This window comes from Oratosquilla oratoria, chromosome 24, assembly GCF_046742065.1.
Source record: "Oratosquilla oratoria isolate Oo_2021 chromosome 24, ASM4674206v1, whole genome shotgun sequence".
Taxonomy (NCBI): Eukaryota; Metazoa; Arthropoda; class Malacostraca; order Stomatopoda; family Squillidae; genus Oratosquilla; species Oratosquilla oratoria.
Window position 1 is genome coordinate 54,380,380 of NC_134800.1, and position 72,089 is coordinate 54,452,468.

At 39.7% G+C, this 72,089-nt stretch overlaps 2 protein-coding genes across 16 annotated transcripts; one reads left to right on the forward strand and one right to left on the reverse strand.

Annotated features, from left to right (window-relative positions):
- Positions 1-3,375: 3,375 nt before the first annotated feature.
- On the reverse strand, positions 3,376-34,293 carry Nf-YA (nuclear factor Y-box A). Of its 14 annotated transcripts, none has more exons than XM_076208119.1 (10): positions 34,224-34,293; positions 28,760-28,832; positions 27,858-28,010; positions 22,278-22,304; positions 21,642-21,780; positions 17,584-17,720; positions 17,232-17,405; positions 13,700-13,794; positions 11,645-11,699; positions 3,376-8,729 (listed from the first exon to the last, which is right to left on the reverse strand). In XM_076208119.1, the coding sequence occupies exons 2-10, from the start codon at positions 28,787-28,789 to the stop codon at positions 8,649-8,651; spliced, it is 891 nt and encodes a 296-aa protein (XP_076064234.1). In that variant the 5' UTR covers positions 28,790-28,832; positions 34,224-34,293; the 3' UTR covers positions 3,376-8,648. The 14 variants fall into 14 exon arrangements, with proteins under 14 accessions (XP_076064234.1, XP_076064240.1, XP_076064242.1 ...); XM_076208125.1 differs by lacking the exon at positions 34,224-34,293 and adding an exon at positions 34,003-34,213 and having other exon boundaries at positions 17,584-17,705; XM_076208127.1 differs by lacking the exon at positions 34,224-34,293 and adding an exon at positions 34,003-34,213 and having other exon boundaries at positions 11,645-11,684; positions 17,238-17,405.
- A 1,034-nt stretch (positions 34,294-35,327) lies between these two features.
- On the forward strand, positions 35,328-55,535 carry cold (coiled). Of its 2 annotated transcripts, none has more exons than XM_076208134.1 (4): positions 35,328-35,456; positions 38,875-38,997; positions 41,046-41,224; positions 48,002-55,535. In XM_076208134.1, the coding sequence occupies exons 1-4, from the start codon at positions 35,408-35,410 to the stop codon at positions 48,083-48,085; spliced, it is 435 nt and encodes a 144-aa protein (XP_076064249.1). In that variant the 5' UTR covers positions 35,328-35,407; the 3' UTR covers positions 48,086-55,535. The 2 variants fall into 2 exon arrangements, with proteins under 2 accessions (XP_076064249.1, XP_076064248.1); XM_076208133.1 differs by lacking the exon at positions 48,002-55,535 and adding an exon at positions 44,713-47,358.
- Positions 55,536-72,089: the final 16,554 nt, after the last annotated feature.

Consider the following 72,089-nt stretch of genomic DNA (forward strand, 5'->3'; position numbering starts at 1 on the left):
CTCCCCTTAAAATGCTGACGTCTTCATGCAGACGGCATCACACTGTGCGAAGAGATACATCACCTAATAACCTAGGGTTTTCCTGCCAAATTTGTTGAGCAGATTTATGAGGAGACTTGTCTATGTCATGCTTAATAACATTTAAAGTGTGTGGTGTGAGTTTCCTGGGTCTGCCACGGTGCTGACATGGGGTAGGTACTAACAACCCCCACTCCACCATCCTTGAAACACTTCAACCAACGTTGCAATGAACGCACTCTACATACATACACATACCAAAGGCTTTTTTCCCCCTTACACGGGGGTAGCCAAAAAGAAAAAGGCATAGAAACCACTCCCACCCATTCCATCCCCTACATATTCCACTCCCTCCTATCTTGGCACCTCCTGGATGACGGGTCATCTCTACATCCTGTCCACTGCCCTGGATCAGAAGCAGTGTCACAAGACACAGCAAGGCTGCTTCATTAATTCAGCAACCCCACCCCCTCTCCATCCCCTCATGCAGAAAAGAAGACAGGAAGAAATCCCTTCGGGCTGTGTCAAATTATTTCTCATACATACTTCCTCATCCCCAATCTCCAAACCACTCCGCCTCATGCATCACATCATCATCCATACACAACCCTTCTCCATTCACCCCTATCTTTGGCCTTCCTCAACAGATATTCCTCTCTTTTGTAGTGCCCCTTTTACCCCATCCATCCATCTCATCTTAGGACACCCCCTCATATTCACTCCTTCCACACCTCTTTTACTAATCTTTCTTCACTCATTCTTCCCATGTGTCCAAACCATCCTAATACTCTTTCATCAACCCCATCTCCCAACTCCCTTTCCACCCCTGTTCTTCTCCTCACTCTATCTAGCCTAGTAACCCCTATCATACTTCTCAGACATTTCATCTCGAACACATTCAAAATCCTCTCTTCCTCTTATGTTCCATGTTTCTGCCCCATACAGTGCTGTTGGCACAATTACTCATATAACACCTCTTAGCATCCATTCCCAAATATTTATTTCTCATTACACTCTTTAATCCACCAAGACATTTACTCGCTTCTCTCAATCTACATTCTACCTCCACCCCCACTCCTCCCTTTCCTACCACATTTGCACCCAAGTATCTAAAAATATCCACTTCCTCCAGTCTCTCTCCCTTAATGATCACTTCCAGTCTGCTGTCACTCTCTCCCCTTGTATATCTCATCACCTTATTTTTGCCCACATTTATCTTCTGCTTCCTTCTTTCACATGCCTTCTCAAACTCTGTCATTAACTTCCCCAATGCATCCTCTGATCCTGCTACAAGTGTTGTGTGGTCAACAAACAACAACTGGCTTATTTCTCACTTTTCTCCATTTTCTTTAACCATCTCCAGCCCCTGACCCACTACCCTTGCATTCACCTCTCGCACCACCCCATCCATGTATAGATTGAACAGCCAGGGCGACATAACACATCCCTGATGAAGTCCCACCTTTACCAAAAACCATTCACTCTCTCCATTTCTAATCCTAACACAAGCTCTACTACATATACCATGGCTTTTTCCCCCCCTTACAAGGGAGGTAGCCAAAAAGAAAAAGGCATAAAATCATTCCCACTCATTCCATCCCTAAATACACTCCACTCCCCTCCACCCTCCCTCTCATCTTAGCATCTCTTGGATGATGGGTCATCCCTGCACCTTGTCCACTGCCCTGGGTCATAGGCAGTGTTGCAAGGCACAGCACATCCACAGAAAGGCCGCTTCATAAAATTGGCGACCCCCCCCTCCGTCCCCCCATGCATAAAAGGAGAAGACGGGGAGAAATCCCTTCGGGCTGCATCAAATTTTGCTCACACATACTACCTCAACCCCCATTCTACCTCATGCATAACATCATACATATACAACCATTCTTCATGCATCCCTGTCTTCTGTCCTCTCCCGTCATTCCTCAACAGACATTTCCCTCTTCCCAAAAGCCCCCTTCACCCCATCCATCCATCTCATCCTAGGACGTCCCCTCATGTTCACTCCCTCCACATCTACCTTCCATACCTCTTTTACTAGTCTTTCTTCACTCATTCTTTCCATGTGTCCAAACCATCCTAATACTCTTTCATCAACCCTATCTCCCAACTCCCTTTCCACCCCTGTTCTCCTCACCTCCTCATTTCTCACTCTATCTAGCCTAGTAACCTCCATCATACTTCTCAGACACCTCATCTCAAACACATTCAAACTCCTTCTCTCTTATGTTCTATATTTCTGCCCCATACAGTGCTGTTTGCACAATTACTCCTTCATACAATCTTCTCTTAGCATCCATTCCCAAATGTCTATTCCTCATTACACTTTTTAATCCACCAAGGCATTTACTCACTTCTCTCATTCTACATTCTACCTCCACCTTTTGATGGCTCATAACAGCTTTCCTCCTATCCCATATATCTGCAGTACCTCCCACAGTGCCTGTCTACCCTGTCGTAAGCCTTTTCCAAATCCATAGAAGCCCAAAAAACATCTTTGCCTTTTCCTATAGCTTTCTCACATATCTGTCTTACCACAAAAATCTGATCTACACAACCCCTACTTCTCCTAAAACCACACTGTTCCTCACCAATTACTCCCTCTGTTCCTCTCAATCAAAACCCTCCTATAAGCCCTCCCAACTACACTCAACAAGCTGATCCCTCTGAACTACTACACTCACACTTGTCCCCCTTTCCCTTGTAAAGCGGAACTATATAGTCACTCCTCCAGTCCTCTGGCACTCTACCCTCTCTAAAACAAACATTAAATAACCTTACCAGCCAGGCTACTATAACTGTACCTTCTTTCTTCAGACATTCTGCATGGCATCCATCTGCACAGTAACTCCTGTATTTTCAGATTTCCTTTACATAATCCCCTGCCTTAAAGAGGACCACCATAGCAGCTATCTTGTCACATTCGATTTCACACCCACTACCCACAGCCAGCAACACAAGACACCAAACCACTGATTATTTACATACAATCTAAGGCAAAGCATGGAGCTCCAGAAACATAATACTCTCCCTGTTGAATCTCAAACAGCACCGAGCCTGGAAGCACAACATGCCCTGGTGGCAGCTAGCCTTGGTCTCGTTGCCAGGCATACGAAAAAAATATCTGGCTCCCTCGGGATATTGAGGGCGCAGGGCTTCCAATTTATGGTACAAGTATCAACAGCAGCATTATCACGTCCATACTTATGGCAGCTAAAGTTCATCCTTTATAAGAGGGAAGAAGCTTATTGGTATATTGTTAGATGAATTAAAGCAGTAACCCTATGCTGAAGGAGTCAAATATTTTGCATTTCTGAGGAAACATTCCCATTTTGATTGAAAAAACAAACAAACAAACAGAATTCAATATATTTTTATTACAAAATTATGTAACAAGTTGTGAACAGTATCTCACACTGGAAAGTTATTTGTTTTTGTAAGTTTTATAAAAAAAAAATTCACAAAAAGGAAAAAACAACCTACACAAGATGTTAAACACCTTAACAGTACGGCAGCATAACGTCTTGGGTGTTCTGTACACACACTCAAGGTCATCAATGTACACCTATTTTCAAGCTATTAGGACCAAATACTTGCCATTACGAAGTATCCTGCATTATATCACTCTACATAAAGTTTTGAATATTTACCATGAGTATACAATATATACAAAGTACCACCCACCTATTGTTCATAATCACAAGTATTTGCTACTATCAGCTTTATCATGGGCACACATCACCATTAACCCCTCAAATATAGTGTCACATCATACAGATTTTGTTTGGCTCAAGACACGTGGAGTTCCAGCAAATGAAGGGCAGGGTCTTCAGTGATGAAAACCACTTTCAGATAATACCAAAATCTGACCCTCTACTGCACAAAAACTACCTCTCAGTCAGAACTAAATGTACAGTTACCTCTTAATGTATACGAGGGCTACATTCCTGAATATAATCAAATATTGCATCAACTAATAATATTCCCTTATGAAATAATGGAATAATACGGGGTTACATTCCAAATGTGCATATCGATATCCAGAATGTGAAAAACCTGTTGTAACAATGTAAATATCAGTATCCTAAACAATCTTAAATGCTTAAGAAATGCGAAAATTCATAGAGATGTTAGCCTTGAAGCAATAAAACTAAAAACAAAATGTGGCTGTAATAGGCAGAAGAAATTGCAGTGTGTGAAAATTGCAATACATGGACTGGAACTGTGTTCATTAACTCCATTTTATTTTCTCTCTTGCATTTCCTGAGACAGCACACTTATTTCCCCTAATAAAACCTCACATTATTTAATATATGTGATACTCACACCTGTGTAAATTAAGAGGTATCTGTATGTCCACACATTATAGAGGTTATTCCCTGAGTGTACAAGAGAGCCCCCAAGAATTACAAATGCCTGTCAAGTACTCTGTGGCCAATTGAATCATTTCTGATGCAATGAGCACTCAATCAAGCTAAATCTCTCCCAAAAGCAGGGTGTATCTGATAATGCTTCGTTATTTCATCTGTGCCTGGAGGCAGCACAATCGTTCAGGTCCTGAAGATGTTAACCCATTAAATTTATCTAAAACAATGAACAGACTTAAGTAAACTTCAACTAGAATAAGAACATATGCCATCTTAGAAAGAAAAAAGAAAAGGAGAATGTGTATGTATAATTCAGAATTAGAATGTGGTACAAGGTCAGACCAAGTAAAAGAAATTGGTGTATGATGTGGTGGATTTGGAACATACGATCAAAAGAAACGACAACAGACATAAGAAAGTGCAAGATAAAGGCAGAGGTATTCAAAGGAAAGGAAGACAGATGAAAAATTCACCACTGCAAAAGATGGCAAATAAATTCAGATTGGAACTAATATGAAGAAGTTAAATGTAAAGATAAAAGCAAGATACAATGATGTAGTTTTGGTTACCGAAAGAAGGTAGTGAAGGAATGTGGATAGAATGGTTAGAATAAAATCAATCAACTCATCAATATGCTTCCCCAGCTCTCGTCCCATAGATTTCCCAAAGAAATACTGGAATGCATTGTATTGCAGTGGATCAATTTGAATGTTACTGCCTGGTGGAAACATTAACAGGGGAACAATTCCTGGCTGTCAGCTTTGTGAGAAAGAAAAAGAAAGATTGAGAGAGAGCATGAAGGAGAGAGAATTAATGCTGCTTTACTTTGTTGTTCATGGGGAAGCTATTTTTTTTCTCAACTGCTGACTGTGAATGCATGGTGAAGAGCAGCACTTCATTTTTTTTCTTTTAAATGCATTTACGAGTGTTCTTTTTCCATGTCCAAATTGTGGACCTGCCAATTTCCAGTACATTCAACCTCTTAACAACCAGGTCCCTGATACACAGGCTGAAGGCCATGTATAAAAAATGAGGCTCACTATTATAAGCTTTTATCCAGTAGGAGAGATTGGCCATCAAATCTGAATGGTAGGTGCTTCTTTGATTCATGAAATTTGGGGACGAGCAACATCACTGACAACTTCCAAAAGGAAGCACACAACCTATTTTGTCTCAGCCCTAGTTCTAGCATGTCAAGGTAAATCAGAGTTTCCCTTATTAGGAGAAAAAGACTCAAGGCAAAAAATGAACGATTGATTGAATTTGTGCAGCATTTAACCCCTTCCATACGGTGCCGCACACGTAGGCGTCATGGGAAGCGAGTGTATTCGCGAGGCTGCCATATCGGCGTCTTGATTATATTTATTGTAGTCGCCCCTGTGTTTTTACATTCTCTCAAATGTGCCCTGAATCCCATTCTCTGTGGTATTCAAAATTCGCGGGTGAAAGAGAGAACGATCGATATAAGCGGTGACTATATTTTATGATGCGAGTATTATTACGACACGTCGTACGGCTGGCATTGGCTGCTGCCACTGAGATCTAAGTCCATGACGCCTACGTGTGCGGCACCGTATGGAAGGGGTTAAGGGCATGGACAGGACAAACAAAAAAATTATACGAGAATCCTCTGAAGTGTTCAAGAGATGTATAATATAAAAAGAAAGTTGCTGTGAGCAATAAGGCATGTATAACAACAGACATGGAGCAACTCAAAATGAAGGCCGAGCAATGTGTTCAACAATGACATGGATGGATTTGTGACAGAGATGAATGTTAAGATTACACAAAGAAAGATGGGAGACCAAATCAGACTATATAAATATGGTAAAAGGCAGAGGTGAGCTACAGGTACACATGGAAGTACAGTTCAGAGAAAGATGAGGGCATCATTCAGGGGAGCAGTGCCAATTTCATAGGTGCTGGATCTGTTGGGGTAGTATAAATGTGACAGAAGTGGTTAATTTATTTATCTATTTTTTCCATTTAATTAATTTTTTTCCAGATAACTTCCAGAGGTGCTGGAGCAGTGCTCCAGTGAGCTCTGGAAGCACTGCACCTCTGGATTCACTGTAAACAAGAAAGTACTGGAAGTGTTTAGGAAGCTCTTAAAATCTAATTAAATAAAGCAGACAGTAAGAAATAAAAGTGACGTAATACCTGGCAGTAGATGTAGAACGAAATAAAGGAATGAAGCTTTGACTGGTGGGTGCAAGGCAGCAACTGGGTCATTAAAAAACTGGACATGACAGGAAAATGCCAAATAGTACAGAGATGGACATGATGGAAAGTAGAGGAAATTGTCCCACTGTATGGCAATGAAATACAAATGTAGACACTGGTTATAGGATAATGAAACAGTATCTATAATGGAAATGGTCAACGGAGATGAAGAGGATACAATACTACAAATTTGTTGTAAAAGAACAAAATGATGGAAGTAAAAGTCAATGGCCATAACAATCTCTATGTGGAGTGTACATTGTGAGAAACACAAGAAAATAGGAGGAATATGTAGCAATGTTATGTGTACTTATGGTTAGTTCCCCATTAGAACAGAATCAAGGAAATGGTCCAACCTTTTGTTTTAGGGGCTTCACTATCCACCTGTATGATGGGCAAGTTGGCCATGTCTCTTTGCAGGGAGAGGGGAAGATGGAACTCAAAAGGAACATGATCTAATCTCTGAGAAGAGATGAAAGAAGAGGAAGAAGACAACGAAGAAGGAAAGTGAAGAGGAAGAAGAGAATCCTCCTTTGCAGACAAACAAGTTGAATTGCACGAAGGCTCTTGACAACAATGCCAGATGTACCTTTGCAGCATTGCTGTTCAGCCCCTCTGCTCAAATTAAACTGATCTACAAAGTAATCTACATACATATACCAACTGCTTTTTTCCCCTTACAAGGGAGGTAGCCAAAGTCAAAGGCATAAACCCACTCCCACTCATTTCATCCTCACATACTCCACTCCCATTCACTACCCCACCCTCCCTCTTTTCTTGGCTCCTCCTGGATGACAGGTCATCCCTGCATCTTGCCCACTGCCCTGGGTCAGAAGCATTGAGATCTCCCAATACCACTACACTGACATTTCTTCCTAAACCCTCTATGCATTCATTTAAATTTATACAAAGCCTCCCTTTCCTCTACACTCTTCACACTACCAGGCCCATATGCACTTACAGAGACCCACATTTACTTTGAAGAAACTTCCTTCCACTCCACCTCATACTTACCTATCTCTTCACTTACTGGTATAGCCACCCCTTCTCTTCCTCATCCTTTCTTCACTCCTGACACCCTCCCAACTACACTCCCAAACTCGGACTCACCCCTCCCTTTCAACTTGGTTTCACTCAAAGTCAACACCTCCATCTTTCTTCTCACAAACTTACTGCCTATCTCTTCCCTTTTACTCTCATCTGTACCACATCCATACACATTAAAAGACCCAAACTTTAGGGTTCTGGTAGGAAAACTTCTCCTTTTCATAGGAATGTCCCCTTTGGGGCTACAGAGAATGGGATGCCTGGTCCTATCCCCGTCCCATTTTTGTCGCCTTTTACGACCCAAGTGGGAACACTCAGTGGCAGTATTCTTTCTCCCCTACCACAGGGTTCTGTAATCTACAAACCATGGGTAAATGTGAAAAAAGAATCCCACAGCTACACTGAGCACACATACATGCACATGCACCCATCCTTACTGACTGGGTGACAATACCTTGAACCTTACATACACGAATGTTTGTCACAGGTTGCCTTAAATGCTATGAAATCACAGGGATAAGAGATTAGTGTCACATACCAGTTGTTACACAGTAACACAAGGTGTATACAGGTCATGACTTAATGTGCTTTCACATTTGTTACGATGTCAGTGACCGCAAAGGACAGATGTTTATCTGTCTACACAAGGGGAAGTAGTCACACGGGAGCACTGGCACATTGCCACTCCATGCATTATGTCTACAAATAAAAAATGCAATTTGTACTTGGAACCTTCCTTGCCCAATGTCAACCCAAAGGATCACAGCACCTGCAGAGTGACTGAGAACCATATTTCCCTGGAGTAGGCATAACCAATTCAGTCCATGGGCTGGCATCCATATTCATCTGACTTTAGTCATATACTTGCACAATACAACACATAATCTGTCCAGTCTTTAAAATTCATCACAAGAATAATTCAGCCAGTCTTTACCGTCACATGAACACTTCACTTACGTGTTTGTTTCTGTAACGTGGGAAAGTGGAGAACGCCTATGTGACGAACACTTTGGTATCTGTGACCCTAGTCTGAACAGTGTCTCCTGTAATGAGTTCATCCATGCCTGTTCCATTCTGAAATTAAAAAGAAAGAATAAAGTGGGGAAAAATGGATCAAGAGCATTCATATTACCTACTTATTCTCTACCTTCAGCCAACTGAACATATTTAAAATATATGAAACTACAATGAATTAAACTAACTCCAAACCATTCATTCTTCTCTGCTTACAAGCCTGGGTATTACTGCATATACCAATGGTTTACAAATATCTTAATTTTGAGGAAACTATGGTTATATCACTGACGAGGAATGGCTTGGTATTGGATATTTGTTCTAGAAAGTCTACAAACACATTCATCCTTGTTACATCACTAAGACTTTGCCCCTCTATACCAAATCATAATGTCATCTGACTTAAACATGCCAGTCCACTGACCCATTTACCCTACTGATGTACAGCTGTAGAAGTGTTGATACTAGTTTCATAATACAGGAAAGTAATCACAGCTATGGCATTCAGTCTAAGTAGTCTCCTTCTGATGCCACATGCTTTCCTGTGTCCTATTTCTGAAAGTACTTTCGGAATGCCTGCTTTGTGATCTTCGGCTGACATGTCTCATTTTGCCTGTTACTCTTCCCACTGTCAAAATTTCTCCCCTCTATATGCACCAATTTAAGTTTCAAAAAGTCACAGATTAAGGTAAAGCAAGCAGAGAGGATGGTGGACCTGTGTGATTTGACTCTTGGCCAGAACTGTCACAAAGGTCATGAGGTGTGTGCAAGCAGATTGTCATAATAAAACTCCCACTTACCATTCTCATGCAAACCCCACTTTTTCTAATAATGGAACGAGTTTTTCAAGTATATTAAAACATGATGTAGTACTCTTTACAGACTGTCCCTTGCTGATGGGACATCATCCTAGCCTCCTGATAGGGGGAGTTTTGCAACATTTAACCAAATTACATATACCAAAAGGTCCTTTCCCCTTTGTGTGCTGGTTTCACATCTGCTTAGTTTTGGGTTTGCACCTTTAACTTTTAATTCCTAGCACAGCAGTGATTGTTACCTGCCACAACAGTCCAAGTGCAGAGGTCAAAAGTGATGGCGTCAGCCAAAGGTAGTGGTGTTTCATGGGATAGGCCCCTCACCTTTTTTTCCCATTTATATGGGAGGTGGCCACCTAAATCATACACCCATTTGGGAAGAAAGAAAAGAAACTGGGACACCTTCTTTCTGGTCTCCAAGAGTTCTGGGTCTTCCACTGTAGGGACTATACATTTCCTTCCAGTATATAGCAACAAAAAACTACTACTACTCGTACAGTTCTGGTCGGAGTTCTCCCAAACTCTCTTGCCTTGGCATGACAGTAGGTTGGGTGTATGCCCTGATTTGGTCACCCATTTATACATACATACACCATGGGCTTTTCCCCCCTTACAAGGGAGGTAGCCAAAGTCAAAGGGCATAATTCCACTCCTACCCATTTCATCCCCACTTACTCCACTCCCATTCATCACCCCTCCCTCCCTCTTTTCTTGGCTCCTCCTGGATGACGGGTCATCCCTGCATCTTGTCCATTGCCCTGGGTCAGGGGCAATGCAGCAAGACACAGCACATCCACAGCAGGGCCACTTCATTTAATTGGTGACCTGCTCCTCTCTATCAAAACCCATTTATAAGGCAGGAAAGAGGCAACAATGATATTTTCTTCATTTCTGTTCATTGGAGGCCACCTGAAACACTGGTTCCTGTTTACTCTCATAGCTATCTTTAGAATGTTTGTTCTTTTGAAATACTCATGCAGTCTTCATTACAAACCCTCTTCCTTCTTCAGTTTGTGTCCAAAAGTTTTCCAGTTTTTGAAGGAAAAATGATGCAAGTTCATTGTTCGACCTTCTCTCCAACTGCAAATATCTCAAACTTGGCCGAACACATTATAAACACCAAGTTAGCAAATAGATCACATGTGCAGGAGCTATATAGCCTCAACCATGTGATCAATTGTTTCCAAGAATGTTGTCTTAACCCATTAAACTCTGATGACAAGATTCATTTGGTCAAATAAAACAAAATCATAAAACACCAAAATGTTTGATCAAACACCAGAAAAATACGACGTCAGTCCTCGCTTTGCGCGAGGACTGACGTCATATTTTTCTGGTGTTTGATCAAACATTTTGGTGTTTTATGATTTTTTGTTTTATTTGACCAAATGACAAGATTCTTGTCATCGGAGTTTAATGGGTTAAATGACATCCCAAAGTGGCACACCATTCAAATTTATGCCAGAGTCTCCATACTTTTTCATCAGCCTCACATATTAGACAGTTCTGAACATAAGTTTTCACCCCACCTGGGGTAACTGAAGAAGTTAAAAATGTTAAAAAGAAGTACATTTTTTTCAAAATAACCTCTTCAGAAGTGACAGGCTTTAAAGATTACACTCATATTAAGCTAAGCAATTTAATTAAAATAACTTCACAAACAACCATGCCCCATCCCCACACAATCAAAAACAACTATAACTGGTTACAATCACTACATTTCTGCCACGGCAGTCAAAACAGGTCTGGCCCGTGAAGCAAATCAAATGCAATTTCTGAAACTCATGAATCAAGATTTTCAAGCTGAATGATATATGAATCAACTCAACAATGTAATAGCATCATATTTATGAAATTAATTTTCCTAAATTATTAATCATAATTGGGTTATTAAAACTCATAATTTTGTATGGCCTGTGTATAAAAGTACCCAAATGGCCCTTGATAGGATAAAGGTTCCCCACTCCTGGTATTGGGTACCTGATTGTGATATATACACAAGGAGCTTGGTCTAAGTGCCAATTCCATAAAACTTATCCAATAACTATATCCATACATGAACATAAAGCCCCCTCCCCGCCTTAAAAAAAAAAATATATATATATATATATGAAATAAAAAATAAATAAATAATAATAAAATAAAATAAATTCAGCTTACCTGAAGAGCAAATCCATCCAGGTTGTCTATCCCCTCCTGCCTGTAAAATTCAGAACTACTGCTAATGAAAGGAACCACTCACTTGTGGAATGGTGCAACTTATCACCCACTGCTAAAGCAGTGGGTTTCTAAGGACAGATAATACTTAAGGTTAAGTACATCTTACTGATTTTTTTCATTCTTCCATTTCACTGATAAAATACCATGAGCCCATCAATGTCACAATGCATTTTACACATCTACATACAAACATATACCAAAGGCTTCCCCCCCCCCTTTACAAAGGAGGTTGCCAAAGTCAAAAGGAACAATTCCACTCCCACCCATTTGAATACTTATGTTTTTTTAATTTACCCTTTAAGGCTACAGAGTACCTAGTCCTATCCTTCATCCCATTCAAGTCACCTTTTACAACCCAAGTGGAAACACTTGGTGACAGTTTTCTTTTTCCCTACAACAGGGTTTGGCAAAAATGGAAATATACATTCAGAGAAGTGGTACAGGACAGTATTAAGAGTGTGTGTATGTGTGTGTGGGGTGACAGCATAACTAAAGGACAGTTGTAGTACAATAAACTAGCATCATTTCTCTACGAGGTAAATGCACGACATTTCTAATAATTTGAAAGCCAGAGGAGCTAAGTGTTGAACAAGAACTTACTAAGCCCAAGGGTAATGAAAGGACTGAACAAATACTGAAACTTGTCTTTTCATAAAATGACTAAAAGATTTGATTGGGAGCATGATCATTTGCTTTTAAATTTACACTTGATCCAAACATTTCATTTAGGCAAGCTTGTGCTTCTTGATTGTTATTTTTACATATTGTGACCACTTCAATACACACCCAAACAAGCTGGACTGTCCTACACAGCACTAGATTCTATCTATATACCACAGGCACTAGATTAACACCAAAATAATCAACAACATGAAATCTAGGAGCCCTGTTGAGTGTGTATACCAACTTGTAACTTCATTCTGGTGAGAGAAAAGTCCATGCAAATATATATATATATGCAAAGGGGGACGGAGAGGGGGGGTCGCCAATTAAATGAAGCGGCCTCGCTGTGGATGTACTGTGTCTTGCGACACTGCTTCTGACCCAGGGCGGTGGGCAGGGTGCAGGGATGACCCGTCATCCAGGAGGTGCTCAGATGAGAGGAAGGGTGGGAGGGGTGTGGAGTGTATTTAGGGATGAAATGGGTGGGAGTGTTTTTATGCCTTTCCCTTTTTGGCTACCTCCCTTGGAAGGGGGAAAAAGCCTTGGTATATTGTATATGTATGTATATATATATATATATATATATATATATATATATATATATAAATATATAGAGAGAGAGAGAGAGAGAGAGAGAGAGAGAGAGAGAGAGAGAGAGAGAGAGAGAGAGAGAGAGGGGGGGGGGAGGGAGAGGGAAAGGGAGAGGGAGGAGGGAGGGGGAAGGGAAAGGGAGAATGTGGAATGGGAAGAGGGAAAGAGGAGCAAAAGAAGGGGAGAGAGGAACAAGAGGGAGAGAGGGACAAGAGAGAAGAGAGAGAGAGAGAGAGAGAGAGAGAGAGAGAGAGAGAGAGAAGAGACAGAGAGAGAGAGAGAAGAGACAGAGAGAAATAGAAGAGCAAGAGAGAGAAAAGCAAGAGAGAGGGAAGAGCAAGAGAGAGAAGAGCAAGAGAGAGAGAAGAGCAAGATAGAGAGAGTAGAGCAAGAGAGAGAGAGTAGAGCAAGAGAGAGAGAGAGAGAGAGAGAGAGAGAGAGAGAGAGAGAGAGAGAGAGAGAGAGAGAGAGAGAGAGAGAGAGAGAGAGAGAGAGAGAGGAGAGAGGAGAGAGAGGAGAGAGAGGAGACAGAGAGCGGAGACAGAGGAGACAGAGGAGACTGAGGAGACAGGAGAGAGAAGAGATAGAGGAGACAGGAGAGAGAAGAGATAGAGGAAGAGAGCATATATATATATATATATATATATATATATATATATATAAATGAGAGAACAAAATGAGAAAGAAGAGAGGTTGAAAGACAAAGAGGAGAGAGACATGAGAGAATATATGAGTTCTTACTTGGTCTGTTTGCTTCCATTGACTCTGTTGAAACGGCCACCTTCCCCTCTCACTCTATTCATGGCATGGAGATGCCGTGACTCATGGAGGTATTTCTGAAAGACAAAACCTCTACCAATAAAACTGACTGAGAGGACTTACCAACTCAAAGTGAGTTAGCAAGATCTATTCCCACAGAACCACTAGTACTTGTGGTCACATTGTAGCTGAAAACAAACACGAGACATCACATTCTCACGAGAGGGGCATCACAATACCTTTTTTCTTTTTTATGTTAAATCTAATCCCTGCAAATTGAGCATATTTGTGTGCTAAATCACTATCAATATAAATAACTGCATCACAATAACTGTTATTTTTTGCGTTATATCTAATCCCTGCTAATTGAGCATATTTGTGAGCTAAATCACTATCAACGTAAATAACTGCATCAGAAGGTAGTCACCAATTCTATGTATGTGTTTTCCTTTTGTGATGAAAATAATTGTTGCTTCGAGTTTCACCTATCGGAAACCTGTCATGCCACAGCAAATAACAGTCATCCTCAGGCCCTACTACAAATCTTTAGGAAGAAACTTTGCACTATAGTTTATATAGTGTTAGTCATTTTCTGTTTTAATGACTTAGTGTGAGGATGGGGAGTTCTTGTGTGAAAAGGTGGAGGAAATTTTGTTAAAGTTAACAGGAAGAGAAAGAGGGAAGGGAAAGAGAATGGATGAAAGGGATAGCTTTAGATACTTGGGGGCAAATGAGGCTGGAAAAGGAGTGGAGGTAAAATGTAGATTGAGAGAAACAAGTAAATTCTTTGGTGGATTAAAAAGTGTAATGAGAAATAGACATTTGGGAATGGATTCTAAGAGGAGATTGTATGAAGGGGGGATTGTGCCAACAACACTGTATGGGGCAGAAACGTAGAAAGAGGTTAAAAAGTATTGAAGAGGTTAAAAGTATTTGTTTATTCCCAAGGGATTACATGTAGGCATTTGACTTAGTCAGGCCTTGCTGTGTAGACATTCATAGATCTAAAATTGGAAATGTTAGTTATTTACATTGATATTGATTTAGCCCACAAATATGCTCAGTTAGCAGGGATTAGATTTAACGAAAAAAAGAAAAGTTATTATGATGCAGTTGTTGTTGTTGTCGTTCCCTAGACTGTCTGTCTGAGGAGTCCCGTCTCCCCAAGGAATGCCATAGCCGAAACTGGGTTTTCCCACAAATCCTTTATAGAGCGTATGTTGTGTTGTTTGCATGCATGATTGTGTATAATGCAGTCTTCCATTATGTGTTGTATGGTATGGGGTGAAGTGCTACATCCTGGGCAGCTGTTCACAATGCGGTCATCCAGCCTCTTCTGGTAGCTTAGAAGGGTGGTGACCGCACCGCAGTCTGGCCAAGTGGACTCTGTCCTTTCGTGGGAGAGAGGATTCAGAAGGGTAGATATCAGGGGGTCTGGCATGCAGCAGTGTGTTGTCTTTCAGTGTGTTAATGGAGCGACAACACACTGCTGCATGCCAGACCCCCTGATATCCACCCGTCTGAATCCTCTCTCCCACGAAAGGACAGAGTCCACTTGGCCAGACTGCGGTGCAGTCACCACCCAGCACTTCTAAGCTACCAGAAGAGGCTGGATGACTGCATTGTGAACAGCTGCCCAGGATGTAGCACTTCACCCCATACCATACAACACATAATGGAAGACTGCATTATACACAATCATGCACGCAAACAACACAACATACGCTCTATAAAGGATTTGTGGGAAAACCCAGTTTCGGCTATGGCATTCCTTGGGGAGACGGGACTGCTCGGACAGACAGTCTAGGGAACGACAACAACAACAACTGCATCATAATAACTTTTCTTTTTTTCGTTAAATCTAATCCCTGCTAACTGAGCATATTTGTGGGCTAAATCAATATCAATGTAAATAACTAACATTTCCAATTTTAGATCTATGAATGTCTACACAGCAAGGCCTGACTAAGTCAAATGCCTACATGTAATCCCTTGGGAATAAACAAATACTTTTAACCTCTTCAATACGAGTCAATTTCTCACAAGCAGCATTGGCTGCCTATTATACAATGATTTGATAATGCATCACAATACTTGTGTTATAAAATAAAGAGTTGCAGCTATATTACCCATTCTGTTTCACTCTGAATATTACATGTATACACATACCAAGGTTTTTTTCCCCCTTACAAGGGAGGTAGCCAAAAGTCAAAGGCATAATTCCACTCCCACCCATTATCCCCACATACTCCACTCCCATTCACCACCCCTCCCTCCCTCTTTTCTTGGCTCCTTAATGACTGGTCATCCCTGCATCTCACCCACTGCCCTGGGTCAGAAGCACTGCAGCAAGACACAGCATATCCACAGTAAGGCTGCTTCATTTAACTGGCAACCCCTCCTCTCTCTCTCTCTCTATCCCCTCATGCAGAAAGAGAGATGGGGAGAAATTCCTTCAAGCTGCATAAAAATATAATTTACACATACTCCCTCACCCCCTATCCCCCACCCACTCCCTTCCATGCATCACAGCATCATCCATACACAACCATTCTCTACTCACCTCTATTTTCAGTCTTCTCCCTTCCTTCCTCAATAGACATTCCCCTCTTTCCCAATGCCCCTTTTACCCCATCCATCCATCACATTCTTACTTACCCTTTCATGTTCACTCCCCCCACCTCTGCCTTTCATGCTTCTTTTACTAATCTTTCTTCACTCATTCTTACCATGTGTCCAAACCATCACAACACTCTGTCATACACCTTATCTCCCAAACTTCCTGAACAGCCCCACTCACCTCCTTGTTTCTCATTCTATTCAGCCAAGTAACCCCTACCATACTTCTTGGGCATTTCATTTCAAAAAGTTTAAAACTCTTCTTTCATGTTCTACGTTTCTGCCCCATACAGTGTTGTTGGCACAATCCCCCCTTCATACAATCTCCTCTTAGAATCCATTCCCAAATGTCTATTTCTCATTACACTTTTTAATCCACCAGAATTTACTTGTTTCTCTCAATCTACATTCTACCTCCACTCCTCCCTTTCCAGCCACATTGGCCCCAAAGTATCTAAAGCTATCCCTTTCATCCATTCTCTTTCCCTTCCCTCTTTCTCTTCCTGTTAACTTTAACAAAATTTTCTCCACCTTTTCACACAAGAACTCCCCCATCCTCACACTAAGTCATTAAAACAGAAAATGACTAACACTATATAAACTATAGTGCAAAGTTTCTTCCTAAAGATTTGTAGTGGGGCCTGAGGATGACTGTCATTTGCTGTGGCATGACAGGTTTCCGATAGGTGAAACTCGAAGCAACAATTATTTTCATCACAAAAGGAAAACACATACATAAAATTGGCAATTACCTTCTGAAAACTAAACTCCGATCTCTACGTAACCTAGCCTACAACAATCCTGCATCTATGGCACAAAAATAAATAAGGCACCTATTGTGTGTCACGCCCTCAAGTGTTGCAACATGTGTCCTATGCAAGGTAAGTGCACTCACACGAACCTTCCTTTCCTTGGGAATCCTACCCTCAGCTTCCAACTTGGCTCTGGCCTGACGCCTCTTGAGAATACGGTGGTATTGTTTAGCATTAACATACAAGGGTTCTTCCTCTAATAGTTCTGGGCCTGGCAGGGGTATGCGCTGCAACTGAGCAAGACTACCTCCACCCACCTGGGGGGTCAATAATGACATTATTCAGTCACTTTACTTCACGTACAAGTTGATAAAATTGCTACATATGTAGTATGTAAAATTGTACATGACTGCTGAAACCAGCACACAGTTACAACAACTCTTACAGGTCCTTTCATAAGTGACGCTAATATGCCATCCAAGTGTTAATACTCACCATGACCACATTACCAGCAAGACCAGCCTGAGCAGTAGGAGTGGTAGTTTGACTGGCACTTGGCACCGAGGTCTGACCTGCCACCTGCTGACTTGTTGTCCCCGCTACCTGGATCAAGTTGCCTGAAATGTTTACAACTTAATAAAAAAATACTAATTAGTGGGTGACCCTTGGAAGCAGGGGCGTCACAGCCACACAGCCGGGGGAAGCACCCAGTCAACAGGACTACACGGGGGGACTGCATTTAGAATGCCAAATAACTATATACATACATCATCAGTCTCCATGTTGCAAGCACGTTTTAAATTCCACACTTTCATTATTCTTCAGACAGAATTATAGAAAGCTTCAGACCTGAAACACATTATCCTTGTCAAAATGGGGTAAAGACAGACCTCTTTCAATATCACTTTCTCTAGGTTCATAACGTCTCCACTATCAATAACGTTAACAAAATTCAAATTGACTGCCTGTCTTGTAGAAACATTTCTCACTATAAACTATTACTAGTTATGTTCAATGGGTAAAACCTAACTGTCAACCTTCAAAGGGAGAGAAGATGCTAAGTAGGTACGAGAGAATGTAAATGATCAAAACATGTAACTAAAATTCCTAACATGTTCAGATCTCGGCTGATGTCTGGTGACTTGCATGGAGAATCCCCCAGCCATGGACTGTGCTTCTAGTCTAAGTTTGCCAGTGAAACATAAAGCTACATCCCAAAGACATATCTGGTAAAACCTGAAATGTCTTTATGTACTTGTTCAGAAGCACGTGGTACATACCAGTCAGTTACTTCACATTTTATAATTACCATGTGAAGTCCACATCATGTATAGCATTTCCCATGCTACACATGCAAATTGATACTTTAAAAGTGAAAACTAAGTTTCATTTCAAATGCACCCCTTACCGCTACAACATACACAATATGCTTATCCACATGCTACAGAAAACACATGGGCTCAGATCTTTGCAATTTATGAATGTGCTGGATCCATTTCACATGCATAACATGAACAGTATACCATATACACAAGCAGGTCTATTCCAACTCATACCCTCACATGGCTCAAAACATCTTTTCATCTACTTAATCTACATTTCTTCTTGACAACCAGTAACTACTCCTCCTCCTAAAGGTTTCAGATGGTGACACAAACAATCCAAAGTGTCTTTCTGGGAAGAACACAAGGACCTGGGGACTGTTGTCAGCCATGAGTGGCTACAAGTTTTCTGTTAGTGAAACTCCAGGCAACAACTGCTATTCATGTCAACATACCATTCACTACCACATGCAACCCCCCCCCAACCAATACTCTCCACATCCTCAAGCCTCTCTCTCTCTCTACACTTATTTGTCCCTCAATACAATTAACACAAAACACTTGCTTGTTTCACACATCATTAAAAAGACTTTTTCTCTGTGATTCATGGGACAACCCAGTGGCTTGGCTAAATTACTCTGGATGGCAGTTCTTGACAAGATAATTGGCTGCTCTTCTCACAACTGTACACAATTAATACCAATCACATTACATGGAGGAGTGGGAGTGAGGTAAACTGTTGAGCAAGGGAAGCAAGTAAATGTTTTGTGGAAATGAAAAGTATCATGAGAAAAAGGTATCTGGCAGTATATGCAAAGAGAAAATTATATGAAAGGGTGATTGTGCCTACAACACTGTATGGGATGGAATTTGAAATCTAAGAAGCAGAGAGAAGTTTAACCATTTCAGTATGATGATGGCTACATAGGAGTTGTGAGGCGCGAGTGTGTACACGAGAATGTGTCATCAACTTGATTATAAATACTTTTCTGTATTTGTACACAAGTTATCCTCGGATTCTGTGAACTGGTTTGATCACATTTTCTGTGTTTATTATTACTCAGGTAAAAGAGAACAAGTAATACAGCAGTGACTTTATATTTTATAATGAGAGTAGTGTGATGCAAATTACATATGGCAGCCAATGCTGCATGTGAGAATTTGAGTCATACTGAAGTGGTTAAATGTATTAGAGATGAAATGTCCGTGAAGTATGGATATTACATGGATGGATAAAGAGAAACATGGAACTAAGAAGTAGAGCTGGGGTAGAAAGGGAGTAGGCAGAAAGGGCTGACGAAAAATTACTGGGATGGTTTGGGTTTGTGGAGAGAAAGCGAAAAAAAAGATGAACAAAAACAGTGTAGAAACCACAGGTGGATAGAATGAACTTGAGGGAATGACTATAAATGTGATAGATGGACAAGGTGAAAGGGGCATTGAGTAGGGAAGAGTGAATGGTTGTGTATGAATGACATTTAGATACAACTCAAAAGGATTTCTCCCAGTCTTCTCTACCATTATGCATGAGGGGATGAGGAGGGAGAGTTGCTGTGTAAATGAAATAGCCCTGTTGTGGATGTGCTGTATCTTGCTGCATTGCTTCCAACCCAGGCTCTGGGCAAGAGACAGGGATGACCCTTCATCCAAGAGGAGCTAAAATGAGAGGGAAACAAATGGGTGGATGGAATGGAAGTAGGTGTCCCTCAGCTGGCTACCTCCCTTCTATGGGGAGAGGTCCTTGGTATATAAATAGACATTACAACTGCTTCTATGCAGCTGTAAAGAACTAATATGCTCATCAGTATAATACACAAATGCTCAGATCATTACTATCATGAATTATCACTTGCCAATCTAGGAATAGTAGTCTCCCTCACTCCACACAATATGCCACTCTCAGATATAATTTAGTGTTGATTCAGATTTAAACCACAAACTCCCTTTTCCAGAAAGCACTAGGATGGTAACTCCTTAAGAAGAATTTTTTGAAGAACTGAATTTAATGTAGTCTGCCCTTTGTATGAACTTTGCATGACAATGCTTAAACTGCCTCAACTCTTGACTCCCCATCCATGTAGGGACACTAACCTACTTACCCAGCATACATCCTGCTTATCTTTTACTGAAATACACTTGAAATTGGTGTGATTTAGAAAAGGAGCATGCATAATGGTATTACAACAACAAACACATTACTAATGTTGCAAATTAAAAAATAAAGTATGAATAAATATCTACAATGGGAATGAAAAAAATATATACATCTAACAAAACAGGCCTCCCTCCATGCACATATGTCAAAAGCCCTATCACTCTCAAAGCCTTTTCTCTTCTGCAATGGCAACAGATGTCTTACCTCTAAGTAACAGCATTATGAACACTGCATAACTCATTCCAATAAAAGTATAGGTATAAAGTAGTTTCTCTGCATTAGAATGATCCTACTCCAATTGAGATCATAAAAATTTCCACTCTTTTTGCTAGTCTTTCTTCATTCATTCTTACATGTCTAAACCATCCCAGTATTTTGTCATTTGTCCAATCTGCATGAGGGGACAGAGAGGGGGGGTCGCCGATTTAATGAAGCGGCCTTGCTGTAGATGTGCGGTGTCTTGCAACACTGCTTCTGACCCAGGGCAGTGGACAAGATCCAGGGATGACCCATCATCCAGGTGCCAAGATAAGAGGGAGGGAAGAGGGTGGGGGGGGAGTGGAGTGTGATAGAGATGAAATAGGTGGAGTGGTTCTTATGCCTTTGTTTTTTGGCTACCTCCCATATAAGGGAAAAAAAAAACTTTGGTATATGTATGTATGTATTAAAGCAAGGGGTAGACCAAGGAATAGGTGGGTGAATGAAGTTAATAAAGCCATATCATATGGTCAGATGTCAAAGTGAAAATGGGTTTGAGTGACAGTTAAAAAAGAATGCATAAAAAAAAGGAAATAATCCATTTCATGATTGATAAATGCACCTGGGATGAACTAGTAACTTAAAGGTTGGAATGAATAAAAGGTTTGAAGCTTTCCCTTTTCTATATCTTGCCACCTTGCTTTACAGGTTACAGACATTTGGTTGGTTTATGTGCTAGATTAACCAACTCGTTTTACATAAAGCAGCAAATCTGAGCTCGGACAAGCATAGGTTTCTGTAATTAAGATGCCTTGAGGGTGATAAAACCTGACTATGCCAGTGGCAGGGAGGGAAGGTGAGGGTTGGCCCCTAAGTACCTGTGGGTTGTTGCTGCAAGATGTTTCCTTGACTATCTAGCTGGACAGGATACACAAGAGTCTGCCCATCTGACGTTTGGATGATCTGAGCCTGTTGAGTGGTCCCACCCTGTACCACTACATGACCCGTGTTGCTACCCTGTGGGATTTAAGATAACATAAATAATACGGCTACAGCCGATCACTTCATTGCAAGCTACTAACAATTTACAAGGACAAACACTATGATCACAATAGCTCCACTGAATATTTAACAATTCACAAACTTGATGCATTCAAGGAATCTAAATATGAAAACAAGCTGGAGCCTTGACACTTTTTGTATTCTGCAGTCCAATCAGCTACAAGAAATGACAGATGCAGGAAATGTATCAACCTCAGAATCACACTTGCCCTTACACAACTGGATCAGCTTAGAAACAAGGAACAAAGTAGAGGGCAAATGTGCATAACTTGATCGAGTGTCAGGGAGCATTAAGGAACACCAACACATTCCACTAAGCCAGTGAACAAAAAGACACTAAGCATTAAAGTAAACAGGATATGGTAGGTCAGGTATGAAAATCAATATGACTTAAATTGACAGAGATGCATGTATGTACATTGGATGGCATCACTAAATCATCATTTTCTTACCTTTTGGTGGTCGCCTTGTACCACAACCTAGTAAATAAAAAATGTGTCCCGTATATTTTACTGACCATTTGAATGGTGCAATTTGAACTTTAGTCAATTTAAACTGATCCTTGTTTCAAAGGTGAATCTTAGCCATTATCAACAGCATATTTGCAGTAGTATCTACAGCAAAAATAACACTTATATACTAATAAAGTCCAGGGGGTAAGCACACGGAGTACCCGTCAAATGATTTATTGCCTTTCACTACTTTACCATAACCATGGTTGAGAAACAATGTAAAGTACTCCACGGTTTGACAACTCTTCAATGCAAAAACAGTCAACTTGTAATCTCTACAATTTAGCAAGAAATCCCATGTCCACCATCCTCCAATAAATATGGAGGCCACTGGTTTGTTATTAGAGCATAATTTCACTTTTCATCCATAGTCCATATTGCCATCATTCCATTTAGAAAAGTTATAACCTCAATCTTTTTTCAATGTTCTTTTGTATGCATGACCCGTCATCCGGGAGGTGCTAAGATAAGAGGGAGGGTGGAGTGGAGTGGAGTGTATTTAGGGATGGAATGGATGGAAATGATTTTATGCCTTTTTCTTTTTGGCTACCTCCCTTGTAAGGGGGAAAAAGCCTTGGTATATGTATGTATGTATCATACTGTGACTATCCCTCCATTATGCCATCCCTCAATCTTAATACTGGCCTGTACCACTTCCCTGAATATACACACATACATCAAAGGCTTTTTCCCCCATACGAGGGAGGTAGCCAAAAAGAAAAAAGGCATAAAAACCATTCCCACCCATTCCATCCCTAATACACTCCACTCCCCTCCACCCTCCCTCTTATCTTGGCACCTCCTGTATACGTTTCCTTTTTTGGCAGACCCTGTGGTAGGGGAGAAAGAATCCTGCCACCAAGTTCCCACTTCAATTGTAAAAGGTGATAAAAATGAGACAAGGACAGGACGAGGCATTCTACTCCCTGTAGCCCCAATGGGAAAATTCCTAAAAAATGCAAAGGCATAAGAGGGTCTGAGAGGAGTTTTCCAATCAGAACTCCAAGGTTCGGGTCTTTTAATGTGTGTGGATGTGGTACAGATGAGAGTAAAAGGGAAGAGATAGGCAGTATGTTTGCGAGAAGAAAGATGGATATGTTGGCACTGAAAATCCATGTGAACAAGTTGTATAGACACGGTAAAGGAAACATGGACTGGAGGTGAAGCTTTTATTCCTGACGTTTCGTCTATCGACTTTCTCAAAGGAATGAGCATACTAGATACATACAGAGTTTATATATACGCCTTACGGCTCAAGGGGTTATGCGAGCGTATAACGCTGTTCTGATTGGCCCGCTGAGACCGCCAATCACGAAGCGCTATATTCGCTGAGGATTTGGCCCAGGTGAAGCTCCCAGCCTTATTGTTGATATTCGGACGAGTGGTGATGTAAGCAGTTTCTATAGATTTTCTGGTCTTCTTATCCATACCTTCGTGTAGAATCTCGGCTCGGTTCCATTGTGGGAGGTGCCCAGATTCGTCAACATGCACCACCATTGCGTTGGTGAGTCTATGGTGACGGAGGACTCACCAACGCAATGGTGGTGCATGTTGACGAATCTGGGCACCTCCCACAATGGAACCGAGCCAAGATTCTACACGAAGGTATGGATAAGAAGACCAGAAAATCTATAGAAACTGCTTACATCACCACTCGTCCGAATATCAACAATAAGGCTGGGAGCTTCACCTGGGCCAAATCCTCAGTGAATATAGCGCTTCGTGATTGGCGGTCTCAGTGGGCCAATCAGAACACAGCGTTATACGCTCGCATACCCCCTTGGGCCGTAAGGCATATATATAAACTCTGTATGTATCTAGTATGCTCATTCCTTTGAGAAAGTCGATAGACGAAACGTCAGGAATAAAAGCTTCACCTCCAGTCCATGTTTCCTTTACCGTGTCTATACATGTTGGCACTGAGTGAAACTAAGTTGAAAGGGAGGGGTGAGTTTGAATGTGTAGTTGGCAGGGTGTCAGGAGTGAAGAGAGGGTGAGGAAGAGAAGGGATGGATATACCAATATGTGAAGACATGGGTGTGTGGTGGAGTAGGTTTCTTCAAGGTTAATGTGGATGAAGGCGAAACTGAGGAGAGGTAGGTATTTTTAAATGCATATGGGCCTGGTAGTGTAGAGTATAGAGGAAAGGTAGGTTTTTTGGATAGATTTAAACAAATGCATAGAGGGTTTAGGGCGAAATGTAAATGTAATGGTATTGCAAGATCTCAATACTAGGGTAGGAGACAAACCAACAGATGGAGTGGTTGGGCAGTGTAGAGTGCCAGGAAATATTGTAGTGGAGATGTGTCTAGAAAGAGTTGATGATGGCAAACACAGTGTTGGGAAAGTCAAATTTAAGTACACATGAGAGATGGTGGGTGGAAGGGTGGTTGATAGGGATTTAATGAACTATCCAGTGGTAAACAGAATAGTAGGAAGAGTTTTGGATGTACATGTTCATAGGGAGATAGTGGTGGAATACCAGATAAAAAAAAAATTGGTGGAAGGCAAGTTCAGAATGGAGGATAGCTGGAGAAAGAGGAAAAGTGCAGAAGGTAGGTAGGTGCTTAAAGTAAAATGTTTAAATGAGGAAGAAAAGGAGTACAAGAAGCTAAGGGAAGAGTGGGAAGGACTGAAGGAAAATTGGAGATGTTTCAAGGAGGGAGTAACAAGGTGTGCAAAGATGGTGTGTGGAACAAGGAGGATGGGAGGAAATAGAAGGAAGGGTAGCAAATGGAGGGATGATGAAGCAAAAAAGGATATAGAAAAGAAGAAACATAAGCATTCACAGATTGTTTGCAAAATAAGGCAGAATAAGCAAACAGGAGAGATGTGAAATGGGGTAGGAGTATGACAGTTTTTTTAAAGTAATAAAAAGAGGTTTGGAAAGAAATTAAGAGAGGAAAGAAAGGTGAATCAAGTAGAGAAGAAAAGGTAAAAGGTGCAGATGGAGGGATGATAATGGAGGAGACAGCTGTAAGAGGAAAATGGGCCGAGTATTTTAGGGAGTTGCTAAATGTGGAGGATAAGTTGGGAAAGGTAGCTGCAGTGTTAAGTGCTGAGAAAATGACAGTGATGAATGAGAAAAAATGGAGGAGAAATAAGAAAAGATGAGGTGAAAGCAGTTATTGAAATGAAGAGAACAGGCAAGGCACCTGAATTAGATGGGCATCATGTGGAATGCCTTAAAAAAGAGAGGTACAGTGATGAGGGACTGGCTGGTGAGGTTGTTTGTTTGTCTAAAAGAGTAGAAGCAAGTAAATGCCTTGGTGAATTAGAAATTATAATAAGAAATAGACATTCAGGAATGGATGCTAAAAGGAGATTGTATGATGTGATTGTGCCAACAGCACTGTATAGGGCAGAAACATGAAACAAAGAGAGGAAAAGCTCAAACATGTTTGAGATAAAGGGGGTTGCTAGGCTAGATAGTGAGAAACAAGGAGGTGAGGAGGAGAATGGAGGTGGAAAGGGAGTTGGGAGATAAGGCTGATGAAAGAATATTGGGATGGTTTGAACACATGGAAAAAAATGAGTGAAGAAAGACAGGTGGAGTGAACATGGATGGAGTACAAGGGGCACTGGAATAAAGGAAGGAAAGGAAAAGACAGAAGATAGGGGTGAGTGGAGAATGGTTGTGTATGGATGATGCTGTGATGCATGGGAGTTTGGTGGGGGATGGATGTGTAAATGATATTTTGACACAACCTGAAGGGATTTCTCACCATCCTCTCTTTTTTTCTGCATGATGGGACAGAGAAGGGGGATGGGGGGTTGCCGATTAAATGAAGTAGCCTTGCTGCATTGCTTCTGACCCAGAGAGGTGGGCGAGATGCATGGGTGACCTGTCATCTAGGAGGCAAGAAAGGGAGGAGGGAGGAGGGAGGGATGGAGGAGGGAGGGATGGAGGAGGGAGGGATGGAGGAGGGAGGAGGGAGGGATGGAGGAGGGAGGGATGGAGGAGGGAGGGATGGAGGAGAGAGGAGGGAGGGATGGAGGAGAGAGGAGGGAGGGATGGAGGAGGGATGGAGGAGGGAGGAGGGATGGAGGAGGGAGGAGGGATGGAGGAGGGAGGAGGGATGGAGGATGGTGAATGGGAATGGAGTATGTAGGGATGAAAAGGGTGGGTGTGGATTTACACCTTTGACTTTGGCTACCCCCTTGTATGGGGGAAAAAAGCCTTTGGTATGTGTTTTTTTTTTTTTTTTCCCTACACACAAAAAAAAAAAAAAAATCTATGCTGATACCAGAAGGCCCTTTCCCCCCCTTGTAAGTGGATGGCCAATTCAAAACATGTACACCCACCCTACCCATCCCAAATCCACCCAAAAAGCCATTTGTCATCCCTTCCACTCCTCCCCAGGGATGAAGGATCATCCTTGTCTATTACTACACCCATCAGGTCAGTGGCATTACAACAAGAAATACCTTGCATTGCTTTTGACATGAGAAATGTGGCAGAAGGACAAAGTTGACCCTCCATCCATCAAGTACCAAGGTGGGGGGACAGGTGTATGGTGGGTATGGTGGGTATATACTTTGATTGCCAGGAAAGGAGTGTTGGTATATGTACATATGATGATTTCTCCCCCATCTTCTCTCTTTCTGCATGAATGGACAAAGGGGGGGATTGCTGATTAACGAGGCAGCCTTGCTGTGGTTGTGCAGTGTCTTGATACATTGCTTCCGATACAGAAGAGTGGGCAAGAGGCAGGGATGACCAATCTAGGAGGAGCCAAGAAAAGAGGGACGGAGGGCTGGTGAATGGCAATGGTGTACATGGGGATGAAATGGGTGAGAGTGGGTCTAGACCTTTGACTTTGACTACCTCCCTTGTAAGGGGGAAAAAGCTATTGGTATGTGTATGTATGTTGTCCCTGTATCCTGCCAACTGCTCAAGTCGGCCACAACGCACTGACTGGGGACCCACTTGTTAGTGACCTTTGACTTTGACTACCTCCCTTGTAAGGGGGAAAAAGCCATTGGCATGTGTATGTGTGTATGTATGTATGTATATACACTAACCATGAATTTAACTTTGTGGATGTCAAATGTACTTTAATGTGTACCAAGCAGGTGTGTTCTTCGACTCATGGGATCCAGAAATCATATAACCAATTACTTAGAATTAGTTTAATCTTTCACTTTTTTCTGTAAACATGGGACTTCACAGTGAAGTGTTGCGGAGGTCAAATTGAAAGGGCTGAGGCATAAACAATTCAATTCAGAGAAAAAAATATTGCATAAATCACATGACAAAGTAATATGGCGGCTGGAGTATGACAGAAGTACATGGCAACAAATCCAGCTGTTCATCCATGACCTTGCCAGCAGCAGCTTCTCTCACAAAAGACTTTTATAATCTAATTAGAAGGATTACATCTGACAGCTCTTACAGCTTATGAACACAACTTTACAAGAACAATAACGAGACTTGAGAAAATCTCGTGCTCAATGACTGGCATGGTCAACACCTAACCCCCAGACTGCAAAGGTCAAGTGAGACAACTGCTTGCATACCTGGATTCCAGACACTGGCACCACCTGAATCTGCTGAAGTTGTTGAGAACTGTTGGTTGTGGTGGAGTTTCCAGCCAAATGAATGGTTCCCGCCGACCCTCCTACAGTTTGCAGCATCAGCTGCCCTCCTGCGGTCTGTATGATATGGGCACTCTGTAAGCCAATAGAGAAGCTGGTTAATTAACTATACATACAGATACCAAGGGTTCCCTTCCCCTTACAAGAGAGGTAACCAAAGTCAAAAGCATAAATCCACCCCCACCCATTTTATCCCCACATACTCCACTCCCATTCACTACCCCTCCCTTCCCTCTTAATCAGTTTACCTCTACCCAAGTCCTATTAACAATATACATAGATTATTAAAAGACCCTTTTCCTTTTATAGATTTTTTTTGGCAAACTCAGAGCATACATCCACACTTTACCTATCTAAAATACATTTGTTGTCCCTGTATCCTGCCAACTACTCAAGTCAGCCACAACGCACTGACTGGGAACCCACTTGTTAGCGACAATCATCGATAGCTCCCATATACAGGTATCTCTCTGGGTTTGTATCATATTACTGCAGGAGGGACCTGTGGGAGGTTTCACAGTACACAAGTCACCAGTAACTGTCAACCCTTGTTCATATAATACTTTTTTTTGTGCTCAACCATGCCAATATAAGGAACATGTATAGATGACCACATTGTGGACAAATGCCCAGGATGTAACACTTCACCTCATACTATTCAACACATCATGGAAGACTGCATTATACACAATCACACACGCAAACGACACAACATACGCTCCATAAAGGATTTGTGGGAAAACCCTGTTTTGGCCGTGGCATTCCTTGGGGAGACGGGACTGCTCGGAGAGACAGTATAGGAAACAAAAACATGTATAGCTTACCTGGCCCTGTGCCTGCTGCACTGCCTGCATCTAACCTGTACAAGACAAGCTGTACCAATCAACTTCCCTGCACCTGAAAGACAAATTTAACAAATAAGTTTACATTCCATTGTGCACACCAAACATTAAATTTCAAAAGTTGTCAAGAAATCAACGACATCCAATACAGCTAATACTCTATGGGTGTGGAATGGGTATGGAATGGGTGCATGGCTTGGCTACCTCCCTTATAAGGATTAGTACTTTGGTATATAAAGACAAATTGTCTATTATACAACTGCAGTAACAACTCCACCTACTATTATTTTTTTGTGCGTAAAATGGAATATACAGACGCTCCTCAACTTACGTTTTAGTTACGTTCCGAACGGCCGAATGTAAGTTGAAAATGAACGTAAGTTGTTACTATACTATACATCCGTAAATTCTATTACCGTATCTTATGAAACACCCCTAAATCATTAATTATACACATAACATTGTAAAATAATAACATTAATTTCAAATAAATTAAATTCAAGCAACATAAATTGATATGGTGGAGGAGGAGGGGGAGGAGGAGGAGGAGGAGGCAAGGCACGTTCAGTCTGTCGTTTGTGCTATGTAAATAATGGACGCAGCGTCATGCGTAAGTATCGTTTGAACTACGGAGAGCGCGCTAAACTAAAAAATTCACTTTTTTTTTTAGTCGGTTCAAACGTAAAATTGAAAAAACGTAAAACGAATGAACGTAAGTAGAGGAGCGTCTGTATCACTGGATATTGCCAACAGATACAATAATTTCCTTTTCTCATGTTTCCTATGAAGTACATTTCAAGTAAAGCGAGATACACAATACCTTTATGAAAACTAGTTTCTCTCCACCTCATTATTATCTGTATTCCAATTCTGCCATATATTTCATCCAAGTTACTTAGTGATGCCTCTACAGTTCACGTTTGAAATTGTTTCTGTTGCCATACACACTTCCAGTTTTCAAGCACTCTCCTTCCCTACACACCTCACTACTCCCTCCTACTCACCACCTCAACACTTTTTCTCCACACTCACACTATCCAACCCCTCAGGGAAACAACACAGCATCTCTTTTCAAAGTCACTTTGGTCCCATCTGGAGGCAGCTACCAGTTACCTAAAAGCTGCTGGTCTTCTGCAAGGAACTAGGGGCAATGAACTGATTCACAGTTGTGCATGCAAGTCATCCCTTTGCCACCCTTAATCAAACACTATCAACTTATTTCCAGTTGCCACTGCAAACCATATCTACTTATTTCCAGTTGCTGGCGACTGGCACTCAAGTCTTTGGACTGAGCCTAAGACACTCGTTTATCAAATTTGTAATTCTTTGATCTTTAAGCACATGGAGAGCTGACAACAGGCAAATACTCCCCTCGTACCTTCAGTTGGTGAAAGAGTCAGCTCCACACTAATACAATGCGGACATCAATTGAAGGTTTCTCTCCACGGAGATCTGTAAGAAGCCATGGAGACCACTGCCTGAGGGACACAAGGTTCCAGTAGGTGAAACTCCAGTTTTATCCCATTATCACAAAAACACATTTCTCACTTTTCTTTTTTTGAATACGACAGATCTATTTTTCTATGGAATGGTTAGGTTAGGAGCAACTGGACAATGTAGGAGGAGGAGGTGGTGGTGGTGGTAGTGGTGGTGTAAATACCTTGGCTTCAGCACCCCTACTCCCTTTTGGGTTTTGCTTCGTTTAATTTTGGACTTGGTCACTCTGCATTTCCAGATTATATATTGCTTGTCAGTTCACTTCCAGGTTTTCTGCCTTGGCACTGAACAGTTATAGTTTCTTAAGGATCTTTTCTTATTTTCTGGATAGGGTTGTTGGAGCAGTTTGTTTCAGGCTCTGATCGATGATAGCTTGTTGCACTCTAGTAAGAAAGGCTCGTGGTTTTCTTCGCTACACCCACACAGGGGGCAGTTTGCGTCTTGGTTTATGTCAGTTTCTCAAATTTTGTTTCAGTGTGTTTGTCCTGGCATAAAACAGAATGGCAGTCTAGGTTATTTTCATAAATTTCTTCTTCCATTTTTATTTTTTTTTCCATTGACTGTAGTGTGATATGGAGGGTTTATTTGCCAGTTCAGCTTTCCATGTCTGTGTCAATATCATTTATCCTGGCTTTGAGTTGTTGTTTTTTAATAGTTTTGAGATCCTCTAGGTTTAAGTTTTGCTTTTGCAAATATGATCTAGTTGCTTGGCCCAGTAATTTCCTTGTCTTTAATATTGGTCTTGAAAAATGAGTTTGACAAGCTTGTTCACCTCATCTCCAATGACATGTCTTGTTTTGCACATCTCTAGTGTATGCTGAGGAAGATCTGATCTCTGCTCTCAGGCCTGCTGTGTAGTGTGGTGCTCTGAATATGACTTTGTATGCCTTGTTTTCTATTGACTGTAGCCTTTTGAGTTTACTTTTTGTGAAGAAGATTGCTTCCGTTCGGTGGAGTAAACTAGGGATGGCGACATTTTTCAAGAACACTTTGCCGATACTGATCCTGTTGCAGCTTCTTGCCATTATTGATGATGTTTGATTAGCAAACGAGTTTGCTTTGCTAAAGTTGTTATATATGTGTTATTTGAGGCATTTCCTTTTATTTGTTATTTCTATTCCTAAGTATATTATGGACTCCGTGACTTTTATTCCACTAATTTCTTTCTGGGGACTCTGCTAGGTTGTCAGTTAGGTATCATGATATATATTTGTGTTTACGTGATTCTGGAATTTTACCAAAACTTGAGGCAACAACTGTCAACCAGAAAACACATTAAAGAATATCAGAGAAGTATAGAAAGTATTTCACTATACTGATGCACATATGATGAAAAAATTTGCAAAAAAAATTATCTGCTCATAATGACAATGCTCTAAAAGTGGTATGGACTACCACTCAATAAAAGAACACAAGAAAAATGGCAAAGGAGGGCCACAACTGAAATTATCCGTAATCTTGCTATTAAAGCTGACGAGCAATCAGTCAACATGAATACTGCCTTTGTAATTGAAATCCATAGACAATATATTTTTTTTTCAAGAACAGATGCAAAGATCTTCACCATATCATTTGCTTTTAAAAGACCTATCATATTCCATGAACATACAAAACTGCTGCAAACAGCATATGAAACATTTTATATGAATGACAGGAAAACTGGAGTCGGACATTACGTGTTGGCCTGGTGGGGATAATAAATCCACCTAACAATATCTAGTAAATGACAGAGTGGAGGCTAGGATGGAAGGCGAGTAGGTTAATACATGCCAGAACATGAAAGAAAAAGTCTCATAGAATACAACATCCTAATAATGAAACTTAATGAGGACAAGTTTGAATTTATAAAGTTCGGTAAGAGCAGACACGAAACTTCATATAAAGATCCAAAAGGAAACCATATCACACAATAAACATCAGTAAGAGATCTAGGAGTTATACTTTCGGATGATGCTACATTTGATCAACATATAGAAGAAAGAGTATCAAAATGCAGACAACGAATGGGATACATACTTAGAACCTTCCACACCATAGAACCAGAAACCTTGCTAACCTTACGGAAAGCCCTAGTCATCCTTATCATCGACTACTGCTCAAAACTTTGGGCTCCATACAAACAAGGCCACATCATGTAGCTGGAAGCTCAGCAAAGAACCTTTACCTCAACAATCAAAAGAACCCCAGCTCACCAAGATGTGGACAAACACAATTACTGGAAAAGACTGGCTGAAAATTATTGATTGATTTATGAAATTTTTGGCTCGAAGGCCAAGTGCCGGAGCCGGTAGGCCATTCAGCGCTGGCTGAAAATGAACTCTAATCCATAGAGAGGAGACTAGAGATATCTGATAATATATACATGGAAAATCCTAGAAGACAGGATCACTCCACCCAAAACAGAACCTATAAAACCAGTAAAGACCCATATCACCACAGAAGAAAAGAACTGGAAGAAAATGCACACAATTGGCCCTGCCATCAGAGTGCCCACTAAAAGTCAAGACACTCAAACAGAACAGCATCTCAAGAAAGGGGGCTCCGACTGTTTAATCACTTACCTAAACACATACGGAACATTACAGAAATTAAAACGGAAGTTTTCAAAAGGGAACTTGACAAATTCCAGGTTATACAGCATCGTGTCCATTATTGACCAGCTGGACTACAAACTACAAACTGAAAGGCGGCAGTTATGCCATGGCCTTGCCTCAAGTTCCATCGGAGGAGCAACACTCCCTTGAGGCAGAAGTGCTTCAAGGTAAATAAATTCAAGGTAAATTAGGTATGATATCTAATAACAGTTTCACCAAGTTAAGGCTTTGAAGTGATCTACTACACAATGCATTTGAGAATGTACAAATTTGTGTTTGCTTCCGTTTTCTGGCTGGCAGTCGGTTATTGCCTCAAGTTTTGGTAAAATTAAAAATTCCAGAATCATGTAAACATGAATATTTAATGTGATACCTATGTTGTCCAATAGCTCCTAACCTAACTATTCCAGCTTAGGACAAACCTCAGGAGAATGTTTAGACATTACCTTGTTCTATCCAACAGAACTAGTGGAACAAGTTTAAAAAAAATTGGCCAATACAACCAAAGAATTTGAAACAAACATTAATAAATGAGCACAGAGATGAGGCCATGGGCACAATACACGTGACATTAATTAATTTAAACCCAGCTAATAGGACCCTGTGCCAACTGAATCTATGATTATACACATTTTTGTTGGACTTTCCCCTGCCTCCTTCACCTAGTATAACTTCCCAGAACTTTTACGAGGTTGTGAGTGAGCCACTGAACAGTTGTTGTTTAGGAAACAAGACGATATATGCATCATGATGATACTCATGTTCTATCAGACATATGGATATGGGTAAAAATTCGCGTCAGGAAAAAAATTATACGCCCGTCTCTTCTCCCTCATGTCCCTATGCATTCTACATTCTTAGAGACCCTAGATATTCGACGATTGAACAAAACAAATTTACAAACACTTGAGCAACAATCGTGCTGCATAGCTTAACGCTCGACTCGCCTGGCTGGGAAGCCCAGCCACTTCCAAATATGACATATACCACGTAAGATCTCCGTCTGGTCACATTTCCACAGAGGAATGTCATTGTACTCTATCACAAACACATAATTCGTTTCACTTTAGCACAGTCTGGTCTGCAGTGCCATCGTGGCAATGCAAAGATGCACATCAGTGTGCCAGGCCGTACCTTTTCACGTAAAGCTTATATTCACACTATCGCAGCCATTTCAACATGGCTTCCTCCTTTGTCTGCCTACAACCAGGGCTAATTTTCGCAACATCCTTCGCCATTTCATTAGCTGGACTCAATACACGTCGATGAGGAGGTCACGGTAGGATCCAAAGTGTGCGCCAACTAGCTATAGAGGATAATTTGTGGAGTTGTATCGGGTATTAGGGTGTAGTTACCGATGATTGGTAGTGTGACACCAATGAAAGCTCGCCGACCACGGACCGCTGTCGTATTGGCTGGCCAAAGCGAGTCGTGCTCTATCGTCCCACAATACTCCGCTTAACTTTCGTTTCTCTCTCTTAACATAGCGTTCATTTAGTTCCAAATTCATAACTTAGGATGGTTATTTTGGAATGTTTTAAGTAATTTTGTCATCTATGATTACTTTTTTATATTTTCTGTGTCTTTAAGTATCATCGAATTAATTTATAAACACCCATGAATGCATTTACTTATAGTTTTGAATGCTAAACAAAACAAAATTAAACAATCAAAAGAAAAAAGTACAAAAGTATGAGCACAAGGACTGGAGCCAGCGCCAGCAAATGGGACGGCACCAGGCGTGGCGACTATCCGCCGTTGCCAATTTTAGTTTAGCTATCTTCTCGTCTCATTTCAATTATATACATTTGTAAATCTAATGTCTCACTAATTATTTTTTACAAAAAGATATTATCATGACAGCTATATGAAGTGGTGCAATGGTGACGGTAAAATTGGATTGAAGTTTGTTGATATATTAATTGATGATTTTTTTTTCACAGATTGAAGCGATTAACGTATTCATCTTGCAATGAAATGTGAGCTTTCGTAAAGTGTGGGACTGTATTATATATAATTATGAATTATTCAGAGAAGCAAAAAATTTTGGTAAATGCTCAGCTGGGATCATAGATCAAACGATTACTCGACTGCTTATTTCAACATCAAATAGATAATAATTTTAGATGAATTCTTCATATCCATAGCCTATACAGTTCTAATTACATTAAAACCTATTCTAGATTATAATTTTGACCGTATAGAGGGCAAAGAATTATCAATATATTTAAAAGATATCAACTTATCCTGAGGAACTCAGTAGAATAACCTTGAAGTGTTTGAATTCCGCGCCATTTAGAGTATTGAGTTTCGTTACTATTTATGAAGTATATAAAATTCAAAAATACTACATTTTCTACCTATCAATGAATTACGGAATATGTTTTATAATGATATTGTTATAGATAATCAAGCTTTAAAAGATATATATATAATTTGAATGTGTCACAATTTGATGATTCAACGAAGTACGAACGCGAGAATCAACAGTTGTGTTTACAAATAGGGTGAAAAGTGAACATAGAAGAAAGGTGCAAATATGTATAAAATAATATATTCTCCACTGCTACTTGCGGCTATCATACAAAGTAAGTTATAATTGCCCTAAGTGTTCCATATTTCATCTCATAAACTAAGTAGGAAAGGACTCAATAGGAGGTAAGTTGGTACTCTTTCTGGGCGTGGTAAATACTAAATACTGTGAAAGGAAGGATTCGGGTTGCGTACCTTAGTGAAAAAATGCATACCTTAGTGAAGACAAAAGAAGCATGCATTTTGAGGCTTTGTGTATGCTTTATTTTGATCATTTGAATTGAATCTTCCTCAAATATTTTGATAAAGACACTGAGTTCAAGGGAACTACCATGAATGTAAAGTATTATAATTATTGAAATATTTATTCATATTCATTGAATATATATTCGTCTTTTTTCTATTATTGACATATTGAATATTCCATTTTTTTTTTTTTGTCAATTTATAGTTTCACCCAATCATAGAATTTGATATGTGGCTTATGTGTTTCTGGTGAGAAATGTTGTGATATGAATGATGGTGTTCATCATTTCCGTCACAAATGCGTACTATTGAAGTATTAAGTGTCGAAGTTATGCACCTATGCGTACATCTTCCGAACGCATAAGTGTGGGAAATCAGGGTTTTTGGGTGGGGAACACTAATAAATGGATTAATGCGCATTGCGAAACAGGTATAAAATGAACAGAAACACTTAAAAAGATAAATAAAAATAAATCACATTTTAGGGCCGGAGTCCCGCCTAACGCGAGCAGTAGTCATGTTTGTTTTTCCCAACAATTTGAAAAATGTCTTGCTAGATCAGCTACATTTAGCAAACTCCACTCCAGCCGTGCAAGACTTCCTAACTGTAAACTAACGTTACCTCCGTTAGGTTAAGTTAGGTTAGTTTATGGTTACCATGTCTTGCACGAGCTGCTTTCCTAAATCTAGCGGTTGTAGTCACAAATACAATCATTAGTAAACAAACATGGCGCCGTGTGCGGTACCTGCCGAAATGGGATATTTTTGTTTTTTATGTGTTTCTTTAGTCTTCTTCATTTTATACCTGTTTTGCAATGCGCATTACTCCATTTATTAGTCTTCCCCACCCAAAAACCCCGATTTCCCATATGTGCCCTCACATCGTTCGGGAGATGTACGCATAAGTGCATAATTTCAATACTTAATTACTTCAAAAGTACGCATTTGCGATGGAAAGGATGTACACCATCGTTCATATCACAACATTTCTCACCAGAAACACATAAGCCACATATCGAATTCTATGGTTAGGTGAAACTATAAATTGACTTTTTTTTTTTTTTTTTCATTACGTTCCAAGCATAATCATATGTATAGGCTCCTGTCCTTCAGGTTACTTTCTCACAGACTGTTCAAACTGGAGTTCTTCCACATGATTTGCTTTTGCAGTTTTGGCAAATGTGACACCAATTTTCAAATCCAGTGACAGTTACCTTCCTTCCAATAATAGGCGTGTTTTGATCATGGTGTAACTGTGGGGTCATTTGGCCCATCTACTCAGCCAAACACCCATCACAGTTACATTGGAGTAGACAAATTTATCATACTTTAATTTCTCCAACTTGCGCATCTATCAAAACAAAGGTGGTGTTTCAAGCAGCCTATGGACTGAGTTGGATATGGACCGAGCTGACTGGCAAGCATTTGGATGACCTCAGTCCCCTGCAAAATGTTAGAACATAGAATAGATCATTTTGACAGGCAAAGAGTACTAACGTAACTGATAATCAGCATGTCTTGTGGCCAAAACACTCATGCAAGATGCAAATACTAGAGAAATTGGATGACATATCTCAATTAACCAACAGCCATAAAATTAAACAAGTGGGCACCATAGTTTTAGACTTTGCCAAAGCCTTCAACAAATCTCTTCACCGACAACTATTAGCTAAAATAGATTATTATAGCATAAGAGGATTACTTCACCGGATGAATATAATCTTGACTTCTCGAGAACATCATGTTGCTCTCAAGGGTAGCCAATCTTTAGCCGTTTCTGTTACTTCTGGGGTTCCATTGGATAATGTTTTGGGACGTCTTACTCTCTTACAGTGTCACGACTATAGCATACAGGCTACAGCCAACAGAGCCTTGGGATTCCTGTGTAGGAACCTCAGGAGATGCAACACAGACATCAGAATTCTTGATTTTAAGATACTCATTTGGCAACACTGAGTATTGAGACACCGTCTTTTCAGTGACAGATACAAATTAAGAGTCCACACAAAATAAAACAGCAAGATGGATCAGATGTAATTACAGACATACTACATCAGTCACTTGGTTTAAACAAGATATACTTGAACCACTTGAAACAAGAAGATGAATACATAGACAACAAATGAAGTGTAAGATCACAAACAATTTAGGTGATATTGACAAAGAAACTTACGCCCAACAAATACACGAACAAGAAGAGGCAGTCATAGCCTAAGATACCACATACCAAACAAGTACCAAAATAACACTCAAGAAACCCACAGTCGGAGAAAATAAACTTTGAATGAAAGACAATTCTATATTTCGGCTACCAGCTGTAGCCCTCTTCAGGAAAATACAGTTGGTAGCCGAAATATAGAATCTTCTTTCATTCGAGGTTTATTTTCTCTGACTGTGGGTTTCTTGTGTGTTATTTACAAATGTGCTACTACATTTCTGTTTAAACAAGTACCAACATATAAAAGTGTACATTCTTCCCCCCGCAGCAGCCAAGAGTGGAATATTATCTCCCATCTCATGTATTCAGTAGTCCCACTCTTGATACGTTTAGAAATAGGATGACCCATTACTACCTTCTTTTCAGTCCTAATCCCAATCCTGACCCCAAGTCTGATCCTAACCCTATCTATGGTCCAAACCCTGTCCCTAACCCTTCATCAACACCCTCACCTGCATCTGAAGGTGTCCATGGGGCAGATTCTCAAGTCTTTGAATTGGCCTCAAGATATCTCTTATCAACTTTACTTGTTATTTCTTTCACTTTTTCACCTAAGGAGAGCTGACAACCAGTGAGTGCTCCTCTCCTGCAGCTTTCGGTCAGTGACATAGAAACGTGTCACTCTGAGTGACCTGTGGGCCAACCTGGAGGTTGTTGCCAATTACCTGGGTGCTGTGAATTTCCTGCAAGAATGACCTGGGGCATCAGATTGATTGATATAGAAACAAAGACACACTAAAACAATAAACACCAATCTAAGCTTTCTTCCCAAAGAAATCCATAGAAGAACCTAAGGTCTGTTGCCAACCACTGTAGGGCTATGGATCTCCAGTTTGTAAAACTTGAGTCAGCATTTATTATTTTAAGGATAAAATATTGTAATACATATCTTAACTTGTTTGGATAAGTGGGAAGTATTGTATTGTTTTTTATTTTGTATTTTTCAGTATGGATGCAGTTGAATCATCAGTTACTACATTAAATAAATATCTTGATATTTGTAATTTCAGGTGTCTTGGGTCTTGAGTGTTATGTGTGTAAGGATCAAGACTCCAACCAAGGAAAATGTACCACTACTGTCATCCCGTGTGCATATGGAGAGGATCGATGTCTGTCTACCATTAAGTGGGGGAGTAAGTATTGAAGCAGTTGTGTAACATTAATATAAATTAGAATTTTGAACATCATTTCAGTAGACATGAGTGAATCTTGAGTGCCTTCCACCCTATCATTCATTACACACTCTCTCCCTCCCTCCTTCCCTCCTTCCCTCCCCTCTCTCTCCCTCCCTCCCCTCTCTCCCTCCCTCCCTTCCCTCCTCTCTCTCTCTCCCTCCCTCCCCCCTCTCTCTCTCTCTCTCCCTCCCCTCCCTCCCTCTCCTCTCTCTCTCTCTCTCTCTCTCTCTCTCTCCCTCCCTCCCCTCTCTCTCTCCCTCCCTCCCCCCCTCTCTCTCTCTCTCTCCCCCTCCCTCCCCTCTCTCTCTCTCTCTCTCCCCCTCCCTCCCCTCTCTCTCTCTCTCTCTCCCTCTCCCTCTCCCTCTCCCTCTATCTCTCCCTCCCTTCCCCCTCTCTCTCTCCCCTCTCCCTCCCCCTCCCTCCTATCTCTCTCTCTCTCTCTCTCTCTCTCTCTCTCTCTCTCTCTCTCTCTCTCTCTCTCTCTCTCTCTCTCTCTCTCTCTCTCTCTCAAATGAAAATAAAATGGCATGGGAGTGGAAACTCCTTACTACTCTTGTTATTTATTCCTACTTAAATCATTTAAAGATTGCATCTCATCAGTTTCCCAGAAAAAGTAGAATAATTTTAAAGGTACCGTGGTAGATTTAGGTATTGTATGCAAATTGTACAAGCTGCCACTTGCACAGTAAAGTCACATTTCCTATAGCTGGGCAATGTAGGGTTAGGTGGTGTCCAGGCACACACAACTCAAACATCAGTCAATCAATCCTCTATCCCAGGTCTCATGTGAGATGAAATGCATGAGAAGTATGGTATAGGTTACTAAGCTGGATAGAGGGAGAAAGGAGGAGGTGAGAAGAGAGCGGGAGTGGAAAGGGAGTTGGGAGATAGGGTTGATGAAAGGGTATTGGGATGGTTTGGTCACATGGAAAGAATGAGTGAAGAAAGATTAGTAAAAGAGGTGTGGTAGGCAGAGGTGGAGGGAGTGAACATGAGGGGGCAATCAAGGATCAGATGGATGGATGGAGTAAAAGGGGCATTGGGAAAGAGGGGAATGTCTGTTGAGGAAGGAGGGGAGAAGACAGAAGATAGGGGTGAGTGAAGAATGGTTGTGTATGATGATGCTGTGATGCATGGAAGGGAGTGGGTGGGGGATGGTGGGGGTGAGGGAGTATGTGGGGACAGAATGGGGGGTCGCAGACTAAGTGAAGCAGCCTTGTAGTGTATGTGCTGTCTTGCTGCATTGCCTCTGACACAGGGCAGTGGGCGAGATGCTGACTTGTCATCCAGAAGGAGCCAAGAAAAGGGAAGGAGTGGTGGTGAATGGGAATGTAGTACCCTATGTTGAGATGAAGTGGGTGGGAGTGGATTTATGCCTATGACTTTGTCTACCTCCTTTGTAAGGGGGAAAAAGGCATTGGTATATGTATGTGTAAGGGGAAGGCCAAATCAAAGCACACATTTATATTAGACAATTAAAAACCATTCAACCAAGCTTGTTCACAAAAGAAATGTATTTTGAAAATGTTGAAAATGTTTTTTATATTTTTTTATATAGATATGTACATACATATACCAAAGGCATTTTTTGCCCTTATACAGGAGGTAGCCAAAAGACAAAGGCATAGAAACCACTCCCACCCATTCCATCTCCTACATACTCCACTCCCCTCTACCCTCTTCCCTCCCTCTTATCTTGGCACCTTCTGGATGATGGGTCATCCCTGCATCTTGTCCACTACCCTGTGTCAGAAGTAGTGTCGCAAGACAGCACATCCACAGCAAGGCTGCTTCATTTATTCGGTGAATCCCCCTCTCCATCCCCTCATGCAGAAAAAGAGAAGCCGGGGAGAAATCCCTATATATTTTTTATTATTATTATTATTATTTATTTCATTTTTTTTTTTTTTTTTTTTTTTTTATTATTATTATTATTTTTTTCTTTCTTTCTTTCTTTTCTTGGCTGTAGCTTTTATTAATCAGCTTTCTCTTATTACAATTTTCAGGTACTCCCTATTGGGACACGGGTGCTCCCATGCAATATTACATCAGCAAGCAGTGTGCCACTGAGAAAATGTGTGACAACACCATTAAGGAATTAATGACCAACTGCCTACGCATTTGGTGGAAAGATTGGAATTGTGCTGAGTGTTGTCAGGGTGACCGCTGCAATTACTACATTACTGTAAGTTAGTGTTTTATGTTTCATATATACATTGTGTGTGTGTATTTACCTAATTTTATTTTACAGAAAGTGGAGCTATGCTCGTAGGGTCCCATCTCTATATCTCGCCATATTCAATTTGTTCTTAAGTTCTTGTATACACTATTGTTTCACCTTTTATGTTCCATACATCCACCACTCTTATGTTTTGTTTTGTTTTTTCTCCATGTCTTTTCTATAGCTGTCATTTTTTTAGTTTCTTTCCATGCCCTTTTGTGTTTCTCTTATCCCAATTTAGTAATTTGTCTCTGTCAAGGACTTCTACACCTTTCATAATTCTGTAGATGGTCAACAAGTCACCTCTTTCTCTTCTTTGTTCCAGAGTCAGTAGTTCTAGTTTTGACAATCTTTCTTCATATGACATTTTTTATAGTGTTGGGGCCATCTTCATAACTGCTCTCTGGGTTCTTTCAATTTTCTTTATATTCTTTTTAGTACTGGGTGACCATAGTGTCACTCCATACCCCAATTTGGGCCTTTTCAGTGTGACTAATATTTTCTTTACAATTTCTTCATCCAAGTAAGTAAAAACCACTTTTACTGATATTAGCAAGTTATAGGTTTCACCAACAGTTTTATTTATATGTTTGTAAAGGGACATATCTTTTATGATGATCACTCCCAGGTCTTTTTTCAGATCCCACTTTCATTACTTCTTTTTCACATGTACAGGTATTCCTCTATTTACACATGTTCTAATGACACATATTTGCTTGTGCACCATGTAATACTAGAAATTTATTTCAAGTAATTTTTTCAAATCATCCAGGAGGTGCTAAGATGGGAGGGATGGTGGAGGGGAGGGGAGTGTATTTAGGGATGGAATATGCCTTTTTCTTTTTGGCTACCTCCCTTGTAAAGGGGAAAAAGCCTTGGTATATGTATGTATGTTCTGGGCCATCCACATTTTCAAATCACGCAATGGCAACATGTACACGACCAAGCTGCCACCTGATATGCTAACTCATTCCCACTACTTAACAGCTCCTTCATTTTCTAGCACTATTATCATGGTAGTAGAATCATAACATCTTCATTCACAATGTAGTATGTATTTATTTACAAAATAATTGTATTTTTGAGACATGATAGATGATGTTTCATTCCCTTCCCATACCCAAGGTAAGTGAAACTGTAGGGGGAATCCACTCTATTATGTATTTGCATGATGACCTAAAGAATGCATGTATCGTATAAAAAGATAGATACCTGTTGAACCCCTCAACTCTGTCAGAAGGTGCAGCCCTGAGGGGCTGATACTTGATCTCAGTAATGGGCCCAAGATCTCTCTCTGTCAGCCTCAGCAGTATTTCTTATACACTTTCGCACATGGAAAGGTAACAACATGTGACTGCTCTTCTCTAGCTACAACTTTGAGTCACTGACATAGAAATAGTTCCACTCTCATGCAACACAGAAGACAGTCCAAAGTTTTTTTACAGAGAGATTTGTAAAAGGTTCCAAGGACCATTTTCAGCCACTGTAAGGCTGCAGGTTTTCCATTTTTGGAACTTGAGACTCAATTGATATATCCATATACATATATTCATACATGTATACAAACATACACACACTTCTGAGCTATCAACACCTATCAACTAGAGCTCCAAAGGCTGCTGAATATGACAAAAATTCTCAATAGTGCAAGGAAAACAAGAGGCCTGGTTTGTATTGATTGGGAAGGGGAGCACTTGTGGTTACTCAAAATGTTTCTATGCAGTGTTAAACTGATCTAATGAGAGAAAATGCAAGAAAATAAAAACGATGATTTTGATCCGAATATCAACTCAAAAGCAGAGTCCTGGAAGAGCTATGCCAAAATTAACTATAAACAGAGGCCTTGAAACACCAAGGATATTTCAACTATATAACGAAGACACTTTTTCTGGTTTTGGTAAGTACGAAAGAAGAAAATTGATGAAAGGGAGATGAGTATTAATAGAAAATTGTGGGAGAAAGGATTCATAGAACTAAGGAAAGAGATTGTAAATTTAACAAAAGGCATTTGAAGCTAACAGTGAGATATGTGAAATAAAGAAAATAAATTCCGAACTAGATAATGAGCTAAAGGGATTAAAAAAGGATCTAATGGAGGTTAAATATGAAAATGAAAAGATGAAAATTATTGATACTGCCAATAGTAAGAACTTAAAAAAAGAGGTAAATAACAAAATACAGGCAATGTCTGAAAGAATTGAAGGAAACTTACATATACCAAAGGCTCTTTCCCCCTTACAAAGGAGGTAGCCAAAAAACAAAAGCATAAAAACCACTCCCACCCATTTCATCCCCAACATACTCCACTTCCCTCCACCCTCCTCCCTCCCTCTTTATCTTGACATGTCCTGGATGACAGGTCATCCCTGTATCTTGTCCACTGCCCAGGTTAGAAGCAATGTTGCAAGACGGCACATCCACAGCGAGGCCATTTCATTAAATTGGCGTCCCCCCTCTCCATCCCCTCATGCAAAAAAGGAGAAGATGGGGAGAAATACCTTTGGGCTGCATCGCATCAATTTATTTCTCACACATATTCCCTCATCCCCCACCCACTCCACCTTATAAAACGAAACTTAGGGGAGGAAAATTTGCAGAAGATTGAGAAATGGAATGAAAACAGGAAACTTAGGGGAGGAAAATTTGCAGAAGATTGAGAAATGGAATGAAAACAGAGAAAATGAAGAAATTGCTTTTAAAGAAATGGTACAACAACAGATGCAGGGAAATGCAAAGGACACTTTTTTGCCCAATGATTAGGAACTTTAATTTTGCTTGACAATTCCTTATTTTCTGCTCTTAAGTGCTTCAGAAGCAAAACATAGACTGATAAACCCTTCCACATAGAATAGTTTAAGTTGTAGGATTATTTTCAATCACCTTTTCTGTATATGTAACTTATGAAATACCATGTTAATTGTTATTGACAAGTGTTAAGCATAAATTACAAACATACATATACCAAAGGCTTTTTCCCCCTTTCAAGGGAGGTAGCCAAAAAAAGGCATAAAAACCATTCCCACCCATTCCATCCCTAACACACTCCACTCCCATCCACCTTCTACCTTCCCTGAGACATAAACGTCAGTAGGGATTTAATGACGGTTGCCTCAAATTTGACTAACATGATGCCCAGAGCCCCACAGTAGCTGGCTGTGGTCCCTGGTCCTTTTCATAGGACCTCAATCAGGGAAGAAATATTGGCTTATGGGGCTTTCTTTTACTGGAATGTAGGTGCTGGAAGGGAGCAGCCACCAGTTGTGAGTTTTTTTTTATGTGAAAATGTGGAGGAAATGCATTTGAAGTTGATAGAGAGACCTAGATAGATCTTTAGCCTGGAGTTAAGGGTGTTTATAGGTTTTGAGGAAGGGCAGCAAGGAAATGCTTCTCTGACTTCCATCTTGCAAGACCACCACTTGCAGATACCTATCATTGGTTCCTCAATTTCACAGACTGGGGAAGAAGATTCCAACATAACAGTAGGAGGAGTTAAAGGGGAAGAAGATTCCAACATAACAGTAGGAGGAGGTAAAGGGGAAGAAGATTCCAATGTAACAGTAGGAAGTAAAGGGGAAGAAGATTCCAACATAACAATGATATCAGTAGGTAATGGGGAAGAAGTATCCACAGCAACTAAATGTCAACAATATTCAGAGGTGAGGTTGCATTTCTTTTGTTTTATCCAAAGAAATCTTGTAATTGTGAAAGAAATGGTGCACACATCAAATTTGGTTCACTCAATAACATGGCTGTAATAATGATTATTGTTTTGAGTTTCATGGACAGCCTACAACCCTTGCAGTAGTCAACAGTTGTCCTCAGGCTCTTGGAAATTTTTTGGGGAAGAGATATTGAACTTGTGTGGCTCCTTCTGTATCACTAGCTTGTAGGAGTAAGATGGGGGAGATCAGTTATTGGCTGTCCGGTCTTCTTACGTGAATAAATGGAGAAAAGATAGTTCAAGCTAATTAACATCTTCAGTCAGAATTCTCCCTGAAGTACAGTCCATGTCACATTTTTCGTGTAATTTTTAGGAGGGTCATTAGCAGGTATTGCATTAAGTACTCTAACACTGATTCACTCATTGGACAACATATGGCTTGTTGGTGTATAGTGAGTGAGTCCTCCTTATACGGTAATTCTTTATCTGGTAAATTCACAGTTACGGTATTTGGTAATTACTACCCTCGATTCTATTTACTGTAAGAAAAATTCACAGATAGGGTATCCACTCATGTTTTGGAGGTAAAATTAGATATTTTGAAGAAGAAAAAGCACAGAGAAGGTACATCTGCCATAAGTCGAAACTTGGGTTCGGTATATGGTCATTTCAATTTGCGGTAAGGTTTTCAGGAACGCATATGTACCATTTAACAAGGACTCACTGTAGTGGATAGTATCATGACCTGTCACATACCTCTGAAAAGAGGAGGTACAGTGATGGTGGACTTGCTGGTGAGGTTATTTCATATTTGTTTAAGAGAGGGTTGAGTGCGGGAGAACTGGAGGAGTGCCTGTATAGTTCCGCTTTACAAGGGAAAGGGGGACAAGTGTGAGTGTAGGAGTTTCAGAGGGATCAACTTGTTAAATGTAGTTGGGAAGGCTTATGGGAGGGTCTTGATTGAGCGGATTAGGAGAGGAACAGAGGGAGTAATTGGATAAGAACAGTGTGGGTTTAGGACAGGTAGCGGTTGTGTAGATCACATTTTTGTGGTAAGACAGATATGTGAGAAAGCCATGGGAAAAGGTAAGGATGTATTTTGGGCTTTTATGAATCTGGAAAAGGCTTATGACAGGGTAGACAGGAAGGTACTGTGGGAGGTTTTTTAGATATATGGGATAGGATGAAAGCTGTTAAGAGCAGTCAAGTGTGTATGTGTTTACCTAATTATACTGTATAGGAAAGGAATAACAGTCTGGGTTCCTGTCTCTTACTATGCAGTTTATCATAGCTTCAAATTTATGTATGGTTCCAGTTTGGGCTATACCCTTTTTTCCAATTATTATAATTAATTTAATGAAGCAGCCTTGCTGTTGATGTGCTGTGTCTTGCGACACTGCTTCTGACCCAGGGCAGTGGACAAGGTGCAGGAATGACCCGTCATTCAGGAGGTGCTAAGATAAGAGGGAGGGTGGAGGGGTGTGGAGTGTATTGAGGGATGGAATGGGTGGGAATGATTTTATGCCTTTTTCTTTTTGGCTACCCCCCTTGTAAGGGGGAAAAAGCCTTGGTATATGTATGTATGTATGTATAATTAATTTTAATTCTTGTATTGTTCCAGCTTGGGTTATATCACCTAAGCTGTTCCAAGTATATGTTCATCTATATGAAAAACTATTTCTTCATATCTTTTAGACTTTTAATCTTTCTCAGTTTATTCTCATGACCTCTCAGAACCTGCCCATCCCAAACCAAGAGATGTCTCCTGTCAATGTCTATCTCCTTTAGTGTCCTGAATACTCTAATCAAATCATCTTTCTCTTTAGTCTTTCAGTGTTGGCAAATCCATTGTGGTTCAACCTATTATGTATTGGTATTGTGTTAAAGCTGGATGGTGGCCTGAACACAGACCAACTTTGAACCATTCCTTGGCGGGACTTCTTGGCCAAACAGTCTAGGGAATGACAAGAGCAACAACTGTTCCTTGGGAAGTGAATCCTTTACAAAGGCAAAAAGAGGAGAAAGACTTGGGAGTCTTGATAAAAGACAACCTCTTCACCAGACAGACATATCAGTAAAATTGTGGAAGAGAAGTATGGAGTGCTGCAGAACATACAGGTGGCTTCTCTCTCGTAGGATGGAGAGAAGATGCAAAAAGTTATAGAAACCCTACCCAGTCCAAGACTGTCATATGTGTTAGTGGGAAAGGACCTCACCCAGTGAAGGGTTTAAGATCGAGAGAATACAGAGGATAACAACCAAACTGGTTCCCAACCTGGGAGATAAACTATACGAGAAGAGTAGAAGCACCTAATGTGCAGCTTTGAAAGATGGAATAGATAAAGATGATATGATTGCAGTACTCAGGTTGCTAAAGGGGGTAGACTACATTGCTTCAGACCCAGGGCAATGGGTGAGATGCAGGGATGACCCGTCATCCAGGAGGAGCCAAGAAAAGAGGGAGGGAGAGGTGGTGAATAGGAGTGGAGTATGTGGGAGTGGATTTATGCTTTTGACTTTGGCTACCTTCCTTGTAAGGGGGAAAAGCCCCTGGTATATATATAATATATATATATATATATGCACAATTCTTATCCTTTTTTCTAAACTGTCTTATTGTATTATGTTTCCAAGGGTAAAGCTTTAGCTTTTAGCAATACAATCATGCAAACTTTTTGATGAAATTTGGGTGTTCACAAAGAAAATTCCAGTATGGTAGAACTTTTAGACAGAGTAATAAGTTAACAAGATAATCTTTAACAAAGCTTCTACTTAAAAAAATCAACAAATTACAGTTTCTGTTAGTTACTAAGATACAAGAAAAGACATCAAATTTTGTTTTATTGATTTATTTATTTTGTATTTATTTTATTACTGTTATTATTCCCATTTTTAAATGAATTTCCATGAAAGTTGTCACATAATTTTTACACTACCATTTACAGAAAAAGGTCAGTCTAGCTTATTTCGATATACACATCCTGAATACAATTTGATAAATACACACATTCCTCCTCCTGCATTTGTTCATGTTGTGACCAAAATGGTGTCATTCATGATTTAATTCTTTTTCTTTGCAGTTGGGAGCATCCTCAGCAAGCTCATCTGTGGTCATGCTGTTCATGAGCAGCATCTTTGCTCTCCTGCTGGCCAGGTATCACTGACCTGGCTTCTGAGAAAGTGCACCACAACGACTGTTCTCATGTGGGGTTGGCAGCTGTTTAGTCAAGTAATGCACTCCGTAGTTCACATTGATGGAACTTCCTACAATGTGGCATTAGGCAAGGAAGTTTTGGCAGCTAATTATTTTGATCTGAGGTGAAAGGACAATTGGAAAAAGAAAAAGAAAAATTTTCATCTTGAAGAAAATGGGTCTCATAATTTTCCACTAAGTGGTATATTGTTCTCAGTTGCTCATTACTATCTTTTAATTACCTTTCAACTCCTGCCAAGTATTGTGTCTGCATTCCAGCAATATACTTATGTAAATAATAGAATAATTTCCAGAGACTTAAGTTTGTATTATTTTGTGTATGGATGTGTTTGCATGTGTGTGTGAATGTATGAAAGAAGAATTTTTACTTTGATTTTAAGATGACCTTACATTCCAAAACCAATAGATACTAAGTTGCAACAGTAATAGTTTGTAAGTACACAATTATATCTGAATTGGCTGCAAGTATTTTGATGACTTGCAGGACAACAGGATACCAACACCCTTGACTTACTACCAAAAATGTTTCAATACTTATTCCCAGTACCCAATTACACTTACTTATAGAAACACATGCAAACAAGTATAGAAGAACCTTGAAATTATGAACTAAAGGGAGGACTACTGGTCAGTTAAGCCATTTGTCCATAGGTTCCATGTGTTGAACGTATCACATGTAAATATAGGGTTGTACTAATTACCAACAACTACCATCAAATTCAATTATATTCATTGTTTTAGGTGATATTAGCATAGATAAATTATTTGTGCTATATTTTATTGAGTCAGTAACTTTTACAGTATTTGGCTGCATCAATATCAAGATTCAAGGTATGATACATGACTGACAACTCATAGCTCAATGCAAGCTTTGAGATGACACATTTGTCTTTGTTGTGGAAGACAAACTAATGGAAATTAGAGGATGGATCTATCTTGAATGTTGAGTAGTAGGAGGACTAGGACTGAATATGTAGTCACATATGAGTACATTTTAATCTTACCAGAAAACCTGATCTACAAGGTAGTTCTGTTTCTCCAGTTAACTCGTAATTCCCCCTCCCCCTTTCTTTCTTAAGTGTACCATATTTCATCATATCTGCAAATTTGAAAGCATGTGGCCATGTCAAAATCAAGATATTAATTAAGATTTCCAATATGCCTGGATACTGATTTGACCAACAACTCATGCTATGAGGCAGTTTGTGGTATCTCAAAGCTTGTGTCGAGCTCAGAGTTGTCAGTAGTGTATCTTGATACTGATGCAGCCAAATGGCTTAGAAATTACAGAAACAATAAATTATGGCACAAATTATTTATTTATGTCAATATTTAAAAAAATATCATCGGAGTTGTCAGGAGTGGTTGGTAATTAGTTTGATTAAATAAACGCAATCATACAACCATGTCCTAAATCTTAGTACAGTATTAATATAATGTTATTTACAAGAACATTCAGTAATGTAGCCCTAATGTAAACAATGAGTGTGTGGGACAGACTGAACCACTGAAAGCATGTAATGTGGTCACATTTCCTCGGGAATTTTCATATTTCAGTCAAAATCTTTATTCTCTAGAATTTGTCTTTAGTTACTGAAATCCATCACTTCAGTGTCCATAGTTTCAGGGTTCTTCTGTACTGAACAAATACTAATTTCAAGACAAATTTGGAGTTAAATTTAAAGTGTTTATTTTTTCATGATTGTGTGATGACTAAGTACACATGCATCAGTAATGAAATGTAAGTGTATGGTTTCCACAATGTCCGTCCAGCATGGTACCTACACATTTGACTAAGGAGGAAAAGGATCAGTACCCATGGTTCATTTTGCTAATTCCTCAGTGTCTGGAGGGAAGCAAGTAAATGTCTTGGGGAGGGGGGAGATTGAAAAGTGTTATATGAGAAATTGGCATCTGGGAATGAATGCAAAGAGAAGATTGTATATAAAGGGGTGATTGCCTATAACATAGAATGGGGGTGGACTTTTAATGTAAGAAAGGCTGAAAGGAGGGCAGGTGACTTGTAATGTAAGAGAGGAAGGAGGGTGGAGACTTTAATGTTAGAAAGGATAAGTTAAAATGTGTTTAAGATGGAGTGTCTGAGAAGTATGTTGGAGATTGCAAGATTGGGTAGATTAAACTGAGGTGGAGAGCAGAAGTAGAAAGGGAACTAGTAGACAGAGTTGATGAAAGATTATTGGAATGTTTTAGGCACATGGAAAGAATAAAGAAAGATTAGCAAAGAGCATGGCAAGCTGAAATGCATGGAGTGAACTTAAGTGGACAACTAAAAATAAGATGGATGGCTGGGGTGAAAGGGGCTTTGAGCAAGAGGGGAATGTTTGATGAGCAGGGAAGGGAGAAGGCAGTGGATAGGGGAGTGGTTGTGTATGGATGATTTTTTGTCACTGCTTGAAGGAATCCCTCCCCGTCCTCTCTAATTTCCACATGAGGAAACATTTGATGTATTTGAGACCAGCTAATTATGATCCCTTAGAAATAAGCTTGATATATGGATTTAATTTTGCACACACACACACACATACTTCCTCTTCCTCTCCTCTTCCTTCTCTTACTTCAACCCTCTTGCTTTGCAAACAAGGAATCCTTGTAAATTGGTTTTTATCTGTTATTTGTAGAACTCATTGTAAAAGTGGCTATTTATTTTTTAGGAAATTATTTTAGAAATGATTGATGATTTGGTTTAAGGTTGTGAACTCCCATGTCAGAAGGAACTAGGATGGTGCCTTCGTACAAAGAACTTGGAGTTGGAAATTTAATGTGGTGTGCCCTTACTATGAACTTACTTGAAATATTAAAAATGTAAACCAAAGGGAAGTGGAGATCTTATATATATGCTAAGTACATTTAGTTTTTATAGGTTACCACAACTGAGGTTAAACCGTCGGTACCATTCCGTTTGAGTGGTCTATTCCACATTGATTGATTTTGTAATCTCAAATGAGGGTAATATCTTCTCATGCTCACTGCCTTACTACACTAGTGTTATGGTGAGTCATTTTAGCTTTTCCAGTAATTTATGGATTTTATTGACTTGTTACAAGATGGATGTATGCCGTAGTTGGCCACTTCCCTTATAAGGAAAAAAGGGTCTTATGGTTGTATTGACTGTATTTAATTACTTGAATACAAATGAAAAGTTCTTTACAAATTGTCCAAGTTTTAAGCAAGAAGGCAGCTAAACATTCATCTCTGAGTCTCAATCACTGAAGTTTATTTTGTGTCAGCCCTGTAGCAATACTGTTGTTTGTGATGACAACAATACAGTGGATTGTTAATTGTAAAAGCCAATGTTCTTGAAACAAAAGCAGGTTGTTTTGATCCCCATGTAATTGCCAAATAAGCAAAAATATTTCAGAAAGGTTATGTAACTGAGAAACTATATTTTTGGTCAGGATTTCCTATACTTTGTGTGGTAGAACTCTTTAAGATTATTTTTTCTCATACATTCCATTGAAAATATATATTCTGAAAGATACTAGGGAAACATGTTTTTGCAAATAATATGTTAATGGTTTTATTGTTTGACTTCCACTCTATTCAGTATCATTTATGTACGAGTATTACGAGTTTTATGTTCCATTTTATGATAACATAGTGGCACTTTGGATCTGCAGATTGATAATTATACTAACCCAACCTCCCAGTGACAGACACATGTTCCCAGAGTTGATATCAGATGTGAGTTTTGTGAATTTAGGATAGTGTGGCTACTGTAGAACCTCTTCTTGCAGTATCATGTCATAATCAAAATAGAGCATTTGATGTATAGTATAGAATTAGACTGTATGGAGTAAATGAGAAGACCTCACCTCATAGTGTAATTAAGATTTATTTAATGGTTCAAGAGTATGTTTAGCAACATACTGAGAAGTGGACTTAAACAGTATATCCATAGAAAAGGCACAAGACTGTAGATATGATGTTTTAGAAAATGTTTTGGTTAATGCTAAGGTTTATGTGTAGCTTAACTGCATTTCTCTAAAGAGTGGAGCCTGCTGAATTTAAAAATTGGCAGACATTTTTATTGACTGGTATAACTTCTCACCTTATCACCAGACATCTGCCTACTTTTGCTCCTGCAGGGACCAGGTTAGCCATCATGTATGCCTATCAGTAAGGAAATCAACACTGTTGTACCCTAGTTGCCATTGTAAAATTTGGTAGAAATTATAACTTTAGACAGAGGACCATATACCCCATCATTTAGATTTGTAGTTGTTTAAGGGGATCGTCCATTAGAAAATCGAACTTTTTTAGTTTGGGGTGAAAGTGGCTGAGATTTTTTCCTAGTAACTGTCTTGTCTCAGAGAAGATACCACCGAGTTTTCAAGTCATTTATGCTTATACTTTTTTTTATTGTGATTTTTTTTTTCCGAGGGGTAATTTTTGAAAATTTTGAAATTGATTCAGAGGATAGACCTTTGACTGGATATTGATTATTTTTTGTCTTTATAATGGGCTAAGATAGATGAAGAAATGGAGGCAGAATTATGATGTTCTGATCAGTCTGTTATGAGAAAAAAAATCCAAAGTAAGTTGATGAAAAAAGCAAAAAACAAAACAAAATGTATATATGAAAAAATCCTACTAGTCCTTGACAGGACATAAATCTGCCTCCAAATGTTCTCCTAATTATACTGAATCCGAAAAGGATTTGCAGTTAAAAATCAGTGAAGGCGTTTTGGATATGAATCAAGTTAAATGTGCAAAGATAAAGTTTTTCAGGAATGAGCGTCATAGATTTTTTGTTCATGGTTACTGGTCTCCTTTCATCATTTAGGATGTTATGGTGTTGAAAGGGCATCATAGGCACAACCCTATTCTTTGTTGCCAGCTTTTGATTAATTACAGGTTTATATGATGAATCCAGTTAGTATCCACCAGGGTTATATTGCACTTTTCCTTTTCTTGGCGCGATGCATCTTTGGCGACAGACGATCTTTATCTGCCATCCTAACTGTTTTATGGCATCACTGGTTGTTGTCCCTCTTCCTGATGGCATATATGCAAGTTCATAACCAAAGATGTGGTTCAGAACTGCAACTTGAGCACAGAATTGAACTCTAGCTGCTGATGCAAACTTCCTCTTTGAACTCAAAGCCCAGATCTTTGCATGGAAGCTTTCATTTTGGTTTTGTGTCCTTCCCTTGAGGCATTTCTCTAAAAGCTCTGTAGAGGTGAGGTCTTGATATATTGCCAGGATGGATTTCCGCTTCTCAGTGGGAATCTTCGCCAGGAACGGCTTCTTGACTCTGTGAGACTCGGGTTCCTTTTGCCTGGCTAGTGCTCTCTGGAAAAAACACCACGAGTCTTCTCCCTTAGGACAGTAAGAATGCAATGGCTTCTCATCTGTGCTGACAGAATGCAGGTAGGAGGCCATGATAGCTTTACGCATTGTCTGAACGTCAGTATTCACACAATCATGTATTGCCTTCCCATAATACTGTATCAACTGTCACAGCATCGTCAACATATTAGCTCGTATGCTATTATTTATCATACAAAAGCATAAATATTGTGCAAAATACACAGCTTCTTTTGTTAGCAAATATATGTAACAATAGAAAACGTAATATGCAGTACGCAGCGCACACAACCCAGCCGCAGTAGGGTGGGGGGGTACTGTATTATATTTTTTTAGATAGTAAAAATCAAGATACAGCTTCCAAACTCAGCCACGAGATAGCTTATGAGCAACACTTTTAGAGGATTTTTTTTTTTTTTTTTTTTTTTTTCTTCTTCTTCTTCTTCTTCTTCTTCTTCTTCTTCTTCTTCTTCTTCTTATGGACGATCCCCTAGGCCAACTGAGGTTTTAGGTTTCTTTATTTTTTTGTTATTTCATGTAAGAAAATATAACTTAGAAGAAGTTAGAACACTAAAATGCATGTTTCTAGCATTGTATGGCCTTGATTTTATCCTTGTATCCTTGTACTGTACATTGTACATTGGAACATGAGAGGGTATTCAAATCCAATAAATCTTTCCCATAGCAGTGGAAAATGTAACTACGACATTGAAAAGTTTGTCTGCTATCAAGCACTTAAGATCATGCTATTTGGATAAAGTCAAGAATATATAATGCTAGAAACGTGCATTTTAGTGTTCTAACTTCTAATTTATATTTTCATACATGAAATAGCAAAAAATAAAGAAACCCAAAACATTTTCAGTTAACCTTTAAGGTCATTTGTGTGTGTGAGGGAGAGAGAGAGAGCATCATTATCTTTCAAGTAGACTTTCAACTTTATTTGAATATTAGACAGAAATTGCTCAGTCACAGGTTGAATGGAAGGCATTGATAATTCAAAAAAGTATGATGTAGATTTTATGCAAAATTATATGAAACACTAGATGAAGGATAATGAAATTTGCATGGTGTTTCTGTATTATGATGGTTGACTTGATTTCCTAAAATTAGCTGTATGCAGCAGCCCACATCTGTGGCACCTTTGTGTTATATCACTCTTGATGGAATATGCCCTGTTATGTCGCACATGAGCTGCCATAATGTTCCTTAAAGAAGGCATTGGACCCTACCTGTGCAATACTTTTTGTACTGTATGTTTTGGTAAGGGTTGAACTACATCTGAGGTACAGAGGTAATGATGTTTCACTTTTTGAAAATGGTAGTTTCCTTTAATTTCACTGACTGGAAATCTGCAGCCTTACAATGGGTGGCAACAGTACTTAAGCCTTCCCATAAAACTCTGGGAAGAAATGTCTGTTTTATTAGTAATGTATGTCTCAGTGTCACTGGCTTGTAACAATAGGAGAGGGGCAGTTGTTGATTGTCACCTCTTCTTGTGTGAAATGTGGAGTAAGTACATGATTCTCTCTAATGTCTATCTTTGAGGACCACCACTTTTTTGTGTTGGCCCCTGTTTCATTGCTTTAGTCCTAATGTGAGGAAAGTAGTTTTGATTATTTGAAATAGTCTATGCTGACAGAGAGTAAATGGAACAGTGCTCTGCGTGTAATTGTATATTACAGAAGTGTGAATTATGAACAGTATTGTATTCCTGTATAAAGAAGTATTTAGCAATCTTGAATGCCAAAAGAAACTTAAGGTGTAGATGGCATTTGTTTTCAGACTGATGTTGCAACAGTTTCACATTTAATGAAAGTAAGTCTGTATACTGTTCATCTCAGTTAAAGTTGCTCATGCAAGGCAGACCTGGTCTCCGTCCATTGTGCCCTGCTAACAACAGGGCTTTGATAAAAAATTCCGTCCATGTGCTGTGACCTTATCAAAAGATGTGAGAAAAGGTCCATTTTGTGGTTTGATGTTAATTATAATGTCGGTGTAATCTCACTAGTGAAATAAACACTCAACTGAGTTGAACAAATGATCCTAGAATATAGTTTTCTAAATAAAATTTTGCCTTTTTTTTTACCTGCTGTGTAGGGAGAGATGGAAATAGATTATGTTGCATGATGGAAAGAATTGAAACGATAAATGGTATGTTAATAAATGTATATTAAGGATTTGTGTGTGTCTGCACAAGGGGATGGAGAGGGGGGTCGCCAATTTAATGAAGTAGCTTTGCTGTGTCTTGCAACATTGCTTCTGATCCAGGGCAGTGGGTGAGATGCAGGGATGACCCATCATCCAGGAGGTGCCAAGGTAAGAGGGAGGGGAGAGGAGTATGTTAGGGATGGAATGGGTGGGAGTGGTTTTTATGCCTTTGTTTTTTGGCTACCTCCTTTATAAGGGGGGAAAAGACTTTGGTATATGTGTGTACAGTATGTGTATCTAGACATGAAAATTGGAAAGTGCATATGCAAGACAATAAGTTGAGGAAGGTGACAGTAGGAAAACTTGACTGGAAGAGCCTTTGTTAGGAGAGCAATACACTGCTTGACTGGTTTCAACTAGTCTTTCCCAAGAGTTGGTATCAACTTGAGAAGGATGTAATTTGAAACGGGTCGAGTGGTGGGTTACTCTCCTAAGAAAGGCTCTTCTAGAATCCTAGGTTTCCCTCCCCTTCCATTTTGTCTACAAAGTTTCTGAACATAGTTAAAGGTTAGATTGGCACCTGGAGGGCAAATGACAAGACATCAATTAGGTAATCCATTCCCCAAGGTTGCCCCATAGATCAAATGACCGAGAGGGACCAGAAGTCCATGATGGGGCACATGTCCTTGAGGCATTGAATGTCAGTGAAGTACCAAATGTTATTATAGAGCAATGTGTCAATGAAGAACAAAATTATAATGTAAGGCATCATGTTGAAATACAAAACGTGTCAAAAAGAAATAATCACGAGTTTCTTAATACCATGTACTTTAATGCTTGTAGTATTAGGAATAAATTTCAAGAAATACAGGCATATGTCAAAAGTGAAAATCTCGATATGATAGGAATAACTGAGACATTGTTAATGGTAAAGAAATTGAAGCTGAATTTAATATTGTGGGATCTAAACACTTTCATCAGAATAGAAACCACAAGAAAGGCAGGGGTGTTCTGTTATACATTAAATGCAATGTCCATGCCTGTGTTTTAGAGAAAGTAAAACAGGATGCATATGATAGTTTGTGGGTAGAATTAACCCAAACAAATGGACAAAAAATTAATATAGGTGTAGTATATAGGCCAAAAACATTATTAGCAGATGACAAACTTGTTTCAAGAACTGTCTAGTTTCTGCAACCGGGACTTACTGATAATTATGTAATGGGTGATTTCAATTTGACTGACATTAATTGGATGACCCTTGAACATGGCCATATGGGTAGTTGCTTGATAGAATTTCTTGGTGACAATTACTTAGTTCAGCACATAAAAGAACCCACAAGACATGGAAACTTACTCAACCTGTTGATCACTAGCTGTGAAAGCATGATAGCCGATGTGGAGGTGGGTGAAACTATTGCAAATAGCGACCACAACTTAGATTCAAACTGCTAAAAAATTATAGAATAGATACATGTGCATCTAAAATAACCGATTTTAGTAAAGCTCAGATCATAGGACTACATCAGGAACTTCAGCTTACAGATTGGGAGGCAATTTTAAGCAAAAGACCTGTAGATCAGATATGGGAAATATTTCAAAATACGCTTACTAAGATGATTCATACCTACACCCCATTTAAGGACAGACGCCCCCCAAATCAGGCTCGACAAAGAAACTGAAAAAAAGTATTTCTAAAAAGTGCTTGGGTGCACGTAACGACTATCAGAGTTATATAATAATTCAGAGATTTAAAAAAGCGAAAACGACAATACGAAATGAATATCGCTGATAAATCCAAAGAGAATCCCAAAGAATTCTACAGTTAAGTTAGAGATAAAAAGGTTATTAGGAATTGGCCCCTATTATCTGCTGACGGTCAACTTGAGTATTAAAACGAAGGAATGTGTAATATTTTAAACAGCTATCTTAGCTCAGTATTCGTAAACGAAACACCTCAAAGTGAACTCCAAACTGAAACCTGTGAAAAATCTAGGGTAAACTTACTATGGTAAAGGCCGGCCGGTAGTGAAAAGAAGAATGGCATAAAAGGCCTGCCAGCCAAGACCGGAAGACACAAAACGAGGCCGGCCGGCTAGAGACGGGGGACAGGAAAAACGGCCGACCAAATGTGAAGGAGAGCGGGACAAGTGGCAGGCCGTCCATAAGCAAAGGACAATATATACATATATACATCCAGGAGGTGCTAAGATAAGAGGGAGGGTGGAGGGGTGTGGAGTGTATTCAGGGATGGAATGGGTGGGAATGATGTTATGCCTTTTCCTTTTTGGCTACCTCCCTTGTAAAGGGGAAAAAGCCTTGGTATATGTATGTATGTATGTATATATATATATATATGTAAGCCGGCTAGCTAAGTCCTGACGGCACAAAACGAGGGCGGCCGAAAAAAAAAAACTGCCGGTTGGGAATGGAAGAAGGGATAAATGGCCGGCCGGCGAGGAGTAGGCGACACAAAACGAGGCCGGCCAGCCACAAACTTAGGATAGAATGAAACGCTGGCTGGCCTGGAGGGAGGGTAGGACAAGTAACCGATCGGCAGGAAAAAGAGGGCGGGAGAAAAGGCCGGCCGGCCAGTAGCAGACGACTCAAAATGAGGAAGGTCGGTCACAAGCAAAGGACAATAAAAGACCAGCCTGCTGGGAGTGAGGGTGGGACAAATGGGCGGCCGACCATAACCAAAAAAACAGGAAACAAGGCCGGCCGGCAGGAAAGGAAGGGTGAGACAAACGGCCGGCCGGCAAGAAAAGAAGGGTGAGGCAAGTGGCCGGCCGGGAGGGAAAGGAGGAGGAGATAAAAGACCGGTCGGCCAGGAGTAGATGGCACAAAATAAGGCCTGCCGATCACAAACGAAAGGCAGGATAAATGGCTGGGTGGCCGGGAGGGAGGGTGGGATATATGGCTGGCTGGCCATAACCAAAGGACAGAAAAAGAGAGCGGGACAAGTGGCCGGGCAGCCAAGACCGGAGGACGCAAAATGAGGCCGACTGGCTACGAGCGGAGGACAGGGAAATCTGCCGGGAGGGAGGACAGAATAAGTCGTCGGCCAGACATAACAAAAGCACATGAATAAAGGCTGGCCGGCGGGGAAAGGAGAACGGGATAAAAGGACGGCCGGTCACAAGTAAAAAACAGACTAAAAAGCCAGCCGGCAAGGAATAGAGGACACGAAAAGGCCGGTCGGCCGGAAGGTGGAACAAAAGGTCGGTCTACCATAGAAAAAATAAACGGCCCTACCATAAATAAAGCCGGCCAACCGGAGGAGAAAGGCTGGATAAAAATCCAGCCAGACAGAAGCGGAGGGCAGAATAAAAGCCACCCGGCCTGGAGGTGTCGGGGGACAAATGGCTGACCGGCCATAAACAAAGAACAAGGAAAAAATCCGGGCGGCCGGGAAAGGAGGACGGGATTAGAAGTGAAGGACAGAAAAAGACGCCGGCCGTCCAGAAGAGGAGGGCAGGAATAAAGGCCGGCCAGCCTGGAAAGGAGTGTGGGATAAAAGATCGGCCAGTCAGGAGTGGAAGACACAAAACAATGCCAGCCGGCCAGAAGCGGAGTACAAAACACAAGGCCGGCTGACCGGGAAGGAGGACGGGATAAAAGGCTAGCCGGTTAGGAGTGAATGATTCAAAATGAGGCCGGATGACCATAAGCGGAGAACATAATATAAGGCAGGCCGCCTGACTGGGAGAGTGGGGCATGGGTTAGCCGACCTTAAGCAAAGAACAGGAAGAAAGGCCGGCCGCCCGGGAAAAGTGGGAGGGATAAAAGGCCGGCTGACCAAAAGCGAAGGACAGAATGAATGGCTGGCATGTTTGGAGGAAGAGCGGGACAAGTCGCTGGCCAGACATGAGCAAAAAAAAAAAAAAAAAAAAAAAAGAACAGGCCGGCAGGGAAAGGAGGGTGGGATGCAAGTCCGGTCAGCTAGGAGCAGGAGCAAGGACACGAAAAGAGACCGGCCGGCCAAAGGCAAAAGACAGAAAAAAAAAAACGGCAGGATGGCAAAGAGGGTCAGAATAATTGGTCGGTCGGCCTGTAGTGGAAGAACTGAAATAAGTCTGGCCGACCAAGGGCTGAAAGGCTGAAAGGGCATGAAGGAATATGGAAGAGACACCAATGATAATTTCATGAGGCTAATCACGGCCGGCCGGGAGGGAAGGCGGGCCAAGTGTCCGAGTAGCTAGGGGCAGAGGACACAAAAAGGCCGGCCGCTCGGAAAAGGAAGCAGGAAAAGTGGTCGGCTGACTAATAATGAAAGACACAAAACGAGGTCAGCTACAAGCGGAGGACAGAATAAAAGGCCGACCGCCTGAATGAGAGGGTGGGACAAGGGTTGGCCGGCCATAAGCAAAGAACAGGAAGAAAGGCCGGCCGTCTGGGAAAGGAGGGAGGGATAAAAGACCGGCTGGCCAAAAGCGAGGGACTGAATGAATGGCCGCCTGCCTGGAAGGAGGATGGGACAAGTCGCTGGGCAGCCATGAGCAAAGAACAACAAGAAAAAAAAAACAGGTCGGCAGGGAAAGGAGGGTGGGGTGCAAGTAAGGCCAGTTAGGAGGACACAAAAAGAGGTCGGCAGGGAAAGGAGGGTGGGGTGCAAGTAAGGCCAGTTAGGAGGACACAAAAAGAGGCCGGCTAGCCAGGAGCATAGGTCAGAATAAAACGCCGGTTGCCCGGGAGCAAGGGCGGAATAACTGGCCGGCCTATCAAGAGGAGGTACAATAAAAGTACGGCTGGGCGGTATTAAGGGCGGAACATGAAATAAAGCCGGCCAGCCAAGACGACAGGTTAAAAAAAAAAAATGTAAAAGGCAAACGGGATGAAAGGCCGGCTGGCCAGGATCGGGATGACAGAATTGGTCCAGCCATCCAAAAACAGAAACCAAAATAAAAGGCCGGCCGGCCAAAGGCAAAAGACAGAATTAAAAAAACGGCAGGATGGTAGAGAAGGTCAGGATAATTGGCCGACCGGCCTGTAGTGGAAGAGCTGAAATGAGTCTGGCCGGCCAAGGGCTCAAATGTTGAAAGCCATGAGGAATATAGAAAAGACACTAAGAAGGAATGTAAGACGATGCAATGATTATTTCATGACGCTAATCACGGCCGGCCGGGAGGGGAGGTGGGTCCGACTAGCTAGGAGCAGAGGACGCAAAAAGGACGGCCGGTTGATTTTGAGTAAACTGTAGTAGAAAGCAGAATAAATTAGCTTTTGTATTAGGGTAAGTTAGATAATATAAAATATAAAAGGGTAATCGATCACAGTCATTGGCGAGAGAGGGGCCAATGAACTGTGTTGGAGATATCTTGACTGTTTTCACCACACAATCCCATGAGGATGGAGATCGTTTAAAAATATACATATATAAAAAAGTAGTAGTAGTAGTAACAGTAGTAGTAGTAGTAACAGCAGTAGTAGTAGTAGTAGTAGTGGTGGTAGTAGTAGTAGTAGTAGTAGTAGTAGTAGTAGTAGTAGTAGTAGTAGTAGTAGTTGTTGTTGTTGTAGTAGTAGTAGCAGCAGATGGAGTAGTAGTGGTAGTAACAGTAGTAGTGCTATCGCCGGTGCATCAGCCCCATCTCTTGTTTTCTTGTTGACGGAGCATCACTTGGCAACAGCACGGAAAGAGGAGTGAGTGAATGAGGGTGGGAGGGAGGGAGGGGGAGTCACGTCCGGTCTAACTCGGGTTCCTGACCGGTGCCGGCTCCCGCGACCAGTCCTGAAGAACTCAGCTGGACGATGGCTCCTGAAGGTGATGCCTGGTTCTCCATACCGGAGGGGAGCGGCACTCTCTCTCTCTCTCTATCTCTCTCTCTCTCTGTCTATCTATCTATCTATACCTATCTCTCCCTTCCGCCATTTCTATAGTTATTCATAACCAAAATATAATTTCTATTACACTCAATCTTGATCACGTTTTCTTATTCAAAAACCGCCAGAAAAAGAGAATGAAAGTGAGAGAATTAGAGCTCTTAACTAAATGTAATCTGCTGCCTTGCCTCTGACCTGAGCAATATGGTGGAAAACAGGGATGACCCTTCATCTACGAAGTGTAAAGATGCGGGGGAGACCAGCGGTATACTGCCTCCCGCGGCTGTCCACTGCCTCGACCACTGGAATCTCTCAACGGCCCCAGGTTTTAAGACACAGTAGTGTATAATAAATAGGTTTTGTGTACTTGAATACATTGCGTCTAAATATCACAGAATTCTTTAAGTACTGAATTTGAGTACGTACCAATCGTTATATATATAAAAATTCTAAATATACAAAAATGTTTAGTATAATAAATAGGTTTTGTGTACTTGAATACATTGCGTCTAAATATCACAGAATTTTTAAAGTAGTGAATTTGAGTACGTACTAATCATTATATATATAAATATTCTAAATATACAAAAATGTTTAGATATATATTTAAATACAAATATATCTAAATACTGTCCAGCTAGTTACAGTGTAAGGAGATAATGCTATGAATTTTTATGCCTTTCAAATTCATAGTTTTACTTCGACCACTGAATGAGGTGAAAAAAAATACATGGTCCTAGAAGAGAACCAGAGACAATAAAATTTTAAACTTTGGTTATTTAAATGACCCTGAAACAAAATACAAACATATAGAAATGAATAATGGAATAAACAATATAATAATCGAAAGAGTATGAGCATTGGGTCGTTATTGGTTACATACCAAACAAAATAAACAGATAAATTCGGATAAATGAATGATAATAAGAAATAGATTAATGATTTTTCATTCAGAGATTTCAGAGTATCAGCTGGATCTATGTTGTCGAGATATCGGTATAATATTACTTCAAGTACGGGTTTAGTGACCTCACTATGCCACCCTTGAGTACTTTGCTGCCCTGTCCGAGCCCACTGCCGTGCTCCCCTCGCTATCTCACTAGGTAAGACAACGAATGGAATTTTGGATGGTTGTGAGAGGGTTATACACTTTGAATCGGTCACCCCATCTTAAAGGGGAAGAAGGTCTTTTAGTATATGTATGTATATGCATTTACCTAATATAAGGGAAAGGAACTACACATGTGATATCTTGACTATCTTTTTCCTCAATTAGTACAGCTGAGCGAGATGGAACATACTCCTAAACCAGGGTTCCCCGGAACCCTAAGGTTCCGCAAAAGGTCCCTAAGGGTTCCGCGAGAACAAGTGAGATAAGCTAATGCACTTTTTATTTTTTTTTTATTTAATTTCATATAGTTAATATATTATATAAAAAAAGGCAAAACATATTCTTGGTTATTGTAATAATGTAAGTAGACATCATCCTATCTAACCTATTATTACGATGAAAATAAAATGAGAAAGATATGGTATATATATAAATATATATATATATATATATATATATATATATATATATATACATATATATATATATATATATATATATATATATATTTTTTTTTTTTTTTTTTTTTTTTCGTAGGGGTTCCTTGAGACGTGCAATCTATTTTAAAGGTTACGCAAGGATATAAAAAGGTTGAGAAACGCTGCCCTAAACTATCAAAACCGGTAGAAGGGATTCAAGGAGGGTAGCATTAGACAAATACATAATATTAGTAAGCATGGTTATGTGACGAAATTGGGGAAGCTCTTCTGACAACAGTAAATAAAGATGACTATTGCATAATTCTTGCATTGTTCACTGACACTGTCGTCGCAATCAGTGGTAGATCTAGGAGTCGGATATTTAATAAAGATTTAATTGTTTCTTAATGTTTGTACGAACAAAAAGAATATAGAGGAATAATTCTTATTTACAGTTTGGAAATGGCTAATACAAAGGTTATAGCAATTTTTAAGTATTTGAAGTTCCATTTTCAACCTTCCTCTAATTTCAGCATCCCCCATCCACACACACACTCACACACACACACACACACACACACACACACACACACACACACACACACACACACACACACACACACACACACACACACACACACACACACACACACACACACACACACACACACACACTTTCAACGAACGGACGGCTTGACGAACGCTCTGAAGAAAAGTGCAGATTGAGGATACCAACGCAAAGAGAAGTGCCTTTTTGTATTTGCAGGGAGGGGGCAATTGCTCGTGAGATAGTGGGAAAGTAAGGAAAGAGGAGAGGGGGAGGGATTGCTGGGGAAATGGAAGGTAATGAGGAAGGAGAGGAAATGGCCCTGACGGGCCGCCGAAAGGTAGACAAACGACCCCAAGACGAGTTAGATGATGACATGTCTAATAGGAATGTGAAGATTAGAGGTATAGATAGGAGCAATATAGCAGAAAGTGATGAGAATATTTTCAAGGGATTTAAAGAGAGTGGGGGGGACTCAAACCCCCCCGACTGACAAGACTAGAGATGAAGGTTGATAAGGTGATCGAGGACTTGGAGAGTAGGTTAGGTCATATGAACACCATTTTAAAAAGGGTTGAAAGATTGGAAGAACTGGAAAAGGCGAATAAAAACTTAACTGATGAAATAGAAGAACTAAAAAGACAGTTAAGAGAGGTAAAAGATGAGAATGAGGAATTGAAGAAGAATAGTAAAGAAAACAGAGAAACAATAGCTAAAGAAAGTAAAAATTGGAAGCAAACCCAAGAAGGAAATAAGATTTCATTCACTGACATAGTCAAACAGCAATTGAAAGAACATACTGAAGACTCAGTTATTAAAGTGATGAGACAAAAGGAGAATATAGTAAGGGATTTAGCAGACAAGAAGAAATGTATAATTATATTAGGAATGGAAGAGAAACACAACACAGATAGAACCACAAGAATCAAAGAGGAAAATGAAAAAGTAAGCCAATTACTAGAATCAGTTCAGGAAGATGAGCCAGGAATTATGAAACAAATCGAAGAGAAATTTAGACTCGGAAAATATAGCACAGACAAGACCAGACCAATTAAGATTAAATTCAAGTCACAAACAACGGCAGAGAATATCTTATCCAAAACAGGGAAACTAGCAACAAGTGAACAACACAAAAAGATATGGATAAAAAGAGAAATGAATAAAGAGGAAAGAGAGGAAGAAAAGCAGAAAAGACTGGAAGCTAAGACAAAAAACGAGAACAGAACGGAGTCAGAGAAAGAGAGATTCTATTGGAGAGTAGTGAACATGAAACTAAGGAAGTTCGACATACAAAAGAAAAACATAAGGGAAACAGAGAACACAATGGAAGTGGCAGAAAACTAAGAGTGTCTTACACAAATATAGATGGATTAATAACAGGATTGAATGAGCTGAATGATTATTTGAAAGAAAAAGAACCGGACATAATGGGAATTGTAGAAACAAAATTAAAAGGCCCACTACCACCCAACAGTGTAGGACATGATGCATACAATTATTGGATTAGAAACAGAGAGAAAAAGCAAGGGGGTGGAGTTATGTTCCTGACTAAGAAGGATATAAACGTGAAAGGTGTCATATATGGAAAGAATACAGTAGAGATGATTATGATAGAAGTGGAAGACAGAGATAAGAAGAGCAGAAAATTTGTGATCAATTATGTGCCTCCGAAAACAGCCTCATGGGAGGAGAGTGAATATAAAAGTATGTTAGAGGACACAAAGATAGCATTAAACAAGATAATGGAAGACGGAGGAAGAATAGTTATGATGGGCGACTTTAATTGCAAAGAAATCTGCTGGGAAGAAATGACAGCAAAGAGTGGTGATGACTCATGGGGAAATGCTCTAATTGAGATGATTACTGACCATTCAATGACACAATGGATACAAGAGAACACTAGGTATAGAAATGAAGAAGAACCATCGAGGCTAGACTTAATAATTACATCTGAACCTAGAATAGTGGACAAGATTGAATATAAAACACCAATAGGTAAAAGTGACCACATATTGATTGAACTGGAACTTAATGAAGAAAAATATATGAAAAGAAATGAACAATATAGAAAAGGAAGAATGATGTATGAAAAAACAAACTTTGATAAAATAAGAGAATTCTTCCAACAAGAAAACTGGGAAGAAATATACAAAGAAGAAACATCAGTGGAAGAGAAATGGAATATTTTGACAAAAATTTACAAAAAAGGAGTGGAAAAGTATGTCCCAAGACAAAAACAAGAAAAAGAATATGTAAAATGCTGGTACAACAAAAGTTGTAGGGAGTTAAAAGACAAAAGAGACAAAGCCTGGACCGGATGGAAAAAAGACAGAAGACCTGAAAAATGGAAAATATATACTGATTATAGAAATGAATATGTACAAAAGTGCAGAGAGGAAAAAAGAAAATATGAAAAAGATGTTATAGAAAAGTGTAAAGATCAACCAAAACTATTCTACAGATTTGTAAACAATAAACTGAAAAACAAACAAGACTTGGAGAAATTAAGACAAGGAGGAGTTGAATACACTGAGGAAATGGAAATGGCAGAAATTATGAACAAACATTTTAAATCAGTGTTTACGAGGGAAAATATACAACCTGAAGAGATTGAGTGGAAGGAAAAAGTCCCCCCTATGGAAGAAATAGAAGTAACGAAGAATGAAATATTGACACACTTGGGTAATTTTGATGTCAGAAAATCGCATGGGCCAGATGAAATAGCAAACTGGATTCTGAAAGAATGTAGGAATGAACTGGCAGACAAAATACATAGCATAATAAGCAGTTCCTTAAAAGAAGGAAAAGTTCCAGAAGATTGGAAAAAAGCAAATATAGTACCTATATATAAAGGAGGAAATAAAGAAGAACCTACCAACTATAGACCAGTCTCTCTAACAAGTACAATAGCAAAAATATGTGAAAGAATTATCAAAAGTAGATGGGTAAAATACTTGGAAAAAAACAACGTACTAAATCCAAGGCAATTTGGATTCAGACAAGGACGATCATGCGTCACCAATTTAATATGTTTCTATTCAAGGCTAATAGATATAATACAAGAAAGAGATGGATGGGCTGATTGTGCATTTCTAGACCTAAAAAAAGCTTTTGACAAAGTACCACATAAGAAGTTGCTTAAGAAATTAGAATATGAAGGAGGAATACAAGGTAAATTGCTAAATTGGATGGAAGACTTTTTGCAAGAAAGGAAAATGAGAGTAGTGATAAGAGATCAGCACTCAAAATGGAATGAAGTAATAAGCGGTGTCCCGCAGGGAACAGTTCTGGCCCCAATAATGTTTGCTATATATATTAACGATATGGATGAAGGAATTGAAAGCTATATGAGCTTCTTTGCAGATGATGCAAAATTACTGAAAAGAGTGAAAACTGAAGAAGATTGTGAAGCACTACAGAGAGATCTAAATAAAGTACAAGAATGGAGTAGGAAGTGGGAGATGGAGTTCAATACAAAAAAGTGTAGTATAATGGAATTTGGAAAAAGCAAAAACAGAATAACAGGATCATATAATTTGGGAGAAGAAGGAATAAAAAGAGTAGAAAATGAGAGGGACCTGGGAGTCATTGTTATGAATAATATGTCACCTGAGAAACATATAAATAAGATTTTTGGAGAAACTTATAATTTAATAAGAACAATCAAAGTGGCATTTACATACCTGGATGAAGAAATGGTGAGGAAAATCCTAATCACCCTGATAAGACCAAGATTGGAATATGCAGCAACGATATGGTCACCAAGTACAAAAAAATGTATAAAAAAACTTGAAAGAATACAAAGAGCAATTACTAAACTGGCACCAACACTCTCAAAACTATCATATGAAGAGAGACTACAAAAACTTAAACTACAGACACTAGAGCAAAGAAGAGAGAGAGGAGATTTGATAGCTATTTACAGAATCATGAAAGGCATAGAAATTACTGATAGAGAGAATCTGATAAAATGGGATGACAGAAATACAAGAGGACACGGAAAGAAAATAAAAAAAGACAACTATAGAAGAGATTTGAAAAAGAACAGCTTTCCTCACAGAGCAATAGACAGTTGGAACAAGTTAGATGAGAAAGTGGTGTGTGCAAAAACAATACATGAATTTAAAAATAGTTTAGATAAAATGAGATATGAAGACGGGACCTCACGAGCATAGCTCCCCTTCCCGTAAAATACAACTAGGTAAATACAACTAGGTAAATACACACACACACACACACACACACACACACACACACACACACACACACACACACACACACACACACACACACATACACACACACACACACACACACACAAACACACACACACACACACACACACACACACACAAACACACACACACACACACACACACACACACACACACACACACACACACACACACACACACACACACACACAAACACACACACACACACACAAACACACACACACACACACACACACACACACACACACACACACACACACACACACACACACACACACACACACACACACACACACACACACACACTTTCAACGAACGGACGGCTTGAAGAACGTTCTGAAGAAAAGTGCAGATTGTGGATCCCAACGCAAAGAGAAGTGCCTTTTTGTATTTACAGGGTGGGGGGGAAATTGCTCGTGGGGCAGTGGGTAAGTAGGAAAAGAGGAGAAGGGGAGGGATTGCTGGGGAAATGGAAGGAAATGAGGAAGTGGAGGACTTGGCCCAAGCAGACAAGCGTAAGGTCAACATGAAACGACCACCGGACCAACTCAGTGACGACGAAATGGCTAATAAAAATGTAAAGATTAGAAGTATAGAGAGGAGCAATACAGTAGAAAGTGACGAGAATATGTTCCAGGGATTTAAAGAGGGTGGGGGGACCCCCCCCCCTCGACTGATAAGACTAGAGGAGAGAGTTGATAAGGTGATCGAGGACTTGGAACGTAGGTTAGGTAATGTTGACTCCATTTTCCAGAGAGTTGAAAGGTTGGAAGAACTAGAGAAGGCAAACAGAAACTTAACTGATGAAATAGAGGGCCTAAAAAGACAATTAAGAAATGTAAAGGAGGAGAATGAGAAATTGAAGAAGAATAGTAATGAAAACAGAGAGACAATAGCTAAAGAAGCTAAAAATTGGAGAACAACACAAGAAGGGAATAAGGTTTCATTCACTGACATAGTCAAACAGCAATTGAAAGAACATAATGAAGACTCAGTTATTAAAGTGATGAGACAGAAGGAGAATATAGTAAGAGAATTAGCTGACAAAAAGAAATGTATAATTATATTAGGAATGGAAGAGAAACATAACCCAGATAGAACCTCAAGAATCAAGGAGGAAAATGAAAGAGTAAGCAGTTTATTAAAATTAGTCCAGGAAGATGAACCAGAAATTATAAAGGAAATTGAGGAAAAATTCAGACTCGGAAAATATAGTACAGATAAGACCAGACCAATTAAGATTAAATTCAGGTCACAAACAACGGCAGAGAAAATTCTATCCAAAACAGGGAAACTAGCAACAAGTGATCAATATAAAAAGGTATGGATAAAAAGAGAAATGAATAAGGAGGAAAGAGAGGCAGAAAAGCAGAAAAGACTTGAAGCTAAGGCAAAAAACGAGGAAAGAACGGAGTCAGAGAAAGAGAGATTCTATTGGAGAGTAGTGAACATGAAAATAAAGCAGTTCGACATACAAAAGAAAAACATAAGGGAAACAGAGAACACAATGGAAGTGGCAGAAAACTAAGAGCGTCTTACACAAATATAGATGGATTAATAACAGGATTGAATGAACTGAATGATTATTTGAAGGAAAAAGAACCGGACATAATGGGAATTGTAGAAACAAAATTAAAAGGCCCACTACCACCCAACAGTGTAGGACATGATGCATACAATTATTGGATTAGAAACAGAGAGAAAAAACAAGGGGGTGGAGTTATGTTCCTGACTAAGAAGGATATAAACGTGAAAGGTGTCATATATGGAAAGAATACAGTAGAGATGATTATGATAGAAGTGGAAGACAGAGATAAGAAGAGCAGAAAATTTGTGATCAATTATGTGCCTCCGAAAACAGCCTCATGGGAGGAGAGTGAACATAAAAGTATGTTAGAGGACACAAAGATAGCATTAAATAAAATAATGGAAGACGGAGGAAGAATAGTTATGATGGGCGACTTTAATTGCAAAGAAATCTGCTGGGAAGAAATGACAGTAAAGAGTGGTGATGACTCATGGGGAAATGCTCTACTTGAGATGATTACTGACCATTCAATGACACAATGGATACAGGAGAACACTAGGTATAGAAATGAAGAAGAACCATCGAGACTAGATTTAATAATTACATCTGAACCTAGAATAGTGGACAAGATTGAATATAAAACACCAATAGGTAAAAGTGACCACATATTGATTGAACTGGAACTTAATGAAGAAAAATATATGAAAAGAAATGAACAATATAGAAAAGGAAGAATGATGTATGAAAAAACAAACTTTGATAAAATAAGAGAATTCTTTCAACAAGAAAACTGGGAAGAAATATACAAAGAAGAAACATCAGTGGAAGAGAAATGGAATATTTTGACAAAAATTTACAAAAAAGGAGTGGAAAAGTATGTCCCAAGACAAAAACAAGAAAAAGAATATGTAAAATGCTGGTACAACAAAAGTTGTAGGGAGTTAAAAGACAAAAGAGACAAAGCCCGGACCAGATGGAAAAAAGACAGAAGACCTGAAAAATGGAAAATATATACCGGTTATAGAAATGAATATGTACAAAAGTGCAGAGAGGAAAAGAGAAAATATGAAAAAGATGTTATAGAAAAGTGTAAAGATCAACCAAAATTATTTTACAGATTTGTAAACAATAAACTGAAAAACAAACAAGACTTGGAGAAATTAAGACAAGGGGGAGTTGAATACACTGAGGAAATGGAAATGGCAGAAATTATGAACAAACATTTTAAATCAGTGTTTACAAGGGAAAATATACAACCTGAAGAGATTGAGTGGAAAGAGAAAGTCCCCCCTATGGAAGAAATAGAAGTAACACAGAATGAAATATTGACACACTTGGGTAATCTTGATGTCAGAAAATCGCATGGGCCAGATGAAATAGCAAACTGGATTCTGAAAGAATGCAAGAATGAACTGGCAGACAAAATACACAGCATACTAAACAGTTCCTTGAAAGAAGGAAAAGTTCCAGAAGATTGGAAAAAAGCAAATATAGTACCTATATATAAAGGAGGAAATAAAGAAGAACCTACCAACTATAGACCAGTCTCTCTAACAAGTACAATAGCAAAAATTTGTGAAAGAATTATCAAAAGTAGATGGGTAAAATATTTAGAAAAAAATAAAGTGTTAAACCCAAGGCAATTTGGATTCAGACAAGGACGATCATGCGTCACCAATTTAATATGTTTCTATTCAAGGCTAATAGATATAATACAAGAAAGAGATGGATGGGCGGACTGTGCATTTCTAGACCTAAAGAAAGCGTTTGACAAAGTACCACATAAGAAGTTGCTTAAGAAATTAGAAACTGAAGGAGGAATACAAGGAAAACTACTAAATTGGATGGAAGACTTTTTGCAAGAAAGAAGAATGAGAGTAGTGATAAGAGACCAGCACTCAGAATGGGATGAAGTAATAAGCGGTGTTCCGCAGGGAACAGTACTGGCCCCAATAATGTTTGCTATATATATTAATGATATGGATGAAGGAATTGAAAGCTATATGAGCTTCTTTGCAGATGATGCAAAATTACCAAAAAGAGTGAAACAGAAGAAGATTGTGAATCACTACAGAGAGATCTATACAAAGTACAGGAATGGAGTAGGAAGTGGGAGATGGAGTTCAATACAAAAAAGTGTAGTATAATGGAATTTGGAAAAAGCAAAAGCAGAGTAACAGGATCGTATAATTTGGGAGAGGAAGGAATAAAAAAAGTAGAAAATGAGAAGGACCTGGGAGTCATTGTTATGAATAATATGTCACCTGAGAAACATATAAATAAGATTTTTGGAGAAACTTATAATCTAATAAGAACAATCAAAGTTGCATTTACATACCTGGATGAAGAAATGGTGAAGAAAATCCTAATCACCCTGATAAGACCAAGATTGGAATATGCAGCAACGATATGGTCACCAAGTACAAAAAAAATGTATAAAAAAAACTTGAAAGAATACAAAGAGCAATTACAAAATTGGCACCTACACTCTCAAAACTATCATATGAAGAGAGACTAGAAAAACTTGAACTACAGACACTAGAGCAAAGAAGAGAGAGAGGAGATTTAATTACTATTTACAGAATCATGAAAGGCATGGAAATTACTGATAGAGAGAATCTGATAAAATGGGATGACAGAAATACAAGAGGACACGGAAAGAAAAAAAAAAGACAGCTATAGAAGAGATTTGAAAAAGAACAGCTTTCCTCACAGAGTAATAGACAGTTGGAACAAGTTAGATGAGAAAGTGGTGTGTGCAAAAACAATACATGAATTTAAAAATAGTTTAGATAAAATGAGATATGAAGACGG

What these genes read in the sequence shown, in the direction of transcription:
- Nf-YA (XM_076208119.1), bottom strand. Translation starts at nt 28,789, where the DNA reads ATGCAGGCAGTGCAGCAGGCACAGGGCCAG. An exon ending in TGCAGCAGGCACAGGGCCAG is followed by an intron (nt 28,011 to 28,759) that starts GTAAGCTATACA and finishes ATTGGCTTACAG; the next exon opens with AGTGCCCATATCATACAGAC. An exon ending in AATGGAAGCAAACAGACCAA is followed by an intron (nt 11,700 to 13,699) that starts GTAAGAACTCAT and finishes CATTAGCAGTAG; the next exon opens with TTCTGAATTTTACAGGCAGG.
- cold (XM_076208133.1), top strand. Translation starts at nt 35,408, where the DNA reads ATGTATAAAATAATATATTCTCCACTGCTACTTGCGGCTATCATACAA. An exon ending in ACTTGCGGCTATCATACAAA is followed by an intron (nt 35,457 to 38,874) that starts GTAAGTTATAAT and finishes TTGTAATTTCAG; the next exon opens with GTGTCTTGGGTCTTGAGTGT. An exon ending in GTCTACCATTAAGTGGGGGA is followed by an intron (nt 38,998 to 41,045) that starts GTAAGTATTGAA and finishes TACAATTTTCAG; the next exon opens with GTACTCCCTATTGGGACACG.